Below are 70,807 nucleotides of genomic sequence, written 5' to 3'. Positions count from 1 at the left end.
TAAGCATAGGAGGCTCAAGCCCACCGGATCCGTTTATCTGAGTGGGCGTTCTCGCGGAGCGGGGCGAAGCCTCGAGCATGGGCTGCGAAATGGGGGAGCGTGACGTCAGCGGCCAACGCCAGCGCGCGGGCCTAGGATGGCGTCGCGTGGTTAGAGAAATGGGAGCAGATGCGCGCCTTGTGTAAAAGGATGACGTCGCGTGGGAAACAAAACATGAAGACGCTGGCTCGCGCTCACGGCTACTACGCTACATCGTTCTTCTTGTAGGTAGCGTCGTGAGTCTTCACACGCGGTGATTCGCATATCGTAAACAACTAGCGTAGTGGTTGCCGCGTTGAAACGAAGGTGTCTCAGCCGAACACAAAGAATCTTCTTAAGGAAATCAAGGTGTCCCAACAGAACTCCAAAGCCGGACCCGTGCTTACGCATTTATAACGAACCTGCGACAGACCATCCCAAATTTTATTTTAAGAAACAATACAGGCTGATATACCGGGTGTTCAAAATTAAGCTTTATGGTTTTCTTAAAATTAGGCACTGGGAGGCACGTGTAGACCACCTGCGCAAATAAGTTGTGTGGCCAGGGGGACACAAAGTGAGATAATTATCGCTGTCAGCAACCGAATTAACTAAAATTGAATAATTAACTTTTTATTGACTGCAGTAAGTGTGTATGTTTGTATTCAAAAGTTAGAGGCAGTCGTGTTTCTGCACAGTTTCACTTGGAAGAATTCGTCTAGCATGTCTATGCTCCGATATATCCAACTCCAAATTTTAATTGTCGTTCGCATGATTACGCATGCAAGAGAGTGAGGATCAGCGCAAAGCTCCTCCCTGATGTGACGCGGCTGTTGGGTGCAGCGTTTAGTCTGACAACGCGGCGGAGGCATTGGCAAAGATAATAACTGCCCCCCTTCCCCTCACGGCTGGCGAAAAAAAAAAAAATCGAAGAACCCGTAACCGCTGTCGTAACACGCGACCGCGCAGCCTGTAAAGATGGCGGCAGCTGCCATGCCGAGATAATGGCGCGAGCGGAGAAGCCGGAGGCCAGTGCGCGTGCGTAATGGTGACTAGACGACCGGGCATGGTCCTTGTTTGGGCTACGCAAATAAAGTGACTGCTGATTTACAAGTATTGTAAGCTTTATTGAAATCAAAAGCAACAACTGCACCATCAACAGCAGAAACCTTTTTAGCTATGCTAACGAATATTTCATACTGCCGCTTTAACTTTGGTGTTGTCATGCACAAATCTCATGACAACACTTCACCCATCAAGATGTCAATGCCCTAAAGATGTCCAAAATGCCTCCCTGCCACAGCAACGCAAAGCATAAACCGCTCTCGCGTCGAGTCGATAACTCTGCGCAGTGCAATTGAAATTTGGAGTCGGATATCTCGGAGCACGAACACGCTAGAATAATTCTTCCGACTGATACTGTGTAGAAACACGACAGCCTCTAGGTTTTCAATACTGTGAGCGCATTTTGCGCATATCGTCGTCGTCATCTGTACAAACGACTCATCATCTTGTGTGAGCGCTATTTGTGCATATCGTCGTCGTCATCTGTACATACGACACATCATCATCTTTTGTCTCGTGCGGTGCTTCGTCTCTGACTCGGGCGACTGCTCGGAAATAAAGGCATCGCATCGGTCAACGTCTCACAAGTGGTGGAGGTGCTGGGTAGGTGAAGGAGAGCGACCAGAGGAGGTTGTGTACGGTCCGGGAACGGAGGAATCTGGTCCAGGTGTCCTGTCTCGCTCAAAGTTGGCGTAGCCGCGCCTGTCACCTGGGTGACGCCCGGGAACGTAGTAATCCAACCTAGGTGCGCTGTCTCGCTCAAAGGTAGCATAGCCCCGTCGTTCATCCTGCTGACGCCGACGGCAGTAGCGAGAAATGTGGCCGCGAATACCGCAGTAGAAACAAACCGGGCGCGACGACCGCCACGGAGAGTAGTACGGCTGCGCCGGTATGTGTCGTCAGTGTTTCGCCTGCCACATCTTCCGCGTATTGTACGCCCGCAGAAGGCCACACTGGTGCTATTAAGGCCACCTTGAGTGCAGATCTCAATCCGGCCCAGACCAATGCACTCCTCACCATTTTAATGAAGCATGAAGCTTGTTTTGACGTTTCTTCGCGAGGCCTGGGTCAGACCACTGTAACTACTCATCGAATTGAAACAGACGGCTCTCGCATCATTCGCCGTCGCCCGTACCGTGTGTCACCTTCGGAGCGAAAAGTTATAGAAGAACAAGTGAACGACATGCTGACACGCAACATTATAAGGCCTTCAGCAAGCCCTTGGTCTTCTCCTGTTGTGCTTGTTAAAAAAAAAAGGATGGTTCTGTGCGCTTTTGCATCGATTATAGGGCGCTCAACAAAATTACCCGTAAGGATGTTTATCCAATGCCTCGTATTGACGATGCTTTGGATACCTTACAAGGTGCCGAGTATTTCTCGAGCCTCGACTTGCGCTCCGGATATTGGCAGATTCCCATGCATGAGCCAGATAAAGAAAAGACTGCGTTTGCTACACCTGATGGCCTTTTTGAATTTAACGTGATGCCTTTTGGATTGTGCAATGCACCAGCTACGTTTGAACGTATGATAGATACAGTACTCCGTGGCTTAAAATGGAAGACCTGCCTTTGTTACTTGGACGACATTGTCATCTTTTCGTCGAGTTTCTCCCAGCACCTACAACGTCTAGACCAAGTTCTCGCGTGTCTAGCAAAAGCTGGTCTCCAACTCAATACTAAAAAGTGTCGCTTTGCAAGCCGAAGCATTAAAGTATTGGGCCACGTCGTCAGTAAGCATGGCATCCAGCCTGATCCCGATAAAATCGCTGCAGTACTGCAATTTCCGCCACCAACCGCTCTTAAAGAACTCCGCAGCTTTCTAGGACTGGCGTCCTACTTCCGCCGCTTTGTCCGTGACTTCGCCACCATCGCCGCTCCTCTACACAAACTTCTGACTTCGAGCGCGTCCTTTGTGTGGTCGAACGACTGTGAAGCCGCCTTCCAGACCCTCAAACGAGTTCTCACGTCAGGGCCCGTGCTCCGTCATTTCGATGCAACGGCCCCGACTATTCTACACACTGATGCCAGTGGGCATGGAATTGGCGCTGTCCTGCTGCAGCGGAATCAGAAGTCCGAAGAGCAAGTCGTGGCTTATGCAAGTCGTGCTCTTTCTCCTGCTGAGCGCAACTACACGATTACAGAACAGGAATGCCTCGCCATCGTGTGGTCAATACAAAAATTTCGTCCCTATCTCTACGGCCGCCATTTCACAGTTGTGACCGACCATCATGCTCTCTGTTGGTTGTCGTCCCTGAAAAACTTGTCTGGACGCCTCGGCCGTTGGGTACTGCGCTTACAGGAATATGACTTCACTGTCACGTATAAGTCCGGCAAACAACATCAAGATGCCGACGCTTTGTCGCGCTGCCCGCTGTCCCCAAACGCCCATGCTTCACCTTCGGTATGCACGTCACCATCTAGCCACACGTCTCAGCGCACGCCCAGTAGCCCGGGACAGTCAGTTGCCTCAGTTGACTTTCTCCCGTCTACTGACCTCGTCTCACTCCAACGTACTGACCCATACTGCCGTACGCTGATCGACCGACTTACTGGCTTGGCACGACCCCCCAACAGTCGCTTAAGACGACAACTTTCGCGTTTTAAGCTTCAAGGTGGAGCGTTATTTCGATCAATCTACCATCCTTCCGGTAACCGGTGGGTGCCAGTAATACCTCGCTCACTTCGACTCCAAGTATTGGAAGCATTTCGCGACGACGCGACGGCTGGCCACTTGGGCTTTCATAAGACCTACGACCGCATCAAAACGCGTTGTTTCTGGCCGGGCCTTTCCACCTCAGTCGACAAATACGTTGGCTCCTGCGCATCATGCCAACACAGAAAACGCTCGACATCCCTTCCAGCCGGTCCTCTGCAGCCTCTACCATGCCCGTACACCCCCTTCGAAATTGTGGGCATAGACTTGTATAGACCCCTCCCACTCACGCCCGCTGGTCACCGCTGGATCGTTACCGCAGTGGATCATCTAACGCGCTACGCTGAGACAGCGGCTCTTCGCTCTGGTACTGCCTCCGAAGTCGCCGAGTTTTTCGTGCACGGAATCGTTTTGCGCCACGGCGCACCTCGTGTCCTCCTGAGTGACCGTGGCAAGACGTTCCTATCGCATGTCCTCCGTGAAGTCCTTCAGGCCTCGGACACCATCCATAAGACCACATCATCGTACCATCCGCAAACAAATGGTCTTACGGAGCGTTTTCATCGAACTTTGTCTGACATGATGTCAATGTATGTTCGACCCGATCACACCAACTGGAACACCATCCTACCTTTTGTGACGTTTGCGTATAATACTGCCGTCCAACGTACAACCAATTACAGTCCCTTCTTCCTGGTGTACGGTCGTGCGCCGTCTTTCGTCTTGGACACTACACTCCTTTCAGCACCTGCTGCTCCATCCGCGTCTCTTCCTGAGGAATTTGCCGCTCGCCTCTCCCGGTGCCGTGAACTTGCCCGCGCCAACACCGCTATACCATTCAGGACAAAAGGAAAATTCGCTATGATGCGACGCGTCGCGTTGCTTCGTTCCGCCCAGGCGACGAAGTTCTTTTGTGGAGACCTGTTCGCGCACCGGGGCTCTGTGAAAAATTTCTCCACAGATATCTCGGCCCCTACACCGTTTTGCAACGAACTTCGGCCGTTAACTACAGCGTCACTCCTGTCAGCTCAGCTACTGACCGCCGCCGCCGCACTACGGAAATCGTTCACGTATCTCGCCTGAAACCCTACATTCGCCGTACCTACCCTTTCTAGTTTGCGGTCTTGCTGACCGCTTTCCTGAAGGGGGGAAGTTAGTGTGAGCGCATTTTGCGCATATCGTCGTCGTCATCTCCACAAACGACTCATCATCTTGTGTGAGCGCTATTTGTGCAAATCGTCGTCGTCATCTGTACATACGACTCATCATCATCTTTTGTCTCGTGCGGTGCTTCGTCTCTGACTCGGGCGACTGCTCGGAAATAAAGGCATCGCATTGGTCAACGTCTCACAATACAAACATACCCACTTACTGCAGTCGACAAAAATAATTGTTCAATTTTAGTTAATTGGGCTGCTCACAGCGATAATTATCATCTCACTTTGTGCCCCCCTGGCCACATAACTTATTTGCACAGGTGATCTTCGCGTGCCTCCCAGTGCCTAATTTTAAGAAAACCATAAAGCTTAGTTTTGAACAACCTGCATGATCAGGCACAGCCGCCAAGCACATGGCTGTATTGGGTAACGTCCTTTTCCTATAAGCACGGAGAAACCGTACCTGGCTTCGCTACAGGTCTTCTTCCTCTTTCTGGGGTTTTACGTGCCAAAACCAGTTCTGATTATGAGACACGCCGTAGTGGAGGGCCCCGGATTAATTTTGACCACCTGGGGTTCTTTAACGCGCACTACAACGCAAGCACACGGGCGTTTTTGCATTTCGCCTACATAGAAATGCGGCCGCCGCGGCCAGGATGCGATCGCGCGATCTCGTGCTCAGCAGCGCAATGCCTGAACTGACTGAGCCACCACGGCGGGCTAGATGGCGCGAGGTAACACTCGTTTTCATGATGACAGTGGCGGCCGGGGAATAAAAACAGCGCGAACTTCTTGGCAATAAATACAAAAAAAGAAGAAAAAAAAAGTGATTTGCCCTCTCAAGCCTTGTAGGCTACAGGTGCTGCTCTAGCCGTATAAAATGCGGGTTTATCGTGAGCAGAAACGGTGAATTTCGGTAAATGATAAAGGCTACTATCATCATCATCATCATCATCATCATCATCGACAGAAGCTGACCCCCCCCTCAGAAAAAACCTGGATCCGCCCCTGGTGTGATCTATTCATGTTTGCTTGTGCGCGCTGACACCACGATTGTTAATTCAGTTAGTAAGCCAATGTGTCCAAGTTTATGCAGCCGATAAAACTACTATCCCTACTCCGAATAGCTCTTTACTAATTTGCTATCGCAATCGATGCTTCGCATTTTGGGCGAAACTGCGACATTTATTAGCTACCTGGACATTGCAATTTGTCATGCGATTGCAAGGCACGCCACTCCAGGTAACCCACCTGGACAGACTGAATTGCACTATAGCCCTCTTGCATAATGCCGACAACCCTTTGAGCAGATTGGTTTCCCGCAAGCATCATGAAGGGTAGACGTGCGGGCGAGCGAGGGCACGTGTCAGGAATTTGTTGCGCGTAGGTTATACTACATATCTAACTGTGTTTGCCGTGGCGTACACGTACACATAGCGTGCTCGCTGCATAATATGTCCTTGCGAATGCAAGCTAGACTGACAAATTCGGTTCACCACTACGTCGTACACCGGAGCAGGGTGAGACCGCACGCGACATAAACAGAAGACAAACATTTATTTACGAGATCATGCCACCTCCTATGATGGTGAGGGTGGAGGAGAGCGCTCCGCGGAGAGATCCTGAGTGATGGTCGAAGCTCCCGACGCCCAGAACACCGAAGCGGCACGTATCAACACTGGATCGACGATGATTGCTGTACAAAAGAGCATAGACATGCGGAAAGGAAGTTGTCCGCTCAAGTATCACTGCGGCCATGCTACAGCTTACATCCTTACATCGTTAGACGCCGTAAGCCCGCACACAGGGCCATATAAGCGTATAATAGCCGTAACTGTATTTTGGACACCTGCTCGTGTTGCCACTATAGGCCCATATATATATATATATCCAGCCCACTAGCCCATACCTGGGTGCGCGCCGTTCGTCTCGGGAAATTGGATTAACAAGCGGAAGCTGCGATGCGCCGTCCCGACCAACGGTCCCGACTGCGACACAAAAGCTTAAAAGCTGATCGTGTGCTTCACGAATGCAAGTAAAGGAGAATGTACGAGAAGTGCAAAAAAAAAAGTCACAGGCCTGCGCGGCACACGCAGCCCAGTCAAAGACTTAGAGATTGACTCCAACCAAATAAGGAAATTTACTAGCCCGACGTTTCGGAACCAATTCGGCTCCTTCTTCAGGGGGTATTCTTCGGAGGTGGCGGTGTGCCGCTTTTAAAAGGTCCGTCGTAACAAAGGAGAGGAAGGGAGAGAGAGCGCCTAAGGTGCGGAGACACTTGTCCTGGCACCTGTTCTAGACAGACCAAAGGGGTGGTGGGGAGGGGGGGGGGGGGGGGGCTTCGGCGTCGCTGGTCGGCTAGGATGACCGGTGCCGGGCGCCCTTTAGTCGCGGGAATTCGTTGACGAGGGACGGGGGAGGGGGGGGGGAGGACGAGTTGTTTTGGTGTTGCTGACCTAGAGCGGGGGGTCCTTTCTTCCCTTCGTCGCGTCTGCCAGGCCATGAACATACAAGGAAGGAAGAATGCCCTTCACGCGGTTTATATTACCCGCCGTGTTCTGAATGTGCCAAGACTCGAGTAGCAGCCTTTTTCGCCAGTTTGTCTCTGTTTGAAGGATTTGGGTTTCTTGGAAAGAAATCTTGTGGTCGGCGTCTTCGGAATGTTCGGCGACGGCGCTGCGTATTCGGTTGAATGTTCTGACGTCGTTTTCATGTTGTCTGATTCTTTCTTTTAGATTTTTGGTTTCCCCGATGTACGACGCCGGACAGTCGGCACAGCTGATTTTATAGACGACGCCTTGAGCTTTTTCTTTTGGTGGACGGTCTTTTGGTTTAGGAATGAGGATATTCAAAGTGTTCATCGGTTTATGCGCGACTTTGAGGCCTTCTTTTTTCAGTATTCGGCTGAGAGCTTCACTGGCACCTTTGACGTATGGGATGGACACTCGTTTCTGTGGTCGAGGGGGAGTCAACGGTTGTAGGTCTCGTAGTTTGTTTTTTCTTTTTTGTTGTCGGGTTGTTTTTCGAATGAATTCCGTTGTATAGCCGTTCCTTTTGAGTTCGTTGAGAACCGTTCTCCTTTCTTTCTTTTGATCTGATTCCAATGTGCAATGAGTTTCGACTCTTCTCAATAAAGAATTTACGACCGATGCCTTGTGGTTTGCCGGATGGTTGGATGAGAAGTGTAGGTAGCGGCCTGTGTGGGTTGGTTTTCGGTAGACTGAGAATTTTAGATTGCCGTTGGTTCGTGTAACTTGTACATCTAGGAATGGTAGCGATCCGTTTTGTTCGCGCTCCGTCGTGAACTGTATATCCGGGTCTATGGAATTTAAATGGCTCTGCAGGTTTTCGACTTGCGACTCCTTCACGATACAGAAGCAATCATCCATGTACCTGAGGAAAACTTTTGGCTTCGGGGAAAAAGTACTCAGAGCTCTGTCTTCGATATTTTCCATAGTTAGGTTAGCCATGGTGACGGAAATTGAGGCCCCCATGGGAGTTCCTTTTACCTGCTTGTAGTAGCTGCCTCGGAAGGTGAAGTAGGTATTTGATAGGCATAGCTCGAGAAGGCGGCAGATCTCGTCTACACTCAAGGGGGTTCTCTCGTCGAGTGTGTCGTCGCGTTCCAGGGCATCCCTTGTTGCGGATATAGCTAACTGAATGGGTACTCTGGTGAACAACGAGATCACATCAAAAGAGACCAGGCATTCATCATCTTCGAGGCGTACATTTGATATCAGCTTGATGAAGTTTTCGGGGTTGCGCACGTGGGATGCTGTCCTTCCAGTGAGTGGTGATATAATCTGGTGCAAGTATGTGGATAGTGATCGAAGTGGGGAGCACGAAAAGTCTACGATTGGCCGTAAGGGGATTCCGGGTTTATGGAGTTTAGGCAAGCCGTAAAAGGCTGGTGCGGACCCGTTCCTGCACATTAATTTTAGATAAAGATTTCGAGAGCTTGGGTGGTTTCGGAAAATTTCGACGAGCGTCTTATTCAGTACTGATTGGGTCCTTGTGGTGGGGTCCTTTTTTAATTTTTCGTAGTCCTCGCTGTTAAGGAGGGTGGACGCCTTTTCCTCGTAGTCCTGCGTGTTTAACACGACGGTTGAGTTGCCCTTGTCCGCTGGTAGAATTACAATGTCCCCATCTTCCCTCAGTAATCGCAGCGCTCTTATTTCGTCAGACGACAAGTTTCTTTCTCTTCGGCGGTTGTTATTGCACCTTATTATGCCTATTGCTTTTATTCTGAGCGGTTCCCGTACTTTAGGGTCCAGCTGCTGGATGCCGCTTTCGAGGGCGGCGATAATTTTGGGCAGGGGGAGGTTATCTGTGGTGACGTTGAATTTATGACCTTTTGCCAGGACTGAAGTCTCTTCTGTTGTGAGTTTTCTCGATGATAAATTTGTTACTGTGTGCTTGTCCAACATTCCTGGTTTTTCGGTTTGCTTGATTAAAGAAGAGAGTTTTTTCTTCTGCGTTTCGCGGTGTTTCTTTTCCTCTGAGGACGCAATGGTCTTCGCAAACGAATCAATTGATGAAAAAAGATGATGGGGTACCTTGTATTCGAGCTGTCTTCTGGCGAAGAACGCATCGACTTCTTTTTTCTTAATCACTGTGTGGCACTCGTGTATCCGCGCTGTCACCAGTCTTTGCTGAGCCTTGTTGATGATGTCCCGGCCTTCCGCTGTGTTGATAGGTTGGCGCTGTGTTGATAGGTCAACACTGTGTCCCGGCCTTCCGCTGTGTTGATAGGTCAACACAGCGGAAGGCCGGGACATCATCAACAAGGCTCAGCAAAGACTGGTGACAGCGCGGATACACGAGTGCCACACAGTGATTAAGAAAAAAGAAGTCGATGCGTTCTTCGCCAGAAGACAGCTCGAATACAAGGTACCCCATCATCTTTTTTCATCAATTGATTCGTTTGCGAAGACCATTGCGTCCTCAGAGGAAAAGAAACACCGCGAAACGCAGAAGAAAAAACTCTCTTCTTTAATCAAGCAAACCGAAAAACCAGGAATGTTGGACAAGCACACAGTAACAAATTTATCATCGAGAAAACTCACAACAGAAGAGACTTCAGTCCTGGCAAAAGGTCATAAATTCAACGTCACCACAGATAACCTCCCCCTGCCCAAGATTATCGCCGCCCTCGAAAGCGGCATCCAGCAGCTGGACCCTAAAGTACGGGAACCGCTCAGAATAAAAGCAATAGGCATAATAAGGTGCAATAACAACCGCCGAAGAGAAAGAAACTTGTCGTCTGACGAAATAAGAGCGCTGCGATTACTGAGGGAAGATGGGGACATTGTAATTCTACCAGCGGACAAGGGCAACTCAACCGTCGTGTTAAACACGCAGGACTACGAGGAAAAGGCGTCCACCCTCCTTAACAGCGAGGACTACGAAAAATTAAAAAAGGACCCCACCACAAGGACCCAATCAGTACTGAATAAGACGCTCGTCGAAATTTTCCGAAACCACCCAAGCTCTCGAAATCTTTATCTAAAATTAATGTGCAGGAACGGGTCCGCACCAGCCTTTTACGGCTTGCCTAAACTCCATAAACCCGGAATCCCCTTACGGCCAATCGTAGACTTTTCGTGCTCCCCACTTCGATCACTATCCACATACTTGCACCAGATTATATCACCACTCACTGGAAGGACAGCATCCCACGTGCGCAACCCCGAAAACTTCATCAAGCTGATATCAAATGTACGCCTCGAAGATGATGAATGCCTGGTCTCTTTTGATGTGATCTCGTTGTTCACCAGAGTACCCATTCAGTTAGCTATATCCGCAACAAGGGATGCCCTGGAACGCGACGACACACTCGACGAGAGAACCCCCTTGAGTGTAGACGAGATCTGCCGCCTTCTCGAGCTATGCCTATCAAATACCTACTTCACCTTCCGAGGCAGCTACTACAAGCAGGTAAAAGGAACTCCCATGGGGGCCTCAATTTCCGTCACCATGGCTAACCTAACTATGGAAAATATCGAAGACAGAGCTCTGAGTACTTTTTCCCCGAAGCCAAAAGTTTTCCTCAGGTACATGGATGATTGCTTCTGTATCGTGAAGGAGTCGCAAGTCGAAAACCTGCAGAGCCATTTAAATTCCATAGACCCGGATATACAGTTCACGACGGAGCGCGAACAAAACGGATCGCTACCATTCCTAGATGTACAAGTTACACGAACCAACGGCAATCTAAAATTCTCAGTCTACCGAAAACCAACCCACACAGGCCGCTACCTACACTTCTCATCCAACCATCCGGCAAACCACAAGGCATCGGTCGTAAATTCTTTATTGAGAAGAGTCGAAACTCATTGCACATTGGAATCAGATCAAAAGAAAGAAAGGAGAACGGTTCTCAACGAACTCAAAAGGAACGGCTATACAACGGAATTCATTCGAAAAACAACCCGACAACAAAAAAGAAAAAACAAACTACGAGACCTACAACCGTTGACTCCCCCTCGACCACAGAAACGAGTGTCCATCCCATACGTCAAAGGTGCCAGTGAAGCTCTCAGCCGAATACTGAAAAAAGAAGGCCTCAAAGTCGCGCATAAACCGATGAACACTTTGAATATCCTCATTCCTAAACCAAAAGACCGTCCACCAAAAGAAAAAGCTCAAGGCGTCGTCTATAAAATCAGCTGTGCCGACTGTCCGGCGTCGTACATCGGGGAAACCAAAAATCTAAAAGAAAGAATCAGACAACATGAAAACGACGTCAGAACATTCAACCGAATACGCAGCGCCGTCGCCGAACATTCCGAAGACGCCGACCACAAGATTTCTTTCCAAGAAACCCAAATCCTTCAAACAGAGACAAACTGGCGAAAAAGGCTGCTACTCGAGTCTTGGCACATTCAGAACACGGCGGGTAATATAAACCGCGTGAAGGGCATTCTTCCTTCCTTGTATGTTCATGGCCTGGCAGACGCGACGAAGGGAAGAAAGGACCCCCCGCTCTAGGTCAGCAACACCAAAACAACTCGTCCCCCCCCCCCCCCTCCCCCGTCCCTCGTCAACGAATTCCCGCGACTAAAGGGCGCCCGGCACCGGTCATCCTAGCCGACCAGCGACGCCGAAGCCCCCCCCCCCCCCCCTCCCCACCACCCCTTTGGTCTGTCTAGAACAGGTGCCAGGACAAGTGTCTCCGCACCTTAGGCGCTCTCTCTCCCTTCCTCTCCTTTGTTACGACGGACCTTTTAAAAGCGGCACACCGCCACCTCCGAAGAATACCCCCTGAAGAAGGAGCCGAATTGGTTCCGAAACGTCGGGCTAGTAAATTTCCTTATTTGGTTGGAGTCAATCTCTAAGTCTTTATCAATTTTCCCAACCAGACAGGTAATTCTGTCGAAATGTTTAGCTTCAAGCCCAGTCAAAGCGTAAGCTGTGGAGCGGCTCAAGAGTAGCTCCAATTACGGCACCACGCACACCAGAGTCTTCGCGGCAAAGTCTCTTCGCCTCGTTTTGACGACAACGATATGAACTGTCCGCCCGGCGTCGATGGCGAGCTGCGCACGCTGTGTTTGCAGGCACGTTAACTAGATGGCGCCACCATACTGGCGGAGACTGGGGATCGTCTTTGATCTTGCGCGTCTCGTCTGAATGGCATCTCGTCGGTTGCGCCTTAACTAGATGGCGCCACCATACTGGCGGAGGCTCGGATCGTCTGCGCCTGCGTTTGTAGGTTTTGTTTTTTCGCTCCCAATAGCAAGTGCTTGCGTGGCTCAGTGGTAAAGTATCCGACTCCCGCGCAGCAGGCCTTGTTCAATCCCGGCGAAGACCGGGTACTTTTTTTTGCATTTCCGGCGATAGCGGTTACGCGGCGGCGGCGGCGGACAACATATCGCGAACCGAAACGGCGGTTGGAATGAGCCCATAACAGCTTCCGCTGTAAAAAAAAAAAAAAAAAAATGTAGGCAGCTAGCACTAGTGTGCAAGGCTGGAGTAAACAGCGGAGCTTGTCATCGACCTAACTTCCAGGTTTTACTAGGCTGGGCTAAGTTTTGCTAGGAAATGCTAAGTGCTGCTAAGCACGGTATTTCGAATCAGCTCGCCGCCGACGCGCAGATTCTCGCTTGGCTGCGCGACGCGCTTCAAGATGAATGGCTTCTTCGGGTGTCCGGATCTTTGGCATAGAGTTTCACACTATAAAACCTAGAGGGAAATGTGGCGCTGTTGCGCCGTGGTATGCATGGGAATGCCGGTATATTGTGGATTCGGATTGGCATCGTTTTTGGAGAGCCAGAACGCCTTGAAGACGCGCCTGGCTAACACCGTTCCGTCTGTCACAATGATTCATTTCCTGCTAAAACAGGACGTAAAAAACTGCTTTAGCTTTATTATTACACAAAAACATGTTTTGTTTAATTTTGAGGACATACTATTGTATGCACAATTATATGAAACGTAAAAAGTATCAGCTGACCGCTAAAGTTGGAGGGCAGACGACAACATTCTCGCTCGCTTTGGAACATTTTGTCGTCTGTTCTTGCTTTTCTTCGCTTGATTCTGCATTGTAGGTGAGTAAACTTTACTGAGAGATGTAATATGGGTGAATGAAAGCCTTTTATGTAGATTTTATTTTAAGAACGCGTTATTTGTGTAGTCATATCCACGTTTTAGACGAAGCCTCGTACAACACCAGCCAACACAAGCCTCGCAGACACATATCCCATCATTCCCATGAGGGCACGGCAGCCCTTTAAGAAACTCGCATAGATGGTGGCGCCAGTTTACCCTCTAGGTGTTATAGTGAGAAACTCTATGATCTTTGGTCATCCCATGTCAAGGCTACATGTACTCGCCACAGAGTCAACGAGAGTTCTGCCGCCATCGCGGCGGCTCTGAACTTTATCTCACCGGTGACGTCACGGTCAAGCTGCGCCTTCACACTTCCCGGGGCGTGACTGGTCGAAACCTGCCGAGCCGCCGCCAGAGGCGCCGGCTGCAGTCACGGATAAAGTCACTGGAACTTTAGTCACGGACACCGCGCGCGTTCGGCGCGAACGCGGGGACACAGGCAAACGCGGACGGCGTCGGCAGCAGCTCTGCGCGTTGCCCCGTTGGTGCTGCTACAATTTCTTTCTCTCGCTCTGGCTCCCATTTTCTCTTTCTCTTTCCCGAGCATTCTTGGTCGTGCCCTCCAGTGGGTATATACCACACGAGGGGAACGACAACGATCAATCCAAGCGTACGCGCTAATCTGGTTAGTGCGACATCTGTCTTTTTTGTCTTTTACTTGGCATTTCTTGTTTTCTTGTTTTAAAATATGAATTTTCTTTAGCATTCCAACTGCCGCCCGATTCTTGGCCTATCCCCCTTAGTGGGTGCGAGCCATAACGGAGGTGCATCATCATCATCATCAGCGCTCACGCGCGGTTCAAGTGCTCACGCAGCATCCTCTGAGCGCGATCCAAGAAGACGATCCTAGGCCTCTCGGTAACAGAGAACAGCACCAGCAGCTTCATCGATATTCTCGTCTTCTACAAGCGCGTATATAGTGCTCAACGATGGAACCAACAGAGGATGTCTTGCCGACCTCAGGCACCCAGGTTTCGCAGGCTAAGGGCGAGAAACGCAAAAAGGCGCAATCCAGAACATCCAAGCGTGGCGACCCTGAGCCCCGTGGCCCGAAGCGGCGAGTTCCCGACGAGCGAGACGACTTCGACATGCGTCCGCCGGATAGTAGCGGAAGGCCTCGCGAGGGAAGCCGAGAGTCCCGGCAAGGACGTGCACAAGGTATACTGCGCTTTCAGACTACCGACCTGCATGGTTAGGCTTAACGCGCCGTGTCGGTCACTAGCTCCAACGCGTAGTTTTAGCTGCCAATTATATACGTTGAATTTCGGATTTCTTTCTTAGATTATCGCGTTTCCGACTTTGTAGGTGGCCGGTGGGTTGCCTACATTTATTGAAGGCGGAGAGGCCTTGTGTTGATGTAGGTACAGCACGACGCGAGCCTATAACAGCGGGAGGACGGCTCCTGCACGTAAAGTTTGCGCGCTCACTAACACGTTTTTTGCGATTATATGGACACTCCAAGTGCATTTCTGCCGTTGTCATTGCCGTCGCCGTGACGTTCTGTATAAAGTCCAAGGGCGATAAAATCATCCCCGCGCGGAATGCTCTATTTGCGAATGAAAGCGCGCAAGAGACGCGTGCTTTCACGGAGAGCGAACGCACGGCGGAGAGCAAACGCGACGTCTTCCGTCGCGCGAAAGGCCGTGGGGGGATGGGTGGGAGAAAGGGAGGGCGGGGGGCGACGTTGTGTTGCGGCACCAACTGCGCATCTTGCGACCGGGCGCAAGGGGAACTGGCAACTCAATCTCGCACGCGAAAGGAGGAAAGCGGGAAGGCATCGCGGGAGCAAGGAGGTGCGGCTGCGAGCGGCTGCAAGCGGTCACGCGCACCGTATCTTGAAAGCGATCTGCGCACGGCTCCTACCTTTGTATGCGCTGTGCTTTAATTTCGCCGCTCAATTTCCGTTGAAGCGTTAAACAGTACGAACCTTCGCTCGCTGCTACCGCCGCGCTTGCTGACGCCAGCGTTTTCACAGCGGTTGTCTGCGATCATCGAGTGTGATCTATTCATGTTTGCTTGTGCGCGCTGACACCATGCTTGTTAATTCAGCTAGTAAGCGAATGTGTCCAAGTTTAATACAGCCGATAAAACTACTATCCTTACTCCGTATAGCTCTCTGCTAATTTGCTATCGCAATTGATGCTTCGCCTTTCGGGTGAAACTGACTTTCTTTTTCTTTTGTTGTTTTGTTCTCACAGCGCGCTTCCGAACATGGCGATGCCACTTTCGCTATTAATTAACATTTAGTTATGGATGCCAAATGCGATGTTTTATAGTTCATTTGTGAATACCGAACTCGCATAAATATGCACTCTATAATAGGCCATCCGCTAACACCGACTCTCTGGCGTTGTACCCCAGCAGTGACAGTACTAAGCGATTGAGATGGGATGTGCTTGCGAAAGAAAGTAGTACCCCTGACACACGGGCAAAAGTAAAGTCCTTTGCAGGAAACCCCTTTTGTTACTCCGAAGGACTGTTTGCAGAAAGGAGTTGCGCCGATGACACACAGCACCGCACTAACTTCTTTAGGTAATTCCTCAGATGAACGCCGCAAAAAAAAAAAAAAAAAAAGAAAACAAAAGCTTGGTGTGTTAAAGCAGCAAGAGAAAAAAAAAACATTTACAAGAAGCTGCGCACGTAGATTACATTTAGTGATTGTACAAATTAAACCATTTCTTTCCTATTTTTGATGGCTTATAATGCGCATATTCGGAATTCAACATGGCGGCGCTAGCGACGTGGTGCGAGCGTTTGAGAGTATAGCTATAGTAAATCTTCACTGTTCGACAAATCGCAATACCACTGAAAAAAAAAAAACATTTTCGCAAGGTAAAAAAAATGACACTTGCGGGGCACCGTAGTTATGTAACAGGTTTACTTCTATAGATGAGTTGTGCACGCTGTATGCGAGAGTACACCTTTCCGCTCGAAAAGTAGATGCCCGATCTTCATCCCGCGAAGGAACTTTGCCGGGAGGGAGATACACCTTTGTCGTGTGTCACTGCGCTTGAACGCCTTTCCGTAGATGTCCCCTTACCTAAAGGACTTTGGAGTGCCCGTGTGTCAGGGGTACGAGACCGTTTATAGGACACAGGTATTTTTCGCTTAGCGAAATCATTTCGCTAGCCACCAATTGGTGGAGTCTGCTATCCCATGGGACCACTCCTCTGTGCTAACATAATTTATATTCTCAGATGCAGGAGTCAGAGTTCACACCGCCCGCTTACCGTCCAATCGCAAGGTCAAGGGCCATCGCCCGGCGACATCCGAGGACGGCGTGTCACCGACGGGACCACACCATCCCGGCCCATCCGGTGCTTCCATCAACGACCCGGCCGCCGCCGTGGGCGCCCTACCTTTGTCATCGATGTCGCAGCAAGGGTTCCTGGGCGGTGCGCTGGTCGGACAGCCGGCCTTCAGACCTCCCCAGCTGCCCCAAGATCCGTTCTTCGAGGTGACGCCGAAGCCGCCCCGTGTAAGTTCTTCGACTAGGATTATATACCATTACGCAGAAAGTTCGATGGGTAGACACCACCATGTTGTTCTAGGCGGCAGGTGGTGGCAGGAATCTTCCTGCTTGCCATGAATAAGCTCCACGGAATGTAAGTACACGAGACTCCCACACACGGCTGGCCACTGCCCAAAACTCGGGCGTCTGCAGCGCCGTGAAGGTGTGTACAGGACGGTTGTATGAGACATCAGTCCCAGAGAACGTCAAGATATAAGCTGGAGATAATTGGATGGTATTCTGAAAATGGAGGCCGCGATGTAGGCATTGACGTGACATCGAAAAATGTGGCACTTATGTTCACGATGTTCCCGTATCTTGGAGAGGTGTTTCCCTAAGCAGTGCTATTATACATATAGTTTATTACAAAGACTATTGAAGGGAAATGTTATACATTACGTACAAGCGTACGTGTGCGCTACCATTGCTCTATCCGCCGTTGCGACACAAGCCGACTGTCAAATGGAGCTCTCACATTCCTTATTTCGAACGATCCTGTGGGTTTTTGTATTATAACCTTCATAAAGGTAATTTGTCATGTCGCATTCCTTCTCAGGGCAATTATTTAACTCCATGCCGTTAGTTTGTATAGTTACTCATAAAAAAATGTCACAGTTTCGCCCTAAGGGCGAAGCAATGAATGCGATAGCAACAAGGCAATGTCATACGAAGTAAGGTGAGCGGCTTTGGTAGCAATATGAATTGTAGTAAACATGAGCTGATTAAGTAAGCAGGTGTGCTGCGGCGTAAGTAGACCGGCATGAAGAGAGACTCGATGACCACGAGAAGGCGCGTGTGAAACGGTGGTGTTGATGAGAAGCGCTTCCCGTCGGCAGCGCGCGTGCGAAGGGACACACCTGTAGCGCTGCACTGCCGATCCGGGCAGCATTGCATGTGTAGCGTGCGTTGGAAAATGTGGCCCGACTATTACTAACTGAATCAACAAGCGTGGTGCGAGCGCGCACAAACAAACACGAATAGATCACACTGAATGACTGCGGACAACGACCGTCAAAACGCTGGCAGCAAGCATACGCCGCAGCGGGCGAAGGTACGTGCGGTCTATCGCTTCAACGGAAACTGAGCGGCGAATGCACGGCGCATAAAGGTCAGAGCCGTGTGGAGATAAGAGACGGTGCGGACGAGCGACGAGCGCGGTTGTTGGCAGCGTAGAAGTGCGCCCCCCCCCCCCCCCGCTCCCCCCGGCGCTGGCTTCCCGCTTCCTTGCTTGCGCGAGGGAGAGATAAGAGACTGTGCGGACGAGCGACGAGCTCTGTTGTTGGCAGAGAAGTGCCCCCCCCCCCCCCTGCTCCCTCCGGCGCTGGCTTTCCGCTTCCTTGCTTGCGCGTGGATGATTGAGTGCGTTCGCTCTCCATGATAGCGCGCGTCCCCGCACGCTTCCGCTAGGGCATACGGCGCGCGGCGAAGATTTTATCTATAGGGAACCTCACGGCGACGGCGACGGCGACGGCAGAAATCCGGTAGAAGTGTCCATATAATTGCTATCGCAATAAAAATTAAAAAGAAAGATAAGACAACAGATTTACGTGACCTTTGAAAATCGGAAACAAATTTCTAGCGAAGCTGTTTCTTTCGTTCAGTTACAATAATAAATTCAGTTATAACAAATAAAACACATACTTTAAAACGTTGTTTGAATACGACTCGCTTGAAACTTTGCCTGGGAGTGGGAGAACCACATGGGAATGTGTATAAAACGAGTTAAGCACATAATTAACGTACAGCTTAAAGCTTTCGGTACATGACACCCATGGCATGAGCGCTATTTTCTCCTAACATGAAATTGCCGCCGACGTTGCTCCTCCCAGGGAAACAGGGAAACTTTGGGAGGGCTTCATATGCAGGGTGTGCCACCGGACACTTTCAAAAAAATTTTTAAGGTTGCCTGACGCATATAGCACAATTCTAGTTCATCAATTGGTTAAACATTGGCTTTTAACTAATTTTACTCCACTCCGGCAATCGTTTTATGAACGGTTGAGCCATCCTAGACCTCTCACAGCTAGTGGAATACGCAATATCCCTTCACTTCTGCCTCAACAAGCGCCGTGTCTTTGGCTCATATTGCAATTTACAAATTCTATCCGTGGAGTTCGCAAGGATCATACTTGGAACGAATTCTCAGGATGACAAGAGTTTCGAGGTATTAATTTCCGAACTTTACGGAGAAATACATTGGAGTTCAATTACTTTCTTTACAAAACGTCGTCTTATACATTGAAGCACAAACGGAACGGTTCTTATCCTTGTGTCTGGGACCTATTTCGGTCCAATGTGTGACAAGTGTAGTTAAAGGGCACGTTACAGATGCCGAATCCCACCACCCGTAGTCCACAGGGGTATGTACCATTGTGCTTGGACCCTTTCGGCACAATCTCCGGGACCGGCCCACGAGACCTGTGTTCTTGCTCGCGCTTACGAAAATTTTACAGGAGCCCAGCACAAAACAGCTTCGCTGTAGTACAGTGCTGCCCATAATCCTCGCGACTTTATAACGATTGCGGTCCTCCGGCAATCGTCTTATGAACATTTGTGCTATGAACAGCCATCGCAATACGCAATATCCCTTCAGGTCTGCCTCAGCAAGCGCCGTGTAAAAAATCGCCGCATATCCACGAAATGAAAGATGACGAGTGGGCGAAGCACCGGGGGATCATTCGGGTAACCGCGAATCCCCGTACATGCGAGAGCGCGGGAAGCGGCGGCAAAACGCCGGAAGCGTTTTCTACCTGAGGTTGGTGGCGCCGATGCTCGGTTCAAGCGCGACGCCGGCAAGCGGACCCAGAGGCGGCGAGAGCGCGGGAAGCGGCGGCAAAACGCCGGGAGCGTTCTCTACCTGAGGTTGGTGGCGCCGATGCTCGGTTCAAGCGCGAGCTTCGCGAACCCTCAGCTCCGCGTCGGGAACGATGAGAAAGAATGCGCGCGTCGTGAACGAACGCCCTTGTGCACCGCAGCGCCCCTAGCGGACTCCATGCAAACCAGAGCTACGTACAAGAGAGAAAGAGAGCGCGCGTCGGGAAGGAGAGAGAAAGAGAGCGCGCGTGGGGAACGAACGCCCTTGTAGGGAGACTACATGCAACGCCGTTTTAAAACAGCGTTGCATGTGCTCCCTATGCCCTTGTGCACCGCAGCGCCCCTAACGGTCTCCATGCAATCCAGAGCTACGGACACCGGAGGACGACGAGGGACAAGGCTCGGCCCTAAGGTGCTACGCCCCTAAAAGTTTGTGTTATTGATGTGCCGCACTGCGCGTGTACAGGGCGCGCGGTTATCAACGCTGCGAAGTTGCTTGCACTATTGACGCTCAAAACTCGTTATTTGCTAACAAGCTGAACATGCTTTCACTATGGTGCCGCAAATTCGTTGCTTGCCAAGAAGGTGAACGTTCTTCTTTCGGTCTTTATTAATTGCAGGCCTTTGGAGCTCTGTGGATCACTCTCGGCGCACTGACGATGGTTGTACTTGCGACGCTCGTGACAGTGGCGATCTTGAAGGCTTCCTGGAATTCGGCGGGGCCATTATCGAGCGCGTGTGCAACGCATGCCTGCCTCGCCTACTCGACGCGGCTCCTCTCCTCCATCAACGAATCGGCGAACCCGTGCAAGAGCTTCACGCGCTTCGTTTGCGACGGCTGGCGGAAAGAGCACCGTGGCACCGTGTGGGAGAACCGGCTCTATCACGTGCTCGACAAGCTTACCGACTCGCTGAAGGACATCAGGATGCCACAGTCGGGACAAAATGAGGAGCAACGGGCCGCTGCCGTGTACCACAGCTGCGTGTCGCTGCTCGAAGGCGTCAGGGACGAGCTTCCTGCCGTCCAGAAGGCGCTCGATGACGCCGGCATCGTGTGGCCACATCCGTCTGTGGACGCTGATGTCCTCTACACGCTCATGTACTGCTCCCTCAAACTGGGCTGGGACGTGCTGCTCGACTTCGACATCGTGGCGAACAGCAGAAGCAGTACAGTTGAGCTGATCGTAGGTCCTGGCAGGCTATTTTCATTCCTCTACGAGAAACACATGCGCCTGTACGAGAATGATGAGGGCGAGGCGAACTTCGAGTTTCTCAAGGGGCGCTTTCGGCGCAACAATACGGCCACCTTAACCTACAGCCAGATGCAAGACTTAGGGGACCATGCGATGGAAAAACTATTGTACGCCGGGGCGATGCACACAGGCAGCGTCGAAAGCTTTCCGGAAGGGTCGGACCTAGGCCTGACCGAAGCTAAGTGGACGGCAACACTCCAGAAGATTAACATGAGTTTGGCCGAAGGTCCCTTGCTGACGACGACTAATGCTGCTTATGTGAATGCATTCCTGAATCTCTGGAGGTCAAACGGCTCCGACTCAATCCACGCACTAGTATCTTGGTCCACGGTTCAAGTGGCTGCACTTTTCGCAAACAGGGAGCTCATTTACAATTATTACGGTGATAACTACAAAGTGGCTCAGGTGCACTATGGCATCTTCTGTGCCACCAGAGCCATGTTCTTCTCTAGGCAGGCACTGTTTGCACGATACAACGCCGATGTTTTTCAAGGCAAGGCAGGTGTCATCGCGAGAGAACTGGCACTCTCGGTGCGGCTTGCCTTCTGGCTCCGTCTTTCAAGCTCGACCTACTTCGACGAGAACGTCACCGTGGTAGCCGACTGGAGCTCTCTGACAACAGCCTTCCATAACTTCGAGATGCACAGCGAAGAGAACGAAACCATTGTCCGAGGCCAGCTACCGGACATGACGGATTCGTTCGTGAGCAACTGGCAGCATTCGGCAATAGTCAGAAACACGCCTGAAGTGGAACAGATGCTGCTCGCCATGCGTCGCCTACGTTACTACGTCCTATCCGACGGGAAGAGGGACTTCCAGCTCATGCCGTACGCCATGTCATTTCCTCTGTTCGATCCAACGCTGCCATCGTCTGTAAACTACGGCGGCTTCGGATTCGAGATCACTGAAGCTCTGGGTGACCTGCTTCTAAGCGTCTACGACGTCAGAAAAGTCCCCCAAATTGATTCCCTATACAATTGCCTTCTAGCCAGCGAGTTCGGCGGCATCTTTGACGTCAGACATTATGCAGCGCATACTATTGGTCTCAACGCCCTCGTAGATGCCTACGAAAGCAGCGGCCGTGCTTCGGACAACGCTGTACAAGGGCTGGAGAAGTATCGCGGACTGCCGCTGGTGTTCATCGCTATGTGTTACGTTCAGTGCGATGGCAGCCTCATTTTGGAAAACGCGGAGGCAGCGTGCAATCTGCCACTGCAGCAGTTGCCCCAGTTCGCTGAAGCCTTCGCCTGCGCTCCAGGAGAGCCTATGAACCCTGCGAATCGATGCGCACTGATTTGAACACTTCGTCATATGTGTGGCCGTGGCACAAAGTCGACTATGATGCCGCTTTTATGTGATTGTATTGTGTTCATAGTTCAAACAAGACTTATTTTTGCAAATGTATGCATAACTCTTGACGCCAGCTTCCCTTGTTAAGAAAATAGACTGCATTTTCCGTACCGACTGTCGGTACGCAAAATTCATTCCAGCCATCAACGGCCTTGCAGTGCCGTTGATGGCTGAAATGAATTTTCAGCCAATGCAAGGCCATCAACGGCCTTGCAGTGCCGTTGATGGCTGAAGTGTTCTGTTCATTAAATTACATCACTCTTCGCAACAAGAGTAGTTGTGCTGCTTGCGAAATTCTGAGACCCTTGCGGTAGCTCACGGATTGGACTGCCGTCTAACGTTTTTTTTTTTCCCGTTTTTAATTGCTGCGCTGGCTATGGCCGGTGCATGTGGTTTATTTGCTCTACTTTCTAGCTATTTTTCTTTCACAAGGCATGAGTGTGCCCAAGCTCAAAACAGCAAGATGGATAAGCGTGCTAATCACATTCATGTGTACTTCAGCGCAATGAAAGACTGGCGAAACCACAGGAAAATAAGCTTTGTCGTTTGGCCTTCGTTTGCTCTAATGAAGCAGACGTGATGAAAGCTCCAGTAATTGCGTGATTGCTAGGCCGAGTAATCTCGACACGCGTGGTCATTTGTCGTGACCCTGATGTTGTAGTTTTTGGTTCGCTAGATGGACAGACATGTTTCTGGACAGACAAGCGTGAATATCGCTTCACAGATAATGTGTTCATAAAATAAAAACTTCATAGAATGTTTTCATTCACCCATATTGCTTCATTCAATGAAGTTTACTCACCTACAATTCAGAATCAAGCGAAGAAAAACAGACGACAAACTGTGTCAAGGCGAACATGGACCTTGTACTACGTCCTCCAAATTTAGTGGCCCGCTGATAGTTTTTACGTTTCATATAATTGTGCATCCAATCAGATTAAGCCCTCATGAGTAAATAAAACATGTTTTCATGTAATAATACGAGTTAGAGCAGTTTACTAGGTGCTTTAGCAGGATGAGAACCATTGTGAGAGATGGAACGTTGCTAGCCTAGCGGGTCTTGGAGGTGTCCTGGCTCTCCGAGAACGATTCCATTCCGAAGCCAATATATCCTGTTATTCCCATGCATACAACAGCGCAGCAGCGCTAGATTTCTTTCTATGTAATATAGTGAGGAACTGTATGTACTTAGTAATGCTGGTTGTGGAATTCGAACCACATACACGGACAAACTTCAGCATTGTCAGATTTTCTCAAAGTACGTTATATTTATTTAGTTAAAAATGAATAGCTTTATATAACCTTTTATTCACAGTTGCTCAGCCAAAGGCTTATAATGTTTTTATTTTTCCTTCTGCTTTTCTTTTTTCATTTTTATTTTTTGTTTACGGTCCTATATGCTGAATATAAACGTTTACGCTCTGTCTTCTTCATGGTGAAATACCATTTTACTATTTAAATAGTTCAAGGAACCGCTTTATTCCAGCCAAGCTCGTGCTGCCACCATGAAGATCAAGCTGTGCAACTTATGATAATATATACAGATGAGGAAGCTGAACAATGGATGATGATATGTTGAGATGATGAAGATGAAAGTCAGGCATGTGTTGCGCTCACACTATATTTAATTCAGATAATCTTGGTGCGTAGTGTTTATGCTTATTTCTCTTGTGTAAAGCAGTCCTATTTCTTTGTTCTATGATTCAGTAGGAAAATGTCCAAGCACCTACCTGCCTGACGTGACTGCAGCATGAAATATTTTAACGTAGGTGGAAGACTGAGGCTTGAAAATAGACGCGTCCCTTTAATGGCGGGCCAGAAGAACGAGCAGCTTACGCGCATCGTAGTCTTTCATGGCGCCGACCTTTGTGCGCGCCGTCCCGCGGTGCGGAAACCTCACCACTGTGTCAATTGCCCCCCATGCGAAAAGCGACCGTCGCGTCAAAACGTTCTTTCAGCGAAGTCGACGCCAAGAAATGTAGCTTCTGAGGTGCATCTGGACGTTCACGTACGCGCATGGTTTCATTCGCACTACATGAAGAACTTCAGCGCGAGGACGACGACGGAGTGAACCGGGATCAGAACTGCAAGGGACGACTTCGTAGGTTACGTCACTAAGGCGGCGTGTAACCTTGTAGGGACCAAAATACCGGGGGAGCAACTTTTCCGGAAGTCCACGGCGACGGATGGGCGTCCGGACCCACACGCAGTCGCCGGTATTGTAATGGACGTCGCGTCGACCCTGGTTGTATCGAAGGACGTCGGTATGCTGTTGGCTCTGGATGCGATCCGAGCAAGCTGGCGTGCTGCTTCGGCTTTTTGCATGAACTCTTCCACGTGTTCGTTGGTCGGGCATGGCGTCAAGTGCTGTGGGGACGCGGCGCCCGTATACAAGTTCAAACGGCATAAACTGTGTGGTCTCCTGTACAGCAGTGTTATAGTGGAGTGTCACATATGACAAAATATTATCCCCCGTCTTGTGCTGCACTTTGATATACATGGAAAGCATATCAGCCACTGTTCTGTTCAGTCGTTCCGTTAATCCATTTGTTTGAGGATGATACGCAGTGCTCTTGCGGTGAGAGCTACGCGTCAGCTAGAGAACGTCCTGCCTAAGTTCGGATGTAAATGCTGTACCGTGATCGGTGATGAGAACAGACGGTGCACCGTGTCGTAGGATGATGTGGCGGACAAAGAACTTGGCCACTTCATACGAGTTTACTTGTGGTATAGCTTCCATTTCGGTGTACCGGGTTAAGTAGTCGGTAGCGACGACTATCCATCTGTTGTGCGAAGAGGTCACTGGGAATGGACCAAGTAGGTCCATTCCTATTTGTTATAACGGTGCTTGAGGAGGGTCCACAGGGTGAAAGCCGGCCGGTTTAGCGGGTGTTTTTTTGCGGCGCTGACAATCGCGTCAGGTCTTCACGTACCGTTGCACAGAAGAAAAAATCCGGGGCCAGTATTATACTTCTGCCGTATCCTTCATAAAGTCTTAGCGAATCCCAGGTGTCCCGCGCATGGCTCGTCATGGCTTGCAAAATGTCTTGGCGCAGCGCCGACGGCACGACAAGGAGGTACGTATTTGGACCGCTTCCACAGTTTTATTGCGATAGCAATTATATGGACACTCCAAAGCAGATTTCTGCCGTCGTCGTCGCCGTCGCCGTGAGGTTCCGTATGACGTCAATGGAGATGAAATCGTCGCCGCGCGCCGCCGAACGCTGTATGTGCTATTGAAAGGGCGCGAGGGACGCGCTCTTTCACGGGGAGTGAATCCACGGCGAAGAACAAACGCGCGTTCTGCGCCGTGCTTCCTTAATGGCTGCAGAAGTAGGCGTCTCTTTCCTCCTTTACAATCACCATATATGTAGAGCAAACGCGCCTTCTTCCGACGCGCGAAAGGCCATGGGGGGGGGGGGGGGGGGGAGGGAGGGGACGTTTAGCTGCGGCACCAAGTGCCTATTTATATCAGAGGCTCCGGCAACAGTCAGCAACGCCGCACGCATTTTGTGCGAACGCGGGCAAAACGCCGCCGGCGTCGACATTAGTTCTGCGTGTTGCCGGTGCTGCTGCATGTCCAAGTTTATACAGCTGATAAAGCTACTATCATTACTCCGTAGAGCTCTCTGCAAATTTGCTATCGCAATTGATGCTTCGCCTTTCAGGTGAAACTGGGGCCACTTTTTCCTGTAATGGACGTTGTTGTACAAACAGTACGATGATAAGCCGCGAACGAGGGAGCGAGGTGAGTGAGTGAGTGAAACAACTTTATTGTCGATCCGGCATAAAGGGGGGAAGGGGTAGGGGAATTAAAGTGAGACACTAGCATGCTCGAACGTCCCCGGAGCAGCAACCTACTCGCGTCAAACCCGTGGGGGCGCCGCTTTCGGCCGCTGGCGTTCCAGGATGCTAAGCACGTGCTGGACCACGTCTCTTTGGTTGCCTGGCTCTCGGCTGATGATCTTGCTGCTGATGGCAGTTGGCATTGCTTCTTGGTTACCCGGCGGTGGCGCACAGTCCCAGAGGAGGTGTCTCTGGGTGGCGCGCGCCTTCTTGCAGTGTTGGCATATATCCGTGGTGTATACCTCCGGGCAAACGTGCTTTGCCCATACGGGGTCCATATGGCTTGTACTTGCAACTGCCGTAGTGTGGCTGCTTCGCTGCGTTGTAGGTCTCGGTGAGGTGGTGGGTAGAGGCGTCTGCTCGTTCTGTACCACTGCAGAACGTCGCCGTAGGTTGTAATGGAATACTCTTCGTCTTCGGCATCGGGTCGTTGCGGCTCCGAGGAATGCGTTGACGGAGACCCGCGGCTAGTTAGCGCGTGTGCCTCCGTATCTGCCTCCTCGTTGCGGTTCGGGCCCGCGTCCAGCTCCCCGGCGTGCGCAGGGAACCACTTGACGGTAACGTTGGTTTCCGGTCTTGCTATCGTTGAACATACCCTTGCAGTGGTTCCATGGACGTTGTTTGTAGCAAAGTTGACTATTGCCGGCTTCGAGTCGCTGAGGATCGTGCGGCAATCCGGGATCGCTAGTGCCAGTGCGATTGCAAACTCCTCGGCTTGCGTGGGCGACTTGCACCGTATGCTTCCCGACGTTGTGAGTACTCCGGTGTCTGCAGCGATGACTGCTGCTGCGTACGTGTTTGGCCGGTGGGGATACTTCGCCACGTCCACGTAGTACGCGCGCGGATCGTTGGCGTGACCCTTTGTGAGGACCGTGGCTCTCGCCATTCTTCTTTCTTGGTTTACTTGCGGATGCATTTGCTTCGGTAAGGGTGGTACCCTCAGTCTTTGGAGAACGTCCCGGGGTAGCTGCTTTGCTACCTCCGGGGTCGTCGCTGGCGCGTTGATTCCGATGCGTTGTAGTATCGTTCTTCCCGTCCTGGTCTGGGACAGGCGGTGATACTGCGCCGTTCGCTGGGCTTCTGCGATTTCTTCAAGCGTGTTGTGAACGCCCAACGCGAGCATGCGTTCCGTGTTGGTGTGGGGGTATAGGCCCAGGGCCGTCTTGTACGCCTTTCTGATCATCGCGTCAATCTTCATCTTCTCCGCCGCTTTCCAATTGTGGAACGACGCAACGTAAGAGATGTGGCTGACTGCAAACGACTGGGTGAGTCGTAGTAGACTGTCTTCTCTCATGCCCTGGTACCGCGTGGCCACCTTCTTGAGTAAGCGGGTGGCCAGCGAGAGCTTTGCGTGGAGCTTCTGTATCGTCACGTTGTTGCGGTTCAGGTCCTGGAGGTGCATCCCCAAAACTCTGAGCGTCTGTACGTGCGGTATCGGCGTTCCGTCTTGGGTTACCACGTTGATGTCCTGCGTTGTCGGGCGTCGCGCACTTTGCAGTGAGATCACTAGCAGTTCCGACTTGGTTGGTGTGCATTTGAGTCCGGTGGGTCGTAGGTGTTCTTCTACGGCGACGACAGCTTCTTGGAGGGCTGCCTCGATCTGGCTGTCGCTTCCTCCCGTTGACCACAGCGTGATGTCGTCCGCGTAGATCGTGTACTTGATGTTTCTAACATGTTCCAATCTTCTTGCAACGCCTATCATGACGAGGTTGAACAACAGAGGGGAGATCACCGAGCCCAGCGGGGTCCCCTTGCTCCCCAGCTGCTTGAGCGGTAATTGTAGTTCTCCTGCCACAAGCCGCGTGGTGCGGTTGGTCAGGAAATCTTTGATGTAAGCGAACGTCCTCTCCCCCATGTTGAGGTGGGACACCTGCCGAAGAACGGCCGAGTGGTGTACGTTGTCGAATGCTCCCTGGAGATCCAGCCCGAGCACCGCTCTGTTATCCAACGTGGGAAACTGTCTGTCCACGATTTCGTTCTTGAGTAACAGCATGGCGTCCTGAGTACACAGTTTGGCCCGGAACCCCAGCATTGTATGTGGATATATGTTGGAGTCTTCCAAATAATGTTGCCATCTGTTGAGTAGGATGTGTTCCAGCACCTTGCCCACGCACGACGTTAGAGAGATGGGTCTCAGGTTGTCTATGCTGGGTGGTTTGCCCGGTTTGGGGATCAGGACCGTTTTCGCGGTCTTCCATTGTTGTGGTAGCTTGCCCGTCCGCCAGCACTGGTTGTAGTACTTGGTGAGGGCTTCGATTGCCGTGTCGTTCAAGTTCCTCAATGCCTTGTTGGTGACTTGGTCCAGTCCGGACGCCGATTTACAGTTAATTGTTTGTAGAACCGCTCGCACTTCCCATTCTTCGATGTCGGCATCCAGTCTCTCGTTGGTAGCCTCTTCGTAGCTGGGGAGTGGGTCCGTTGGCGTTACGGGAAGATACTTGGCGTCCAGGCGTCGTTGCACCTCATCCTCTCCAATTTCTTTGACGGCTTTGTGAATGGTCTTGTTCAGCATGTAATGCTGAGCTCCCTTGGTTGTCTGATCGTTGAGCAAGTGGCGTAGCAGGCGCCACGTCTTGCCTTTGTGTAGTTGACCGTCGGCTTCTTGACACACCGCGTGCCACTGCTGTCTGCAGAGGACTGCGCTGTGATGCTCGATGTCTCTGTTGAGTTGTGCTATACGTTTGCGTAGTTTTCTGTTGTGGCGTTGACGTTTCCAGCGCCGTCTCAGCGAGTTGCGGGCTTCCATGAGGTGGGCTAGTCTGCTGTCCAGCATCGTAGCCTCCGGCTCCGCTTCTACCGTCTGAGTGGCGTCTTTGGTCGTGGCGTTCAACATGTTGGTCCATGCTTCTATGTTTTCAATTGTTTCCGTAACGTTGTCTTCTAATTTCTTTCTGTACTCGTGCCAGTCGACGATTTGCTGTTGCTGTGCTCTTTGCGTGCTCTCTGCGATGGGTATTGTAATTTCGAGTATACAGTGGTCACTTCCCAACGTCTCCCCGGTGTTCCGCCACGTGACGCCACGCAGTGCCGAGGCCGTGCTTATGAAGGCGAGGTCCGGGTTTGTGTCTCGTTGCGACGACGTTCCGTTTCTCGTAGGTGCGTTGGGGTCGTTTAGCAGTTGGTAACCTGCGTCCATTGTTTCGTCGTAGAGGCTGTGGCCCTTCGCCGTCGTGTATGGATACCCCCATGCCGTATGTTGAGCGTTGAAGTCTCCACACAGTAGGGTTACGTTGGAGCCCGCGAGCTGTTGCGCTTTGTGCACAAGAGTGCGGAATTTTTGCTGGAAGTGCTTCGGATTGCTGTACACGTTGATTATAAAAGTGCTTTCACGTCGCTTGCGCTTCCTGGTGACGATTTCGACCGTGGTGTGCTCGATGGCGCCGTTGGGTAGCAGCTCGTGATCTATTGAGGTTAGATTCTTCTTTACTAAGGTGCAGACCCCCTGCCCTGCGCCTTTTCCAACTGTTCGTGCGCTGGGGGCTTCGCAAAGGATCTGTACCCCGGTAACGTCCGTGGGGTTTCACTGTGCGTTTCTTGTAGTATTATAACGTCGGGTCTCTTAGTGCTTTGCTGTATGTACTGTTGTAACGATGCTTTTCTCCCCTGTATGCCGTTGGGATTCCATTGCCATATGAGGAGATGATGCTGTTGTGTCCGTGCTCTGTTTCTGTGGTTAGCGGTGCCTGTTTCCGTTGTCCCGTCCATTATTGCGGTTGGGTGAAGGCCTGTTGTGTGATTAGTCCTGACGCCGTAAGCGCGTGTATTAGTGCATCCAACTTGGTCTGTATTCCCTGTATGGTAGACTGCATGCCATGTATGGGTGTCACCAACGTGTCGAGGCGTGCGTTGGTAGCATCGAGGCGACCGTTAGTAGCCTTGATGGCTTGGCTCAGGGTTTCGTAGTTGGCTTTCATGGTCTGTTCCAGTCGATCTTGACGTTCTTCTATGCTGTCCAGCCTAGTGTTGACTCTTCGTTCACGTATGTGTTCGAGCGCTCGCTTCTTGGGTGCCGGTTCGCTTGTCTTAGCTACGTCGATCGTTTTGGGTTCTGCGCTGTTAGCTTCCGTGGTAACTGGGGCTTGTACCTCCATGGCTGAGTTTGTGTTGTTTTCCGTTGGCGTTGGGGGTCTTGGTTGAATCTGCGGCGGCGACGTCGGCGGTGTCGGAGTCGCCTGTTGTTGCTGCTGCTGCTGCTGCTGCTGCTGCTGCTGCTGCGCGTTGATGAGTTGGTTCAACTTGGCGTTCATCTCTTGCATTTGAGCTCTCTGTTCGGCGATGCATCGCTTGAGCTGGTCGTTTTCGTTGCGTAGTGACTGGACGGTGTTGTGCTTCGCGTGAGCTACGTGCATGTTCTCGCTGCGCTTGCCGTCGGTGCTTCTGCCGCGGCTCGCCGAGCGTTCCCTGCTTTTGTCCCGCTTCCTCGAGCGGCTGCGTCTTTTCTTTGATAGATGTGCTTCGTTCTGTTGTTGCTGTTGTTGCGGTGGCAGCTGCGGGAAGTCTTGCGACGAAAACGTTGGCCCCGCATTTCTGCGCTCCCATCTGCGCTGAGTAACTACGAAGGGCACCTTGTACTTGTTCGTACAGCCTTCCGCGCCCGTGGCGTGGGCTCCGTTACACAGCTTGCAACGTGGCTTGCACCGCGCCGCGTGGTCTGCCGCCGGGTTAAGCGCGCCACACGCAAAACAGATCTTGGTTTCCGGTGTGGGGCATACATCGGCCGATGGCCGACTTTGCCGCATGTCCTGCACACGTTGTGGTGTTGTCTGTATAATGCACACTTTACTATAATGGAGCCATACTTTATGTAGTTCGGGACCTTTGTTCCTGCGAACAAAATGACGATCAAGGTAGTGTTTCCAATCCTGTGCGCCTCGAGTGCCTGCGGGTTTGCTTGGTTAACGATATTCTCGTGCAGATCTTCGGCAGTGTTCTCTACTGCGATGCCACGGATCACTCCTTTCACTGTGCCGTGAGGCGCGGTGCGGTAGGCATGCGTTTCGTAGTTACGGCCCCCAATGTACAGGGAGCGTACGCTTGCGTAGTAACGTGCTCGTTCTTCATCGGGCGTGCTGATCACGATGATGTTCTGCGTGGGGTTAGTACAGATCGTATCTGCTTTCGCTGCGGTCTTGGAAACGTTGGCTGCCGTTATGACTGTGGTCATTACGATGTCGGCTTCGAGTCTCGCTAGGCATAGCCCTCCTCTCGGTCGTATTACAATCTTCTGCTCTTCCCGCGGCAAATTCAGCAGCATGCGGGACGCTTTAGTGATTCTCGCTATCATGCGTTTTGCTTGAGCTTCGCTAAATTGAGAAGTTGGCTTGCTGCTTTGGGTAACTTCGTTGAGCTGGGGCTTATTAAGTCGTTGGCTTACTTGTCTTCCGGAGGTTTTCCATCCCACGATGTCGCTTGGGTGTAAGTCGTTGCCGCGCACCGCGACTGTGGTGCGGCCGGTGCTGCGCAGCACCTCTTGGTCGTTGATCGTGTCGGTGGTCGTAGTGTCGTTGCCGCCAGCACAAAAGTCCATGTCTTCCGTAGCAAGGGCCGTGAAACGGTTGTGGGAAACGGCGTTGAGCTGCGATGAGGCCGAGGCCATCTTCGGCGATGAGGAGTCGAGCGTCGTGGCGTCAAGCGGGGCCGGGCGGCCGACGCAGCTGCGCGCCGCGGCCGTACTCGTGCTAAGCCTAGGCGTGGTCCGCTAGACCCAGCTAGGGTGGCTAGAAGGGGAGGTGTGAATACCGGCGGCGCAAGCGTGACCCCTCAGCGCACCGATGCCGCAGGGCGGCGCTGTTGACCGAGGCGCGGGAAGGCGCGCAACCAAAATGAGCGCATCGCCAGCCTCGGGTATCACGCGCCGTCTGCGAGCGTCATGGTATACGTCTTTATCATGAAATCAACGTTTTATCAGCCCACATCACTACTCCTGTGAGATTTTGCGGACCCAGTGCGCATTGCGTCGATAGATTCGAACGCGTTTTTTTTTTTTTTTTTCCTCCGGATCAGGATCATAGGGGCTGGGGGCTCTGGAATAATTTCGACCACTTCGGGTTCTTTAACGCGCACTCACACCTTACGGCACACAGGTGCCTTGCATTTCGACTCCCCCAAAATGCGACCGTCGTCGTCGAGGTCAGCAGTAATCACCCTATGCGTGCCGTACGTACGACCTGTAAACTGCAGTGATTACCCGATTACTTCTCGACGTACAAACCACTTTGTGCCAGCGCTTGAAGACGTGTAGCACGTCCTTTCGACGCTCAAATAAGCAATTTACTATGATTGCAGACAGCAACAGATCTGGTCATAAAATCGTTTATTTATGTGGGGAAAACAACTATGGGAAAATTTGGATCTACAACACGCAATATTTCAGTGCTTTTAGTTTATTCTCAGTGCCCTGCTGAATGACACCTTTAAGCAAAAAATGAATCCTTGTTACGCAATAAAAACGTACAACTGATGCTGTCAGGGCAGCAGAATGCTCTAGGCAACCAATTTTTGGCACATCACCAATTGATCAACTGCATAAACTGTGCCACAGCTTTGGCATGCAAACGAGTGAGTTTGTTTTCAATAAGGGCATTAATTGACCAGCTTGTAGAATGGTTCTGATAGCAGTGGCGCACCGACCGGGGGGGGGGGGGGATTCGGGGGTTGTAACCCCTCCCCCCCCCCCCTGAGGCCGACTTAACCCCCCCTTTTGTTTAACCCCTTTTCTTTCCTTACGCATTTTAGTACTGCAACTAAGATGTAAGACGCGCAATAGGCTGCAGACTCGCAAAAAGCGCATTTTTTTGACAATTTGCCGTGAAGAAATCGATATTAGTGCTGTTTAGTTGGTATTGGCAAACTGTCAACCCCCCCCCCCCCCCCCCCCCCCCCCCGTGGCAGAGATCCTGGGTGCACTTCTGCCTGATAGAGATAAAAGGCCCCCAAGGTCCCTTCTGTTTGTTCTTTAGATTCCACAACGGTTTCGTTGTGAAGCTGCCCAGCCAAGTAGATGCTACAGCTGGCAAGTCCTTCTCCAATGAAGAACACTACCATTTTGGTTAACACAACAGGCGCAGCATTTCGTTCAATGCAAACTCTGCAGTCCAGTAACGAGCAATGTTTTGTTTAAATTTTTGCAGTGGCCACAGTTCCAAAGGCCACCCTAACCCAGCGTCGCCCAAGCGAAGAAAACGTCGAAAATTGATTAAACATCCGGTTGACCGGGCCAAAATGGTATCAGTCGAGTCCAGGGATGTTCACGGACACTGTAGTGATGATTCCCAATCGATTGGAAGCAATTAAGGTGGCACAATTGGCGAAAACTGCGGAGCTCATGCGGAGCACGTCTGCTCAGCTCGGCGACCGGAGCGCCCCCAGGGAGCGAGGTAAAAGTTTCCACTCCTTTAAGATGCTCGATCAGTGGCAGCAGCTCAGGGTCAGCGCACTGGTGCTCAGCCATCTTTACGGCGTCGGCAACGCCAACAAATGGCAAGCCATTTTCAGGGTCCGATGATGTCGTAGGGAGTGGTACGCGTGACAAACAGTCAGCGTCGCTGTGCTTCCTTTCAGATCGGTAGACAACGGTAATGTCGTACTCTTGTAAGCGCAGGCTCCAACGGTCTAGTCTGCCTGAAGGATCCTTGAGGTTGGCAAGTCAGCACAGGGCGTGGTGATCGCTGACAGCCTTAAAGGATCTACCGTACAAGTTGGGTCGGAATTTACTAACTGCCCACACGACCGCTCATCATTCCTTTATTGCGATAGCAATTATATGGACACTCCAAAGCAGATTTCTGCCGTCGGCGTCGGCATCGCCGTCGCCGTCGCCGTGAGGTTCCGTATGACGTCAATGGAGATGAAATCGTCGCCGCGCGCCGAACGCTGTATGTGCGAGTGAAAGGGCGCGAGGGACGCGCGCTTTCACGGGGAGTGAACCCACGGCGGAGAACAAACGCGCGTTCTGCGCTGTGCTCCCTTAAGGGCTGCAGAAGTAGGCGTCTCTTTCCTCCTTTACAATCACCATATATGTAGAGCAAACGCGCCTTCTTCCGACGCGTGAAATGCCGAGGGGGGGGGGGGGGAGGGAAGGGAGGCGACGTTTAGCTGCGGCACCAAGTGCGTATTTATGTAAAAACGTTGTGAGGCGAGAAGGTGGTAAAGACTTCCGACGCAGCTCGACGAGTGTCGCGTTCTGATGTCGTCGAAAACCTCCGAGCCGCCCCCAGAGGCTCCGGCAACAGTCACCAACGCCGCACGAGTTTTGTGCGAACGCGGGCAAAACGCCGACGGCGTCGACAACAGTTCTGCGTGTTGCCGGTGCTGCTGCATGCCCAAATTTATACAGCTGATAAAGCTACTATCATTACTCCGTATAGCTCTCTACAAATTTGCTATCGAAATTGATGCTTCGCCTTTCGGGTGAAACTGCGACAACTTTTTCAGTAGTTAAGTAGTTTTTCTCAGCCTTGGTGACACTGCGGCTTGCATAAGCAATAGTTCGTTCCGCACCATTTTGCCACTGCACAAGAACTGCGCCGAGACCCGCAATGCTGGCGTCAGTATGAATTTCTGTGTCAGCGTCTTCGTCGAATTGAGCAAGTAGTGTGGCAGCTTGCGAACACTGGCGCGATTCATTGAACGACTGCTGTTGCTCGTCCGCCCAAAAGACGAAGCGCCTCTAATATGCGTACAAACCAAGGAAGCCCTGGACAGCCTTCTTGTCTGTGGGTGGTGAAAACTCGGTGACGGCGGCTAACTTGTCGGGGTCTGGTCGGACGCTTTAGGACCAACGACATGGCCAAGAAATTTGAGCTCTTGGAACGCGAAGTAGCATTTTTCAGGCTTGATGGTGAGGTCGGCAGTATGGATCGCAGCGAGGACGCTCTCGAGTCGTGCGAGGTGTTCGTCAAACGTGATCGAGAACACGACGACGTTGTCCAAGTATAAGAGGCAGGTTTGCTATTTGAGTTCAGCAAGCACGGTATCCATCATTCACTGAAAGGTGGCAGGTGCGGAACAGAGACCGAAGGGGAGAACTTTGAACTCATGAATGAAGATTAGCTACCTGGACATTGCAATTTGACATGCGATTGCAATGCACGCCACTCCAGGTAACCCACCTGGACAGACTGAATTGCACTATAGCCCTCTTGCATAATGCCGACAACCCTTTGAGCAAATTGGTTTCCCGCAAGCATCGTGAAGGGGTAGACGTGCGGGCGAGCGAGGGCACGCGTCGGGAATTTGTTGTGCGTAGGTTATACTACATATCAAACTGTGTTTGCCGCGGTGTACACGTACACATAACGTGCTCGCTGCATAATATGTACTTGCGAATGCAAGCTAGACTGACAAGTTCGGTTCACCACTACCTCGTACACCGGAGCAGAGCGAGACCACACGCGACATAAACATAAGAGAAACATTTATTTACGAGATCATGCCACCTCCGATGATGGTAAGGGTGGAGGAGAGGGCTCCGCGTAGAGATCGTGAGTGATGGTCGAAGCTCCCGACGCCCAGAACACCGAAGCGGCACGGATCAACACTGGATCGACGACGATTGTTGTGCAAGAGAGCACAGACATGCGGAAAGGAAGTTGTCCGCTCAAGTATCACTGCGGCCATGCTATAGCTTACACCGTTGCACGCCGTAAGCCCGCACACAGGGCCATATAAGCGTTTAATAGCCGTAACTGTATTTTGGACACCTGCTCGTGTTGCCACTATAGGCCCATATATATATATATATATATATATATATATATATATCCAGCCCACTAGCCCATACCTGGGTGCGCGCCGTTCGTCTCGGGGAAAGTGGATTAACAAGCGGAAGCCGCGATGCGCCGTCCCGACCAACGGTCCCGACTGCAACACAAAAGCTTAAAAGCTGATCGTGTGCTTCACGAATGCAAGTAAAGGAGAATGTACGAGAAGTGCGTAAAAAAAGTTGTCGTAGTTTCACCTGAAAGGCGAAGCATCAATTGCGATAGCAAATTTGAAGAGAGCTATACGGAGTAATGATAGCAGCTTTATCAGCTGTATAAACTTGGACATGCAGCAGCACCGGCAACACGCAGAACTGTTGTCGACGCCGTCGGCGTTTTGCCCGCGTTCGCTCAAAATGCGTGCGGCGTTGGTGACTGTTGCCGGAGCCTCTGATATAAATAAGCACTTGGTGCCGCAGCTAAACGTCGCCTCCCTTCCCTCCCCCCCTCCCCCACGGCCTGTCGCGCGTCGGAAGAAGGCACGTTTGCTCTACATATATGGTGATTGTAGAGGAGGAAAGAGACGCCTACTTCTGCAGCCCTTAAGGGAGCACAGCGCGGAACGCGCGTTTGTTCTCCGCCGTGCGTTCACTCCCCGTGAAAGCGCGCGTCCCTCGCGCCCTTTCACTCGCACATACAGCGTTCGGCGCGCGGCGACGATTTCATCTCCATTGACGTCATACGGAACCTCACGGCGACGGCGACGCCGACGGCAGAAATCTGCTTTTGAGTGTCCATATAATTGCTATCGCAATAAAAAGTCACAGGCCTGCGCGGCACACGCAGCCCAGTCACAGCGTAAGCTGTGCAGCGGCTCAAGAGTAGCTCCAATTACGGCACCACGCACACCAGGGTCTTCGCGGCAAAGTCTCTTCGCCTCGTTTTGACGACAACGATCTGAACTGTCCGCCCGGCGTCGATGGCGAGCTGCGCACGCTGCGTTTGCAGGCATGTTAACTAGATGGCGCCACCATACTGACGGAGACTGGGGATCGTCTTTGATTTTGCGCGCTTCGTCTGAATGGCATCTCGTCGGCTGCGCCTTAACTAGATGGCGCCACCAGTATGGCGGAGGCTCGGATCATCTGCGCCTGCGTTAGGTTTTTTTTTTTTCGCTCCCAATAACAAGTGTTTGCGTGTCAGTGGTAAAGTACCCGACTCCCGCGCAGCAGGCCTTGGTTCAATCCCGGCGAAGACCGGGTACTTTTTTTCGCATTTGCGGCGATAGCGGTTACGCGGCGGCGGCGGCGGCGGCGGCGGCGTGGCACATACCGATACTCGTTGCTAAAGTTTGTTAGCAAAACGACTGAACATTTGTTTTGCACCTGAATAATTCCTCTGGCTATGCAAATGTTGCGCTCAAAAAGCAGGACAATGTTTGCCTCAGCAATTCCTTCAGCGTTGTCCTCCATTTCGCATCGGACAACGGCAAGCACGCTGCTTTTGGGTGGCAATGTGACGTGATCATCGACTGTTCGCTATGGCTTGCGTAGTAGCGAAGCTGACTCTGGACTCTTGCAGGTCAATGATGGCACCGTTCGTCTGAAAGAAACCCATGCCGAGTATAAGATCTTTGAACATTCAGGAAGAATGACGAAGTCGCTGATGTACGTGAAGCCCCGAATGCTGACTCGTGCCGTGCACCGGCCCACTGGAGTTATCATGTGCCCTCCTGCAGTACGAATCTGAGTTCCGGCCCATTGCGTCGAAACTTTGTTCAGTATACGCATGAGATTATGTCTTATAACAAACGTGTCCGCACCCGTGTCGGTTAACGCCGTGACTTCGTGGTCATCTATGGTAACCCGTACGTCGCAAGATACCGACACCGAACTACACTGCTTTCTCTGCGTCTCGTTTTCGTAATATCGCGGTCGTCGTAGCGGAGGATCTTGCAGCGTTCGCAACATCAGCGACCTCACCTCCGCAGGTCGCTGGATTCAGTTTTCCCGAGTGACAGGGCTGGGTGAGCGACGCCTTGTTGCGCTCGGCCTGAAGAGGAGGCTGGAAGACCTGTTTCGGGCTGGTGACGGGTACCGGGGCTCACGGAATCGTGGGACAAACGAAGTCCTGGCGTCCGCAAGGTAGGCTTCAATCTCCAGGGGGCGTTCGCCATTGCGCGGGCACGGCCCATTAAGTGAAAATCGACGGAGCCCAGCTCGGCGGTAAGAGGTGGTCGGCTTCACCGCAATAAAAACACAAGGGCCTCCGGTCTGCAGTGTGCCATACGTCGCTCTTGCGGGGTGGTTGTGCTTCAGCCATGAATGGCGTGCGGCGAGGCCTGTAGTCGCCAGTTGCTTGTTCCACGGCGCGCACACCGTGGAAGTCCGGGACGTCGCTCACACCGTGAAAAATCGGGGACAACGATCTTCGCGCAGCTTCCGCATACGACATGCGAGGCTGTGGCTGCCGTACCACGTGCTGTGGTGTCTCGCTTCGCTCTGGGACTTGGACTGCCTGTCTGGTTTCTTCCCGGACGACCTCAGCCAGAGCAAGTCGCGGTACCGATGCCGTAGCCGCCTGAAGCTTTTGGAGTTCTTCTCGAACAACAAGCCTAATTAGCTCCCGCAAGGCGTCGGTATTGTCAAAGGGTACAGCGAGAGGGTCACGCGATAGGGTAGACACGTCGCATTCGTACTGCCTTGTTCGCTGCTGCAGTGCATTTTCCATTGATATGGCTTCAGTGAGAAACTCTCAAATGGTCTTTGGTGGATTGCGTATCAGGCCACCGAATAACTCTTGCTTGACATCTGCGCATTAAATTCCTGAGCTTCTTTTCTTCCAGCATGGACGAACCCGCGCGTCGGAAAAGTCGGCACATATCTTCGACAAACATTGCGACGCTTTCGTTCGGCCGCTGTACTCTCGCATGAATTGCAGATTCGGCTCGCTCCTTGCGATCGAGGCTTGCATATGTGCTGATTAGTTGCCATCTGAATTCGTCCCAAGTCGATAGGGCCGATTCACGATTCTCAAATCATGTCCACGCATAGTCCTCGAGGGCAAAATAGGCGTTGCGTAGCCTGCGCTCCGGAGTCCAGCCGTTGTATTCGGCGACACGCTCAAAATTATCGAGCCATTCTTCGACATCCTCTAAGGTGTCCCCATGGAAGGATTTGGGATTCGCGGCTGGTTAAGCACGACCTCGGTCGGTGCGGCTGAGGAAGAAGGAACTGATGTACTCATCCTTCTGACACGGTGGGGTAGAGGCTCGTGCTCAGGTCCTTGAAATCGACGGCTTGTCCGTACGTGAACAGGAGTCAGCTCGACCGGGCTTCGTGATGGGCTTGTAGAGGGGGTTCGATCTGGGAGCGGTAGCATGTACCCCGCACCTCCACCAGAAAAATGTAACGTAGGCTGAAGACGGAGGCTTGAAAATAGACACGTCCCTTGTTGTTGTTGTTGTTGTTGTTGTTGTTGTTGTTGTTGTTGTTGTTGTTGTTGTTGTTGTTGTTGTTGTTGTTGTTGTTGTTGCCTATCACGTGTGTGGCTCCTACCCACGGTGGGGGATTGGCCAAGAAATGGGTGGATTATTCCAGGATAAATTTCCGATATCTGTGGAATAAGCATTGAATAGCCCTTAAATGGCGGGCCAGAAGAAGAACGAGCAGCTTACGCGCTTAATTCATCGTCTTTCATGGCGCGGACTTCTGCGCGTGCCGTCCCGCTGTGCGGAAGCCCCACCAATGTGTCAATATGAAGTCTCCTCGCACGATTTCTTAAACTGAACTTTTGTGTAAATCAATATTTAGGCCGCTGGTGAGGAGGTAGTTGTTGTGTTAAAGGCTTCAAGCTTTAAGGCTCGATGACTCCTTTTGGATGCCCCGCCTGAAACCTTCAGACACTGAGGCCAAAACTGCTACTACAACTGATGTCACGAGCGAAATAACGCTGTGCCATCCACGAGCTTTTAGCAATGCCATTTTCTCTGTAAGTTTGCACTACTACTATATAGGGCACTTGAATACTGTGAATACTGTGAGCTACTGTGTAAATTGACTACGTGGCGTTGTCGCTGAGCCTTCGCTGTTGGCATTGACGTTGTCGATGCTTCAGACGTTGTTTTCCACCAACGAACAACCTTATGGCACATACCCTTAACATGGTTATGCACCATGTTTGAGGCTTACCATCACCATTGTCATGTACGCCTCTTTTGTGCCGCTCACGCTTTTCTCACGAGCATGGCAACGAAGATTTGCACGCAAACGCGCAGCCATCGTGTCAATAACAATTTCTATAACATACACATAGCGTAATCCTCCTCAGCTACAGTATTGCTCGTTCATTGCCTCAGAAATACATGCACAGATGCCACTGCTCTCAGAGTCTGTGCGGAGCGCAAGACCTTGCACCAGTTGCCCAGGGCTGTGAATTGTTGCGCGATAACGTAGTGGTTGGGGCACTCTACTTCCAAATGTCGAGTGCGACCCAAATGGAATGCGTTCAATTCCCAGTAGAGGCGATTGTGGAGAAGTTTAATTTAACTTCATCAACACATCAGTCATAATCTGCCGCTCATTTTCACTAGATATAAAAAGTGTCTCGATTAGTTCGTGGAGGACCTTTAGGAAACATAATAACTGCTTCGTGGAATTCTTGAATATACGCAGAAAACCAATGTCCAGTAATTCTTTGCAACAATCCTAATTAAGCCTAAATTGTTAAATTTCTACCACTCATCAACTCTCAAATCATCCCAATATCTATTTCGTTTGAGCTCAGCGCAGAATTTTCAAGTGCCGTCGCTTGTAACCTACATATTCGCGAAATTAGCCATGCATTCGCAACCATGAATTTCAAGCTTTGGACATATGTGAGAGACTGGAGCATGGGCAGTGCTGGATTAAGAAATTTTGGGACCTGGTGCTAAATTTACCTCCGGGCCCCAGGGATGGTGATTGTGTTACGAAAATTATGTTGATTGGGTGAAACACCAAATATTTAGAATGTTACATGTCTCGCCTGCTGTTTTCAACTTTCTTTCTCTGCTAAAAAGTTACATGCCTATCAACGTGCATACGAGAGCAACTTGCATTTTGATATAACGTTTGTAACGTTTCCGTTTTGAGAAAGCCTGTTTCTTTGTTTCTTTTAGGTTATATTCAGCACCGTCATCAGCAGCCTATATTTATGTTCACTACAGGACGAAGGCCTCTCCCTGTGATCTCCAATTACCGCTGTCTTGCGCTAGCTGATTCCAACTAGAGCCTGCAAATTTCCTGACTTCGTCACCCCACCTAGTTTTCTGCCGTCCGCGACGGCGCTTCCCTTCTCTTGGTATGCATTCTGTAACTCTAATGATCCACCGGTTATCCATCCAACGCATTACACGGCCTGCCCAGCTCTATTTGTCCTCTTAATGTCAACTAGAATATCGGCAATCCCCGCTTGCTCTCTGATCCACACAGCTCTCTTCCTGCCTCCAAACGTTAGGCCTAAAATTTTTCGTTCCATTCATCTTTGTGCGGTCCTTAACGTGTTCTCGAGCTTCTTTGTTAACCTCCAAGTTTCTGCCCCATATGTTAGCACCGGTAGAATGCAATGATTGCACAGTTTTCTTTTCAATGACAGTGCTAAGCTCCCAGCCAGGATTTGACAATGCCTGCCTGCCTGCCGTATGCACTCCAACACAATTTTATTCTTCTGTAAATTTTCTTTTCATGATCAGGGTCCCCTGTGAGTAATTCACCTAGATAAACGTACTCCTTTATACAGACTCTAGAGGTTGACTGGCGATTTGGGCGATGCCTTGGGCGATGTTGCTGTCTTTTTCCTCGCTCGCTGTAGTGCTCGTTATAGTCTGTGTGGCAAGCCAAAGATGTAATGGGAGGGAAAGTTTGCTTGGGCATGAGAAGTTCATGGGAGATGGAAGCCAGATCAAAAAAAGTTTTTCTGAAACCCCTTCTCGATGGTCTGCATCAATTATGCTACACAGATAGCCTTGTACTGAAGCTGAACTTTGTATACATACACACAAATGCAAGCTGTTGTGATAATCAGTGTGTGGCAGAAAGCTGGTTTTTCTTTTTTTTTTTTTGCATTCTGAACAAGATTTTCTATTTCATTTAAATTTTAAGTGAAATCCATTCCCTCCCCCTCCCATCCTTCTCTTATGAGGATAGTTTAGTGAACTTCAGTCACTCCAGGCCGTTTCTGCTTTGTGTGAGTGGTGAGAGAATAAACTGAAAGCATGTAGAATGTTGCAGATGCCTGTAGTGTTCTTTATTCACAATCCGTTGCAAAGCATATATATACAGCACATATGGTGAAATGACTTGCAGGATGAGTCAGTAAGTAAAAACAAGAGAGCCGCAACTACTAAGATGAGCTTGTTCTCTTGCCAGGCTATTTAACATTATCTTTGTCTTCTGCATATTAATCTTCAACCCCACTCTTACACTTTTTCGGTTAATATCCTCAATCATTTGTTGTAATTCGTCCCCATTTTTGCTGAATAGGACAATGTCATCTGCAAACCGAAGGTTGCTCAGATATTCGTCGTTGATTCTCACTCCTAAGCCTTCCGAGTCCATGAGCTTGAATACTTCTAAGCATGCAGTGAATAGCATTGGAGAGATTGTGTCTCCTTGCCTTACCCCTTTCTTGATAGGTAACTTTTCACTTTTCTTGTGGAGAGCCAAGGTATAGCTGCGGAATATTTGTAGACATTTGTCAAGATATTCACGTATGCCTCCTGTACTCCTTGATTACGCAATGCCAGTATGACTGCTGGTATCTCTACCGAATCAAATGCCTTTTCATAATCTATGAAGGTCATTTAGAGAGGCTGATTGTACTTCCCGCTTCTCTTGTCTGCGCGAGTTTAAGCCGCGTTCGCTGGCTCACCCTCGCACGCTTTCACTCGCACACACAACATACGGCGCACGGCGACGATTTTATCGCCCTTAGACTTTATATGGAGCCTCACGGCGACGGCAAAAATGCACCTCGAGTGTCCATATAATTGCTATCGCAATAAAACAGCACACGTAGACGCGCGCGCAATGTGCACTAACAATATATATATTTTTTTTAATGGCGTAGCTTGCATTGGAGGCGCAGTGCTAAAAAGACAGACAGCGAGCTGATGGGCACCTGGCTAGTCCTGGCTTTAGGGCTAGGATAAGCACTACCAAGTGATTTCCAGCCTTTCCCGGAATTTATTGATTATTGATCGATTATCGATTACTTATTGATTGGCTATCGCAAAGTATTGGCCACGTATTTGGGCTAGGCTAAGCCCTACCAAGTCATCCCCAGCGTTTTCCGGAATTTATTTATTATTGATTGATTATTGATTAGCTATTGATTGGCTATCAATTGCCTATCGATGAATGATTAAGCTTAAGTAGTCCGAACCATGGTTAGTCAGGCTCAGCTTCGCAAGTTCACAGGGGTATTTGCTATTACACTTGGCCCCTTTCTGCACTGCCGCCAGGATTGGCCCACGTTTTCGGATTCACCATGACACATTACGCCCAGCTTAAACAGCTCCGCTGTTTCTTTACACTCTCATTAAGTCTCTTTGCATACTCTCATTGAGATCTGTAGCACTATAGGAAAGCTATAAGCGCTTTAGTGGGGCATAGTTCAGATCCCAAGACAATGATACGGTCTAAGAACGTGCCGTAGGTGATGTCGCGTGTCGCGTCGCATGTTCAACTTGGGATAAAACAAAGCTGACAGGGTGTAGTTCTCACATCTACGAATAAAACGATCGTATTGGAAACATGTCGGCGATGCTCTTGTTACGCTATACCGTTCTAAACAAGCTGACATAAACTAACAGAGCTGTCCCTTCATATAGGCGTCGAAGTCATCTCTAAATAATGAACTTGCACTGCCCATAAGCTAAAGCGAGGAAACCGTTCGCATCCAGCTAAATCTCTTTTCTTAATTGAGGCTTTGTTTTGTGTGGCCTTTGTTATATGACTTTTTAACAGCGGAGCTGTTTAAGCCGATGGTTAGTCCGGGGAGTGTGCGCCGAAAAACCTCGCCGAGCGATGACGTCACCTTGCGCCGCCTAGCAAAGCGTTGCCCAGCTGCGCCAAGCCTCGCCACAGCTGCGGAGGCGGAGCTAAGCCGTGACGTCATCGCGTTGTCGCGGCGGCGACAGATTCGGACAGAATGCCCCGCCATAGAATAAAGAACCAACGTCTGCACACCGAGCACACCTCCATGAAGCTGGGGCGACCGAAGAAGTGTGTTTCTCCCGAAGAGGAGGAAGCGCGGCGCGAAAATCGTCGTGCCGCTACTCGAGAACGGACGAGACGACTTCAGGCCAATCCCGAATATCGTGCCGGTGAGGCGGCGTCGAAACGTGAGCGATTTGCAGAAGATCCGGAGTCGCGAGCCCGTGAAACCGAGCAAAAGCGTGTGTGCAACCAGAAGCGGCGACAAAACGTTCCGGGCCCGCGAGTCATGGAGAACTTTCAGGGGAAAGTTCGGAAATACATGGGAGGTACCGATGGACGATTTGCCCGAGAGTTTCTGAGCAGTGAGTTTGGTCAATGTTATCGAGTGGGTGATAGGCTGTGGTCTAACTCGCACTTGTCTACGCTGAGCTCTGTGCGCGACAGCAAAAAGCGGGGGATTGCCGTGCAGATTCTGCGAGAAGCGTTTCCCGATGAAGCCAACCCTGAAGACGACGACGAAGCCAACTACTGACTGTGCCATTGTGATATACCGCGTAAAACTTGGCCGCATCTCGTAAAAAAAAAAAAAAAAAAAAAAAAAAAAAAAGAAAGCATAACCTTGCAGAAACTTAGCCGATCCGAGAATAAGCTAGGTGGGGCCGCCAGCTTCGCTGTTTGCCCAGTCTTCGCACCACTATAGTGAGAAGCTGCCCAAATTTTTTAATTAATTTGGCGAGGACACACGTGCACGGATCACTGTAGCAGAAGCCAGTGTATAAATCAAAAGAATTTTTGTGAACTGCGAAATCTAAAGCATTTCCTGCACGCCACTCAATTCTTGGTTGTGCCCTCCAGTGGGTATGTACCACACGAGGGGAACGACAACGATCAATCCAAGCGTACGCGCTCACGCGGCATCCTCTGCGCGCGATCGAAGAAGACGATCCTAGGCCTCTTGGTAACAGAAAACAGTAGCAGCAGCTTCATCGATCTACTCGTCCTCTACAAGCGCGTATATAGTGCTCAACGATGGAGCCAACAGAGGATGTCTCACCAACCTCAGGCGCGCAAGTTTCGCAAGCTAAGGCCGAGAAACGCAAAAACGCCCGATCCAGAACATCCAAGCATGGCTTCCCCGAGCTCCGTGGCCCGAAGCGGCGAGTCCCCGACGAGCGAGACGACTTCGATATGCGTCCGCCGGGTAGTAACGGAAGCCCTCGCGCGGGACGCCGAGCGCCCCGGCAAGGACGTGAACAAGGTATACCGCGCTTTCGGGCTACCGACCTGCATGACTAGGCTTAACGTGCTGTGTCAGTCGCGCGCTCCAACGGGTAGTTCTAGAGCTGCCAACGTTAATGAACTGGTATGCGTGGAATTTTGGATTTCTATCTTAGATCATCGCGTTTCCGACTTTGTAGGCGGCCGGTGGGTTGTCTACGTTTATTGAAGGCGTAGATGCCCTTTGGTGACGTAGGTCCGGTGGTACGGCACGACACCCACCTATAGCCGTCACCCACCTATAGCCGTCACCCACTAGGATGACAGCTCCTGTACATAAAGTTTACGCGCTCACTAACACGTATCTTATACCTTCTTTTTCATGTTAGTGCGCTTCTAAATAAGGCGATGTCACTATCGCTTCTTAATTAACATTTAGTTATGGATGAAAAACGCGATATGTTATAGTTCAAGTGTGAATTCCCAACTCGCCCAAATCTTCACTCCATTAGGCCATTCGCTAACCGCGACGTTTTGACGCTGTATCCCAGCGCTGACATTACTAAGCGATTGATATAGGACGTGCTTCCAAAAGAAAGTAAGACCGTATATAGGATGCACGTATTTGTCGCTTAGCGAAATCATTTTGCTAGCTATACCGGCATGTCACCAATTGGAAGAGTATAGGAAAGACAGCGACTAAGGGTGTGCTATCCCGTGGGACCACTTCTGGGCCCAAACAATTTATTTCTCAGATGCAGGAGTCACAGTTCACACCACCCGCTCACCGTCCATACACAAGGTCAAGGGCTTTCGCCCGGCGACATCCGAGGACGGCGTGTCACCGACGGGACCACACCATCCCGGCCCATCCGGTGCTTCCATCAACGATCCGGCCGCCGCCATGGGCAGCCTACCTTTGTCGTCGATGTCGCAGCAAGATTTCCTGGGTGGCGCGCTGGTCGGACAGCCGGCCTTCAAACCTCCCCAGCTGCCCCAAGATCCGTTCTTCGAGGTGACGCCGAAGCCGCGTCGGGTATGTTCTTCGACTAGGATTATATACCATTACGCAGAAAGTTCGATGGGTCGACACCGCCATGTTGTTCTAGGCGGCAGGTGGTGGCAAGCATCTTCCTGCTTGCCATGAACATAGCCTCCTATATAGACGTTTTCACGAGGGCGCTTCCGACGGTCTGGCGTGGAGAGTATGTGTCAGTGTTGCCTGTTCGGTCTGCACTGTGAGCTTGCCTCGCGCTTGCATTGCGGAGTGGTAGCTTTCCTTCGATGTTTCCGTTTATTTTTGTCACGAATGACTTACGCTCGTAAATAATGGCATATACTCATCAAAAGGCTACATACCAGCACTGTGTAGTTTATGGGTGCACAAACAACCAGCGGAAAGTAGCGATTTTGGGGACTATAGTGTGCCCACAACACAGCACTCCGCGAGACCACTGCCGATGTGGTATGTTCACGCTTCACCGGTTTCCTGCATCACCTCAGGACTTGGCATTTCAGTCTATAGTGAACCAATACACACATCAGTAAAATAATGCATTTTGGTAAACCCTTTTCCGCATATTTCCCAATAGGTTTGCGAGAACTGTCAGCTCTTCGATGCAATATTTTCTCGTATGTAGTGGCAGAGGCTACATTTGTTATTTTTTCAAACACGACTTCATTCCAGTGTCTAATACGGGGGTCACACGGCGCACTTTTGATCGTGATGAGCCCGATCTCGATCGAATTTCTCGGGCGCGATTGGCTTATTTACTCAATCTGCGGAAGGGAGCAAACTCGATCCTCTCCAGTGCCGTGAAGGTGTGTACAGGACGGTTGCATGATAAGTTAGTGACTCCATAGTCCCAGAGCACATCAAGATATAAGCTGGAGATAATTGGATGGTATTCTGAAAATGGAGGCCGCGATGTATGCTTTGACGTGAACTCGACAAATGTGCCACTTGTGTCTACAATGTTCCCGTATTTTGGAGAGGTGGTTCCCCAAGCAGTTCTATTTATTATGCATATAGTTTAATACAAAGACTATTGAAGGGAAATGTTATACATTTCGTACAAGCGTACGTGTGCGGTACCATTGCTCTATCCGCCGCTGCGAGACAAGCCGGCTGTCAAATGGAGCTCTCATATACCTTATTTCGAACGATCTTGTGTTTTTTTTTTATTCTAACCTTCATAAAGGTAATTTATCATCTCGCATTCTTCTCAGGGCAATTATTTTACTTCATGCTGTATGTATAGGTACTAATAAAAAATATGAAAAAAGATAAGACAACAGATTTACGCGACCTTTGAAAATCAGGAACCAATTTCTAGCGAAGCTGTTTCTTTCGTTCAGTTACAATAATAAGTTCAGTTATTACAAATAAAACACATACATTAAAAGGTTGTCTGAATACGACTCGCTTGAAACTTTGTCTGGGAGCGGGAGTACCACATGGGAATTTGTATAAAACGAGTTAAGCACATAATTAACGTACAGCTTAAAGCTTTCGCTACACGACACCCATGGCATGAGCGCTATTTTCTCCTAATATGAAGTCGCCGCCGACGTTGCTCCTCCCAGGGAAACGGGGAAACCTTGAGAGGGTTTCATATGCAGGGTGTTCCAGCGGACACTTTCAATTTTCTTTAAGGTTGCCTGGGGCAGATAGCACAATTCTAGTTCATGAGTTGGTTTACTCGCAGAGGCGGACATTACTTGCGCAAAAAACTGAAATTCATAATCTACAAATTAACAAAAATTCGCTAAATAAGTTTTTAACTAAATACCTTATGGCTCATATTGAAATTTACAAATTCTAACCGCGGAGTTCGCAAGGCGGATCCACTTGGAACGAATTCCCAGGATGACGCGAGTTTCGAGATATTAATTCCCGAACTTTGCGGAGAAATGCATTAGAGTTCCAGTTACTTTCTTTACAAAACGTAGTCTTATGCATTGAAGCACAAAAATAACGGTTCTTATCCTTGCGTCTAGGACCTCTTTGGGTCCAATGTGTGTTAAGTGTAGTTAAAGGGCGCGTTACAGATCCCGAAGCCCACCACCCGTATTCCACTGCTCCTCCCTCATCCTTCTCTACTCCAGCGTTTGATGTTTAACTTCTGATGCACTGGTTTGTCACCAAGCCGTTTGTACAGCTGGGTCTTCTTCTTTGCTGTGGTTTTTGAGGTCTGTTTCTTATGTCCTGCAGAGTTTGCATATTAATATGTATAATTGTATCCTCTCCTCGTATTCTTGAATTGTATTCTGAAGGGTGTTGTTGGCCTGTCAGTGTCTGCGGTGTCTGGAAACGTATGTATGTATGTATGTATGTATGTATGTATGTATGTATGTATGTATGTATGTATGTATGTATGTATGTATGTATGTATGTATGTATGTATGTATGTATGTATGTGTGTGTGTGTGTGTATGTATGTATGTATGTATGTATGTATGTATGTATGTATGTATGTATGTATGTATGTATGTATGTATGTATGTATGTATGTATGTATGTATGTATGTATGTATGTATGTATGTATGTATGTATGTGTGTATGTGTCTGTGTGTGTCTGTGTGTGTGTATGTATGTATGTATGTATGTATGTATGTATGTGTGTGTGTGTGTATGTATGTATGTATGTATGTATGTATGTATGTATGTGTGTGTGTGTGTGTGTGTGTGTGTGTGTGCGTGCGTGCGTGCGTGCGTGTGTGTGTGTGTGTGCGTGCATGTATGTATGTATGTATGTATGTATGTATGTATGTATGTATGTATGTATGTATGTATGTATGTATGTGTGTGTGTGTGTGTGTGTGTGTGTGTGCGTGCGTGCGTGCGTGCGTGTGTGTGTGTGTGTGCATGCATGTATGTATGTATGTATGTATGTATGTATGTATGTATGTATGTATGTATGTATGTATGTATGTATGTATGTATGTATGGACGGATTGATCTGATTCCTGTTTTTCTGTACTCGCCCCTACAATAATGCCCGTTGGGTGCTGTAGGTAGTGTAAATAAATAAATAAATAAATAAATAAATAAATAAATAAATAAATAAATAAATAAATAAATAAATAAATAAATAAAAATGTGCCATTGCGCTTGGACCCTTTCTGCACGATCTCCGGGACCGGCCCACGAGACCCCAGCATTTGCTCGCGCTTACGAAAATTTCACGGGAGCCTAGACATAAACAGCTTTGCTGTAATACGGTACTGCCCATAATCACTGACTTTTTGACGATTTCGGCCCTCTGGCAATCATTTTATGAACATGTGTGCTAACCTAGACCTCTCACAGCCAGCGGAATACGCAACATTCCTTTAGGTCTGCCTCAACAAGCGCCGTATCTTTGGCTTCGCAACGTGTTGCTCGAGTGCTTGCGTCCCACATTGCTCGCCTCACGGATTAGCACTCGATGCGACTATATATGTCTGTTTGTGCGTGGTCTTCGTGAATACAAACCACAATATTGTATTGCTAAAAGTTTTGTGTTATTGCTCTGTCGCACTGCGCGTATACAGGGCGCGCTGTTATCAACGCTGCGAAGTTGCTTGCACTCTTGACGCTCAAAACTCGTTATTTGTTAACAAGCTGAACATAATTTCACTATTGTGCCGCAAATTCGTTGCCTGCCAAGAAGGTCAACGTTCTTCTTTCGGTCCTTATTTGTCGCAGGCCTTTGGAGCTCTGTGGATCACACTGTGCTTACTGACAACGGTTGTACTATTGACGCTCGTGACAGTGGCGATCTTGAAGGCTTCCTGGCATTCGGCGGGGCCATTATCGAGTGCGTGTGCAACGCATGCCTGCCTCGCCTACTCGACGCGGCTCCTCTCCTCCATCAATGAATCGGCGAACCCGTGCAAGAGCTTCACACGCTTCGTTTGCGACGGCTGGCGGAAGGAGCACAGTGGCACCGTGTGGGAGGAGCGGTTCCATCACGTGCTCGACAAGCTTACCGACTCGCTGAAGGACATCAGGGTGCCACAGTCGGGACAAAACGAGGAGCAACGGGCCGCTGCCGTGTACCGCAGCTGCGTGTCGCTGCTCGAAGGCGTCAGGGACGAGCTGCCGGCCGTCCAGAAGGCGCTCGATGACGCCGGCATCGTGTGGCCACATCCGTCTGCGGACGCTGACGTCCTCTACACGCTCATGTACTGCTCCCTCAAACTGGGCTGGGACGTGCTGCTCAATTTCGACATCGTGGCAAACAGCAGCAGCAGCAGCAGTACAGTTGAGCTGATCGCAGGTCCGGGCAGGCTATTTTCATTCCTGCACGAGAAACACATGCGCCTGTACGAGAATGATGAGGGCGAGGCGAACTTCGAGTTTCTCAAGGGGCGCTTTCGGCGCAACAATACGGCCACCTTAACCTACAGCCAGATGCAAGACTTAGGGGACCATGCGATGGAAAAACTATTGTACGCCGGGGCGAGGCGCACAGGCAGCGTCGAAAGCTTTCCGGATGCGTCGGACCTAGGCCTGACCGAAGCTAAGTGGACGGCAACTCTCCAGAAGCTTAACGTGAGTCTGGCCGACGGTCCCTTGCTGACAACGACGAATGTCGCTTATGTGGACGCATTGCTGGATCTCTGGAGGTCGAATGGCTCCGAAGCGTTCCACGCGCTAGTCTCTTGGTCCACGGTTCAAGTGGCGGCTCTTTTCGCAAACAGGGAGCTCATTTACAGTTATTACGATAATAACTACAAAGTGGCTCAGGTGCACTATGGCATCTTCTGTGCCACCAGAGCCATGTTCTTCTCCAGGCAGGCACTGTTTGCGAGATACAACGCCGATGTTTTCCACGGCAAGGCAGGGGCCGTCGCGAGAGAACTGGCGCTCTCGGTGCGGCTTGCCTTCGGGCGCCGTCTTTCCAACTGGACCGACTTCGACGAGAACATAACCGTGGTAGCCGACTGGAGCTCTTTGACGACAGCCTTCCACAACTTCGAGAAGCACAGCGAAGAGAACGAAACCATTGTCCGAGGCCAGCTACCGGACATGACGGATTCGTTCGTGAGCAACTGGCAGCATTCGGCAATAGTCAGAAACACGCCTGAAGTGGAACAGATGCTGCTCGCCATGCGTAGCCTACGTTACTACGTCCTATCCTACGGGAAGAGGGACTTCCAGCTGATGCCGTATGCCCTGTCATTTCCTCTGTTCGATTCAACGCTGCCATCGTCTGTAAACTACGGCGGCTTCGGATTCGAGATCACTGAAGCTCTGGGTGACCTGCTTCTAAGCGTCTACGACGTCAGAAAAGTCCCCCAAATTGATTCCCTATACGATTGCCTTCTAGCCAGCGAGTTCGGCGGCATCTTTGACGTCAGACATTATGCAGCGCATACTATTGGTCTCAACGCCCTCGTGGATGCCTACGAAAGCAGCGGCCATGCTTCGGACAACGCTGTACAAGGGCTGGAGAAGTATCGCGGACTGCCGCTGGTGTTCATCGCTATGTGTTACGTTCAGTGCGATGGCAGCCTCATTTTGGAAAACGCGGATGCAGCGTGCAATCTGCCACTGCAGCAGTTGCCCCAGTTCGCTGAAGCCTTCGCCTGCGCTCCAGGAGAGCCTATGAACCCTGCGAATCGATGCGCACTGATTTGAGCACTTCGTCATATGTGTGGCCGTGGCACAAAGTCGATCATGATGGTACGTATATGTGAATGCATTGTGTTCATCGTTCAAACAACACTTATTTGTGCAAACAAATGCATAACTCTTGACGCCAGCTTCCCTTGTTAGGAATATAGACTGCATTTTGCTTACCGACTGTCAGTGGCCTTGCAGGGCCGTTGATGGCTGAAGTGTTCTGTTCTTTAAATGACGTCACTCTTCGCTACAAGAGTAGTTGTGCTGCTTGCGAAACTCTGAGACCCTTGCGGTAGCTCACGGATTGGACTGCAGTGTAACGTTTTTTTTTTTTCGTTTTTAATTGCTGCGCTGGCTATGGTCGGTGCATGTGGCTTATTGATCCAGGCACGAGTGTGCTCAAGCTAAAAACAAGATGGATACGCGAGCTAATCACATTGTGTACTTTAGCGCAATGAAAGACTGGCGAAACTACGGGAAAATATGCTTTGTCGTTTGGCCTTCGTTTGCTGTAATAAAGCACACGTGATGAAAGCTCCAGTAATTGCGTAATTGCTAGGCCGAGCAATCTCGATACGCGTGGTCATTTGTTGCGCCCCTAGTGTTGTTCTAGATGAACAGAGATGGTTCTGTACAGACAAGCGTGAATATCACTGCTCAGATAATGGCTTCGTAAAATAAAATCTTCATAGAATGTTTTCATTCACCCATATTACATCATTCAATGAAGTTTACTCACCTACAATTCAGAATCAAGCGAAGAAAAACAAGAACAGACTACAAATTGTTTCAAGGCGTGCATTGACCTTGTACTAAATCCTCCAAATTTAGCGGCCCGCTGATAGTTTCTAAGTTTCATATAATTGTGCATCTAAACAGAAGCTCTCATGATTAAATAAAACTTGTTTTCGTGTAATAACAAGTGTTAGAACAGTTTTTTTACTAGCTGCTTTAGTAGGACGGGAACCATTGTGACAGACGGGACGTTGCTAACCTAGCGCGTTTTCGAGGTGTCCTGGCTCTCCGAGAACGACGCCATTCCGAAGCCACCATATCCTGTTTTTCCCATGCATACAACGGCGCAGCAGCGCTAGATTTCTTTCTGTGTAGTATAGTGAGAAACTCTATGAACTTAGCAATGCTGGTTGTGGAATTCGAACCACGTACACGGACAAACTACAACATTCTCAGATTTTGTCGAAGTAATTTATATTTATTTAGTTAAAAACGCATAGCTTTATAGAACCTTATATTCACAGTTGCTCAGCCAAAGGCTTATGATAATGCTTTTATTGTTTCCTTCTCCTTTTCTTTTCTCAATTTTTTATTTTTTGTTCATGGTCCTATATGCTGAATATAAAAGTTTACGCTCTGTCTTCTTCATGGTGAAATACCATTTTACTATTTAAATAGTTCAAGGAACCGCTTTATTCCAGCCAAGCTCGTGCTGCCACCATGAAGATCAAGCTGTGCAACTTATGATAATATATACAGATGAGGAAGCTGAACAATGGATGATGATATGTTGAGATGATGAAGATGAAAGTCAGGCATGTGTTGCGCTCACAATATTTTTGATTCAGATAATCTTGGTGCTGTTGCGCACGGGGGTCCGATGATTTGTGTTTTCCGTTCATCAGGCGGAGTAAGGGAACGTGGGGCTGGGCCACGGACTAAGATAAACGGGAGCGCATTCGCTCGGGACAAACCGTGCAACGTGGACGCTGGGTTTCTAGCTCATTCCTTTGCTCTCTCCATCCGCTTCTCTTCACGCTTTTGCACATGCTTTCTCCTTCCTTTCTGCTGCCAGCCGACTGTTCTGGGCTTTTAACTGATGATGATGATGATGATGATGATGATGTAGTAGCGGCCAGCCCCTTTGTAACGGGTGGACACACGCAACTGTTCTCATCGCGTGGCGCCATGTGTCGAGGAGCGTGGAAACCACTCAATAGCTTGCTTCCATGTGCGCATGCGCTGAGTGGCGAACGCCGGCAGTGACGGCGGCGCGGAACGGGCACTGCGGCACGCGTAGAGCGCGTCGTCTGCTAGAAACGCGGGTCCAGCTATGGTACCTCAGCCGTCTCTATTTGACAGCAATCACGCACACAAAATATATGCGCACAAATAAACACATGGTACAACTTTTTCTGCACGTATGCAAAACATTTTTACTTGTCTTTAGAGGGAACAGACGATAAATAATGCTGTACAAAAAGACACAACAGAAGTACTTGTTTTTCACGCCTGAACGTCTGCGAGGGCGTGAAGGCTCATAATTTTTCTACGCTGTTTACCGCGACTGCAGTATTTTTATTCATGCCTGACGGAACAAGGTATCTTGATACTTGTGCGTGAAGTGACTGAGCAACACGACAGGAAACGATGAAGTGTTTTGTTCCCGGCTGTATATCTGGGTATGGCAAAGGACGCGAGAAGTTGTCGCTCTTCGCGGCGTCATCTGATATTCAGCTGTTGCACCAGTGGAGACAAAAATTCCCGACAGTAAGCGAGCGCTCAAAGCAAAGGACAAAACCTGTGCGCGACACTTCGAGAAGCACCTTAATTTTTATAGGTACTTCAGCGAACACAAAGGTGATGTCCTACTAGATGTAAAGTGCCTCGACTTCGAAAGGGAGCCGTTCCTTCAATTTTTGAGTGAAGCCTGGTGCAGCTCAATGATGTTGAATGCCAGAAGGCACCAGAAGACGCCGACGCGGAAGGACGGGATAAGCTCAATTTGTCTACAACTGCACACAGTGTAGGCGCAAATTTCCTTATCCAGACACGTGCCGTAATGAAAATTTTCAGCCTTGCCTTCGAGAAGATTCCCCCAGTTATGGAGACACATAGTCTCAGCTTCCATTGTGAAATTCATAAGCAAGAAACACTAGTAGGAATTCTGCATTATGTTTTTAAGGAGAATGCGGCAATTTGCTCGCAAGAGAACCGGTGGACATGAAAAGCATCGCGAGAAAAAAAGAAGCAAACGAAGCATCTTTGCACTTGATGGATGCTCAGATAAAAAGAGTAGTAAACGTCACCATCGCATTAAAAGCTTATTTTCGATGTCGTCTGTCATTGCTTGAGACCGCACGAACTGCGGTTATATCTCCTTCGGGTTTTCCTACTTTTGCCTTCCCCCGTCGCTACGCGCACCTCATCGGCCATTCGAACAGCCCTGATTATGAACACTGCCAGACGCCTGAAACGCTGGAACACGTATTGTGTGATTGCCCAGCATATACGCCGGAGAGAAGGACGTTGGAAGGTTCCCTAGCCAGCGTCTGCATGCAGGCAACTACTATCGGAGGACGCTATTCTCGGCCCATGGCCTGACACTGCAACTTTAATGCGGGCAACTAAAGCGCTGTTTAAGTTTCTGCAGGACACGAAGCTAGACGAGCGGCTCTTGTAGGGCCACCGTCTAATGTACATAAGCACTCACCACTTCCTCTTATCATCATCAGCCACCACAGTACTTTCACTCCCCTTCCCTTCTCCCCAGTACAGAGTAGCAGACTAGAGCACACTAGCTCACGTCGAAATCTCTGTCTTTCCTATCAATAAAATATATCTATCTCCTTCCGTCTTAGTTCATGTTTATTTTCTGTTCGTTTATTTTCTGTTCCTGTGCCTTATATCATTCCACGTAGCGCACCTCACAAATGCCCTGCATTTGGTCTGTACAAAATAAAAGAAATAAAATAATACGTGGCTTGTTTCTCCAGCTAACGTCACTCCTTGAACCGCAATAGCTATGCGCGCTACAGGCGTCAGGGCCACGGTGTAAGAACACCGTGGTCAGGGCATGCGCGGTGCAGACGACGAAACGCATATACAAGCAGACGCCGTTGCTGTAGCAACGACGGAGAGACCCGTGCTTTTTTTTTTAAATTTTTTTAGGGGCGAAGCTTCCTAGGGTAGAGCTAGCCACTGTAGTCGAGCCTTGTCCGCCGTCGTCGCGCCATCGCGCCGTTGTAGCCACGCTAGTACTCGCCGCTCCCGCTAGAGGCGCAGCTGTGCTCTCTTTCTTTACTCTTTCTCGTTCCCGACGCGAGCTCTCTTTCTCTCTCGTTCCCGACGCGCGCGCTCTCTCTCTCTCATCCGTAGCTAGGGGCGCTGCGGTGCACAAGGGCGTTCGTTCCCGACGCTCTCTCTCTCTCGTCCGTAGCTAGGTGCGCTGCGGTGCACAAGAGCGCTCGTTCCCGACGCTCGCTCTCTTTCTCGTCCGTAGCTCTGGTTTACCCGAATGATCGCCCACTCATCATCATTCACGTCGTGAAGGGGGTGATTTTTATATGGACACTTCAACCGGATTTCTGCCGTCGCCGTCGCCGTGAGGTTCCGTATAGATTCCAAGGGCGATAAAATCGTCGCCGCGCGCCGTATGCGCGAGCGAAAGACCGCGGGGGACGCGCGCTATCACGGAGAGCGAACGCACGGTGGAAAGCAAACGCGACCGTCGCCCGAAAGGCTGTGGGGGTATGGGAGGGAGGGAGGCGGGGCGGCGCTGTGCTCCGGCACCAAAGGCGTATCTTGCCACTCAATCTCCCACGCGAAAGCAACAAAGCGGGAAGAGGGGGGGAGGGGGGGGGCAGCTTCTCCTCTGCCAACAACTTCTTTGCCCAGTGGTGCCGGTCGCCCGCACCGTCTCTTATCTCCACACGGCTCCGACCTTTGTATGCGCTGTGCATTCGCCGCTCAGTTTCCGTTTAAGCGATAGACCGCGCGAACCTGCGCTTGCTGCCAGCATTTTGACAGTCGTTGGCTGCGGCCATTCAGTGGGATCTATTCATGTTTGCTTGTGCGCGCTGACACCACGATTGTTAATTCAGTTAGTAAGCCAATGTGTATAAGTTTATGCAGCCGATAAACTACTATCCCTACTCCGAATAGCTCTCTACTAATTTGCTGTCGCAATCGATGCTTCGCCTTTCGGGCAAAACTGCGACATTTTTTTTTGCCTTGGCCCGCCCGCGCCTTTGTTCCTTCGGTTTGTTGTGCCCGCTTCTCCCCTCCACAGTTTTTCCTCATCCGTAGCGCCATCTGGCGAACATGCAGTGAAGCAGGAAGCGGCGTTGCAGAACGTGTCCCTTCCAGACGAGTGGAGTCGGCGCTCCTGTCTTATATTACTCCGTGGGCTGAGCCCGACATCCAAGACGGTTACACGCAAGCTTATATTACATTATTTACAAGATTCTTCTGGAGAAATCCGGAACATATGAAGTTCGCGTTCAAGTTCCAGCTGTCGACCATCTTCACCAAGCGTCCGTCGCCTCTTTTAAGCCCGTCGTTCTCTCTCTTCCGTCGCCTTCCCCCAATCAGGCGTCAGGAGACGGATGTCACCATGTCTCGCCAATTCGGAGGGGGGTAGCACATTTTCTCCGAATGGAGCTTTATGCCAAGCACAGGCACCTCACTGCGCACGAACAGGGGAGGAGGGAAGCACATTGACCCCTTCTTCGGCGCGGCAGTGCGGTCGAATGACGAGTGACAAGAAGGAAGGTCACCTCCTGGCAGGGCCCAACGGCCAGCCATGATTCGTCATGGTCAAGATGGCTCGGACGGGGTCGTCGGCTCGTTCACCATTAGCTCCGTGAGCGACTGTTTTCAAGGTTAAACGGCCGATCACAACAGTGCGTCGTGTTTGTGCTTATTTATCTTGTGTAAAACAGTCATATTTCTTTGCTCTATCATTCCAGTAGGGAAATGTCCAAGCACCTACCTGCCCGACGTGACGGCAGCATGAAAAGTCTCCTTGCACGATTTTTGTGTAAATCACTATTTAGGCCGCTGGTGAGGAGGCAGGTGCTATGTTAAAGGCTTCAAGTTTTAAGGCTCGATGACTTCTTTTGGATGTCCCGCATGAAACCTTCAGACACTGAGGCCAAAAGAGCATGAATGGGCTCCGCATTTGGGCCGATTCATGCCTCAGAAATACATGCACAGATGCCACTGCTCTCAGAGTCTGTGTGGAGCGCAAGACCTCGCACTAGTTGCCCAGGGCTGTTAATTGTTGCGCGATAACGTAGTGGCTGGGGCACTCGACTTCCGAATGTCGAGTGTGACCCAAATGGAATGCGTTCAATTCCCAGTAGAGGCGGTTGTGGAGACGTTTAATTTAACTTCGTCTACACATCAGTCATAATCTGCCGCTTATTTTCTCTATATATAAAACAAGTGTCTCGATTAGTTCACGGAACACATTTAAAAAACATAACTGCTTCGTGGAATTCCTGAAAATTCGCAGAAAAGAATGTCCAGTAATTCTTTGCAACAATCCTAATTAACCGAAATTGTTAAATTTCTCCCACTCATCAGCCCTCAAATGATCCCAATATCTATTTCATTTGAACTCAGCGCACAATTTTCAAGTGCGGACGCTTGTAACCCACATATTCACGCAATTAGCCAAGCATTCGTTACCATGAATTTTCAAGCTTTGGACATATGCGAGAGACTGGGGCATGGGGGGGGGGGGGGGGGGGGGGTTACAGTGATGTGTGACGAATGTTTGTTATGTGAGGCATAATTAGATGGTTTCGGAGGACTTTATGCTTTATTTATTCTGACTGACCTGCGCTGCGATTTCTTCTTCGTATGCAGTTAGCCTTTCCTCGTACACCAATACCCACAAAGGACCCTGAAAAGGGAAAGCCCTGCATGTCGCCCGAAACTGCAATAGTTGGCCCGGTTGGCCTTACGACGACGCCGATAATGACAATGATGACGGCGGAGTGACATCTCGCATATGCCGTATGCGATTCTGGCGTAGAGGAATTTAGAAGAAAAGGAGATAGCGTGACGCAACAATTGTGAAGGCTAGTCATAAATTTTGAGTCACCACGTCACCACGTAACAGGCAAGCGGTGAATTCTAACCGCCCAGCGGGCGGAGATCTTAAGGGGGAGACTAGTGTAGAGCGGTGGAGAGGGTTGACAGTGACGACGGTGTCACTAAGAGGTACCACAAACCACACAATAATGCAGGGCTTATTTTCCAGGAGTCAATGCGGATATGGGCCACGAAGAAAAGGAGGGGTGGAGCAAGAGGGGGGCTTGCCGAGGCAAGCTGCCTAAAGTCATGCTCTCCTAGTATTTTACAGCACAGCTCTTAGGGCCCAACCACTGACATGCGTCGGCAAGCTTCAGCGCGCGCCGACAAGTCATCGCGTCGGTTGGAGGAAAAGGGCACGCAACCACTGAACACAAGCTGCGATGGGCGCCGACGCTCACTCCTCGGCTGCGGTGCACTGTTGCCTGACCATTTCGTCTTCACTCGTCCAAGTGCGGCCTAAAAGAGCCTGCTGTAAACTGAGCTTGAAACAATAAGTTCATGATCTGTATGCTCTTTTAGATATATAAAAAAAACGCGTTTGATTAATGAATGTACGCCTGCCGCAACGGTTTCTTTTTACCTTTGAAGTAACAATAGTGCACTAGATATCGATATCAGTGATTGCGTTCCCGTCATCGTCTGCAAGATCACTTTGCAAACATCTGCACGAGCGTGGCATGTCACATCAATAGCTCTCGTACGATTTCATTCTATTGCGATAGCAATTATATGGACACTTCAAGCTGATTTCTGCCGTCGTCGCCGTCGCCGTGAGGTTCCGCATAAAATCAAAGGGCGATAAAATCGTCGCCGCGCGCCGTATGTGTGAGTGCAAGCGCGCGGGGGACGCGCGCTATCACGGAGAGCGAACGCACGGCGGAGAGAAAACGCGACTTCCGTCGCGCGAAAGGCCGTGTGGTTACGGGAGGGAGGAAGGGGGAGGCGACGCTGTTCTGCGGCACCAAATGCGTATCTTGCAACCGCGCGTAAGGGGTACTGGCCACTCAATCTCCCACGCGAAAGAAGGAATGCGGGAAGGCAGCGCAGGAGTGACGGGGAGGGAGGGCAGTTTCTGCTCTGCCCAGCTTCTGCTCTACCAACAACACTTATTCAAATGTATGGGGGAAGCTTATTTGCATACTATCAAAATATATTTATAAACAGGTTATTTTCACAATTTATACACTTCAAGTCACCACGAAAAAAAAAAAGAAATACCAGTTGCGCCAATTGCTATTAGTGAGGTTGATGGCATCCTTCCGCTTCTGCTGCGATCCGTGCGATTCTATGTTTCAGCCTACGGTTGTGCCGCTGCCTCCTCCATCCTTTGGTCAGGCCTCTTCGCGCTTCCCAGAGGCGGAGCAGATGTCTGTCCATATCCGGTGTCTCCGTTGTTGCAGTGAGTTGCTTGGTGGCAGCTTTGAAATCTGATTGTAGCTGTTGTATCCACTCGTGCAGGGAAGGTGTGTCGTGTTGTTCAGACTTGGTTCAGTTGTGTCGAAAGGCGTCCCAGTTCGTTATTTTGATTGCACATTCTGGGGTGCGTGTGGCCATCAGTTGAACTTCTTTGGCTAGAATGCTGTGGTCACTGCCCAGATTCTCCATTAGGTTGCTCCAGGAGCACTGAGTCAACCCCTTGATCATTGTTAGGTCGGGGCAGGTATCTCTGCTCACACTGTTAGCCATTCTGGTTGTAGTGTCCGGTTCTGTCAGCAGAGTCAATCGATAACGGGTTATGGCGTGGGCTAGACGGCGGCATTTTGGAGTTTCTGTTTGGTACCCCCAGGCTGGGTGGGACGCATTGAAATCCCCCAGAATAATCAATCTCTTGGCTTGTTTGCTGGCGGCCGAAAAAGATGTCCGAAGTCGTTCCGTCGTGATTTAGGTGCACTGTAGATGTTCCGCAAAAACAAGCTGGTTTGATTTCGATTCCTGGGTACAACTTCTAAGAGCACATACGGAATGTGGGAGCTGTCGAGCGTGTGCTCGATCACTATGATTTGTTCTGGACACAAGTATGGTAGCTATAGAGCTGGTTTGGTGGTGTCGTGCTTGTCTGTGTACGCGTTGTATCCAGTGAGGGTGGGAGTGCAGTGTACTTCTTGTAGTGCTATCATTTCTGGTGGGTGAGGCTGTGTGGCTAGAAACTGTGTAAGGGCGCCCCTCTTTCTTCGGTACCCTCTACAATTCCATTGCCACACTCGGAAAGGTGTAGTAGCGCGTCTCTTAGGTTTGCTGGTCATGATTAGTTGATACCACCTCGCTGGTGAGGGAACAGGGAAGGTGTTGTTGTACGAGCCGGACGAATGTAAGGGTGTCACCTTCGTGGTTCTCTAGTGGCATTAGTGTCATGTGGGAGGGAGTCGTTTTGATGGATGAAGGTTGAGCTGAAGGTTGCGCTGATCATGTCATGTCATGTCAGTCATGTCAAATCATGTCAGTCTTGGCTTGTTGTATGACCTGTTGTAGCATGTGCTTGTCGTCGTCCATAATCTCTTCCTTCATTTTTTTTTTTTTTTGCATTTCCGCTCTCAGGACAGTCGCCATTTCTTCGATCATTTCGCCCACTTCTTGTTTGGTGCAGGAATTATTAGGGGGTTTCTCGGGTGCGGGTGTGGTTTTTTTTTTTTTTTGCGAGTGGAATAGTTTGTGCAGGAGGTAGTTTGTTTGGCGTTTGTGGTGTGGACGAGGATGAATGGGAAAAGAGGAGGAAAGAGGGGGAAACTACACTGACCAACTCACCATTGTCACTTTCCTGGTGCGCTGGTCGGTCGTGTTCATCCATGTGGCCCGAGGCTCTTTTTGCTGCATCTGGCTGCGGCTCACAGATCGGCTCCGACCACGTGGTTGCTTCTGGTCCTTAGACTACCTGCGGCCCCTGGACCTACTGCGACTTTGGGACTGGCTGTGTCCCCGGGATCGGTTGCGGGAACGGCCACGTGTTGCACCAGTAGTCGTAGGTACCGCAATGTTGAATGAGATTCGATATGAAGATCCCGACGGATGCGAGAGCGAAGCGCGCCAGAAGCGCGCCGAGGAAAGGATGTAATCGAGAGTCGCGAGGCGCCGTGCCGACTGCGACACAAAAGCTTAAAAGCTGATCGTGAGCTTCACGAGTGCGAGTGAAGAAACTAAATGAACGAGAAGTGCAAAAAACGTAATGACGAGTCGCCGAAGGAATATGTGTCACGGGCAACTCAGATACGCAAGGCCAGAAAGTGAAGGTGCGATATATATATATATATATATATATATATATATATATATATATATTTGGAGTGTCTATATTGCCTATCGACAAGGTCGGTATGCTACACAAGTTTAGATGGTGAGGAATGAAAGAAAAGGAGTTCGATAGAAACAAAAGCAAAGCACAAGTACACGCGCGGGCAAAGTGCACTAACACAAAAGTCAATTTACATAATACAGAGTCTCATCTAGATCTGTAGTACTACAAGTTTTAAGCACTTTAGTGGGACACAGTTCATATCCCAAGACAAAGAAAATTGGAGGACGCTTAAGCTTCGCCTTTGAGAGTGGAACGCGATAGCGTTATCGGGACCCGTTCGCATCGCATTTTTCTTTATGAGTAAGCTTCACTGCAACGCAGAACGTGCGAAAGCCAGCTTACAAAGACCAAGCTTACACCGATCCTCTTTAAGTCGGGTTCGCTTTAAACAGAAATGTATTGCTGGCAAGACGTTTTTCCCGGGGCAATATAAGTCGTCTTATAATAAGATGTGAAGGCCCTAGGACCTTTTTTATTATTTTGTTAATTGTTTGCTATTGCCTCGACGCTCGCGCAAATTTGCTATTGCCCCAAAAATGCTATTGCTCCAAAACGCATTAGGCATGCTAAGTCCCAATTTGATCTGCCGAGGATGCGAGCGCCATATGGATAGGATTTTCGCAACTATAACCTACCCGAGCGCGCCGCCATTGGTATGGTAGAAATGCTGGAAAATGGGTTTGTGTTTGAGTTGTCTCGTAACAGAATTATGTTTTCTCGTACATTCAAATTACAATCCTACGCCACCCGTTTCTGTAGTTTGTGGTTAAGTCGTTCTTTACCATTTTTCTGACGGATTTTACTGTGAAAAATTCATTTTTTGTTGCACTAACACCTTGCGATACGTGGAGGGCCTGTGCGGTCGGGTAGATTCGGGATGATCTTCTCCGCCACGGACGCCGGCGCTTACGCCGACGCCAACGCCGAATTTTCTGCGACACGGGGCCCTTAACGCTGTCGCGTTAATACGGCCTAAGAACGTGCCGAGGGTGATGTCGCGTAGCATGTTCAACTTGGGATAAAACAAAGCTGACAGTGTGTAGCTCTCGCATCGACAAATAATGTGAACATATTGGAAACATGACGGCGATGCTCTTGTTACGCCATACCGTTCTAAACGAGCTGACATAGGACTTGGGAAGTCATCTGTGTAAATAACGAACCTGCGCTACCAATAAACTAAAGCCAGGAAACCGTTCGCATCCAGCTAAATCTGTTTTGTTGGAGGCTTAGTTTTGATTGGCCTTTGTTATATGGCGTTCTTTTTTTTCAATTTTGGCCAGGTCACACGTGTACAGATTACTGCAGCAGAACTCAGCATATAAATAAAAAATAATCCTAATTTTTGAACTGCCAAATCTAAAGCATTTCGTGCACGCCGCTCAATTCATGGACGCTCCCTCTAGTAGGTACGTACCACACGGGGGGAACAAGTGCAATCCAGGCGTACGCCCTCTCGCGCTGTTCATGTGCTCACGCGGCATCCTCTAAGCGCGATCCAAGAAGACGATCCTAGGCCTCTCGGAAACAGAGAACCGCAGCAGCAGCTTGATCGATCAACTCATCCTCAACAAGCGCGTATATAGTGCTCATCGATGGAGCCAACAAATGATGTCAAGCGGACCTCCAACGCGAAGGTGCCGCAAGCTGAGGCCGAGAAACGCAAGAAGGCGCGATCCAGAACTTCCAAGCATGGGTCCCCCGAGCCCCGTGGCCCGATGCGGCGAGCGCCCGACGAGCGAGAAGACTTCGGCATGCGTCCGCCGGGTAGTAGCCGAAGCCCTCGCAAGGGACGCCAAGCGCCCCGGCAAGGACGTGCACAAGGTATACCGCGCTTTCGGGATACCGACCTGCACGATTATAGGCTTAACGTGCCACGTATCGGTCGCGAGCTCCAACGCGTAGTTCTAGCTGCCAACGCTAATGAGCTGATATACTTTGAATTTTGGATTTCTATCGTAAATTATCGAGTTTCCGACTTTGTAGGCGGCATATGGATTGTCTACGTTTATTCAAGGCGGAGAGGCCCTTTGGTGTTGTAGGTCCGTCGGCTGAAAAAGGGGTTTGTGTTTGCGTTTCCGCGTAACACAAATATGTTTTCTCGTATATTGGAATTGCAATCCGATGCTATCATGTATGTAGGTTGTGTGTAACTCGTACTTTATGAATTTTGTGCACAGTTTACTTTGAGAAATTAAATTAGTTCAATAACACACTTGCGCCAGGTGGAGTGCCTATATACAAGAATGCGGAAGCTGTACTTCCGCACGCGTGCGTGCGCGCTTGACGAACGTGTGTACACAATGTATCTATCCTTGATGCGCGGGTGCTAAGCACGTTACATCTGTCGCTCAGCGAGCGCTGCGACCGTAATGAACATTATCGTAAACACCGTCCAACAACAGTACCGCCACGGCAGCTGGAAAATTGGGTTGTCTTTGAGTTTTCTCGTAACAGAATTGTGTTTTCTCTTATGTTCGAATTACACTCCGATGCTATCATGTCTGTAGGTTGTGTGTAAGTCGTATACCTTACGAATTTTCCCACACATTTTACATTCACAAATTCAATTAGTTCAATAACACACTTGCGGAGGGCCTACAAGAATAATGATGAATGAGAATGGACCTCAAATAGCAGCTGGAAAAGGGCTTTGTCATTCAGTTTCCGGGTAACAGAATTACGTTTTCTCGCGTATTCGTATTAGAATCCGAAGGTATCATGTCTGCAGCTTGTGTGTAAGTCGTACTTTACGCATTTTCTGACGCAATTTACATTTTAACATTAATCTAGTTTAGTAAGGCAGTCGCGCTTGGCGGACGGCCTAGAAGAATGAGGATGTATGCTGCACTTCCGCACACGTGCGTGCGAGCGCGACGTACGTCGCTTGTGGTGTTACTTGTGTAACGTCACCTAACGTCAGTTGGGGTGGTGGTACTTGTCAAACGTCCGCACCAGCTTCGCTGTATAACCACTTTCACAGGGCGGAATGGAAGCGCACTTCTTTCTTCGTTTTTTTTTTCCTTTTCCTTTTTTTTCTGACAGCGCGCTTCTAAATATGGTGCTGCCACTATCGCAAGCTTCCTAATTAACATTTAGTTATGAATGCTAAACGCAATGTTTTATAGTTCAAGAGTGAATCCCCAACTCCCCAAAATGTGCAATCTATTAGGCCATCCCTTAACTATCTGGCGTTGTATAACCCAGCGGTAACATTACTAACCGATTGAGATGGGACCTTCTTGCGAAAGAAAGTAAGAACGTATCTATAGGACGCACGTATTTGTCGCATAGAGAAATCATTTCGCTAGCCACCGGCATGTCACCAATTGGTATATAGTATACGAAAGGCAGCGACTAAGGATGTGCTATACCCTGGGACCACTTCTGTGCCCAAACATAAATTTATATTCTCAGATGCAGGAGTCAGAGTTCACACCGCCCGCTTACCGTGCAATCGCAAGGGAAAGCGCCTTCGCCCGGCGACATCCGAGGGCGGCGTGTCACCGACGGGACCACCCCATGGCGGTCCATCCGGTGCTTGCATCAACGACCCGGCCACCGCAGCCGGCACCCTACCTTTGTCGCCGTTGTCGCAGGAAAGGTTTTTGGGTGGTGCGCAGAGCCCAACATGGCTCCCATCGAACCCATGCAGCTCTATGTCGCAATTGTGGAGCACTGGTTCGCCTGGTGCGCTTGCGAGCGCCGCAGGCTTCCTCAGACGGCCGGCCTTCAGACCGCCCCATCTGCCCCAAGATCCGTCCTACGAGGTGACGCCGAAGCCGCGCCGGGTAAGTTCTTCGACTAGGATTATAAAGCATTTCGCAGAAAGTTCGATGGGTCGACGCCGCCATGTTGTTCTAGGCTGCAGGTGATGGCAGGCACCTTCCTGCTTACCGTGAATAAGCTCCACGGAATGCACACGAGACTCCCACATACGGCTGGCCACTACCCAAAACTCGGGCGTCTTCAGCGCCGTGAATGTGCCTCCAGGACGGTTGCATGAGACATAAGTGACTCCATAGTCACACAGAACGGCAAAGTATAAGCTGGAAGTAATTGGATTATACCCCAAAAATGGAGGCCGCGATGTATTCTGTGACGCGACATCGACAAATGTGGCACTTGTGTCCACGAAGTTACCATATATTGGAGAGGTGGTTCACCAAACAGTGCTGTTATGCATATTGTTTAATACAAAGATTAGCGAAAGGAAATATTACGTATACATTTCGTACAAGCATACGTGTGCCGTATCATTGCTTTATCCGCCGTTGCATGAGACGCCAACTGTCAACTCTTAACATTCCTTATCATCTCGAACGATCTTGTGGGTTTTTTATTTGTAACTTTCGTAAAGGTAACTTGTCATCTCGGATTCTTCATAGGGCAATTGTTTCATCTTCATCCTGTGAGGATATGCAGGGTGTCCCAACTATCATGTACCAAGATTTAAAATGAGAAATGACCCTAAACCTTGACTTAGGTGTCTGCTAGTGGCACTCGCACCTCGGCGTTGGTGTACACTGGTGTATTGTTTCGGTTAACTTTGTGCTTTCCTTGTGTTAACTTTGTGTTATTAAAGTGAAGTAGCACACAGACACAGATAATGCGGGTGAATTCTTGATGTAAACGATGTGAACTACACTACACTAGGCCCGGCGTCCTCGTCGTCGGAAACTCGACGGTATACAACACTTGGCCCGCGGTCCTCGTCTACTTTCATGGCGAACGCAACGGACGGGAAACCGCGACGCACAGAGGAGCGGGCGCGGAAGACCCGACACGTAGCCCCCTAGTGGACGGCGCACGAAGCGCACCTTACGCGCACCTCCACGACTGATGTGAGAGCTAAAGCCCCTGGAAAAATATAGGGTGTGTTCCAATTCTGGCCAGCATCGGAGACTGTCTACGTAGACAGCTTAGGAGACAGCCAAGACAGCTTCGAGGCCATGTAATGGAACGCGTTTCGAACCGTCTGAATGACGTATGAAAGACGCGTCTGCGACTCGACGCCACCTCACGGCGACAAAAAAATGTTCAGAAAAGCACGCATTATTTCTGTATTTTAAGTCCTTGCGCCTGCGAAACTATGAAAAACATGATGTGACTTACATTAAGGGCGTAGGAAAGCACGTCTACGTTTTCTTGTGCGCAGACGAACTTCCTGTCGGTTTTTTAAGCATCCTGCTCAGCCGCCATCTTGTTTGGACAGGAAAATAGCCTGCATCGTTTCTGACTTCGATGCTGTCTTCGCGAAGCTGTTTACTTTGACGCCTTCGTGAGAATTGGAACGAGACTTAAGACGGCCGCTGTCCACTTAGCCGTCTACTTTGCCGTCTTAAGCGAGTATTGGACCACAGCCATAAAGTAGCGCTAACTGCGCCCCTTCCCCTCTGCCTCCTCTCCTGGCAGCTGCAGCAGCACCTCTAGGGTACAGCGTACTAGAATTCAAGTACACTGTATCTAGGGTGTCGTCCACAAGGAAACTATGAATGCGAGAGCGGCGAGCACGACCGGGCGCGTCCGGGTTCGACTGGCGCGCGCTCGCTATAGCGCGGGAGCTGCGTCTCCGACCAGGGCTTCGCCGCCGTTGCCTCGGCGAGTGCTGCGTTGGCGGTACACAAGAAACCAAGCAAATAAGAAGAAAAAAAAAAAAACGAGTGGACACTCAAGGTTACGGTGTCTAGAAGGGGGAGGTGAGAGCAACGGCGGCGGCGGAGTGTTGCAAGCAATCATGACAGCAGCGGCGGTGCTGCAGTCGACAGCAAGATCGCTCCCCAGGCGCGGAAGCACGGCGGTTGGTGCCGCGGGTTTCGAAGCGGGCGTTTCTGTTCACAATTAGCGGTCGCATATTTGACATAACTAGCGTTAAGCTAATGCATATCGTGCCTTGTTAGTAGAGGAGACAATAAATGAATAGCAGCTATCCTCTGATGAGCGGTTAAGTGTTAAAATGCATTAGATTCGGGCACGTCACGGCCGGCACAAATATTTTTCGCTCGTCTCGGTCGCACGCGTTCTACGTGCTTTCCGGAATCGTCGGGAGTGAAAAAAAGAATGATTTCAGCTAATGCGAAGAAGATTATGCTAGTGGTGTGGGTAAAAAAAGCTGCACCGATTACTAGGCTCGCAGTGAAGAGCTCCTTAGGTCATATTACTGCGACGCATTGCATCCTGCTCGTCAAATTGGTTAATACCAATATATGATGCTTCAGAATCATTCCACATAGGAGTTAAGTAAACACTTGTTTTAGTCGCTGATGAACTAGAACGGCGGGGACATGAAGAATACTCAAAAGGACGACATACAGCACTTGATTATATGATCCATTATACAGGGTGTCCCAACTATGATGCAACAAGATTTAAAAATATGCAAATGCCCCGTAGCTGTACAGAACCAAGGCAATGTTGTTTGTCGTGGCTTTTAGACACTCAGATTCTTTTTGCATTCCGCCTAATTACATAATTAGGCTTCATTAATTAACCAACTTCTCAAATATTATAGTTAGATGAAAAGTGTCAATGTGAAAATTGTAGAGCAACTTGAAAAACTATCGATAGAGCTTTCTGTAGCTCAATACGTGCTACATAAAAGTGTTTTTCCAAGCGTGAAAGAAGCCCGCGAATACACGCAAAATTGCCGCGCGACTGGCCGCTCGAGGCACTTTGCGTGTATTCGCTGGCTTCTTTCACGCTCGGAAAAACACTTTTATGTAGCACGTATTGAGCAAAAGAAAGTTGTATCGGTAGTTTATTAAGTTGTTCTACAATTTTCACATTGACACTTTTCATCTAATTGTAATATTCGAGAAGTTGATTAAGTCTAATTATGTAATTAAGCGGAATGCAAAAAATAAACGGAGTATCTACAAGCGACGGCAAACATAGGATATTTTTAAATCTGGTTGCATGATAGTTGGGACACCCTGTAGATGATTCAACTGGGGTTCGAAGTGCAGCTCGCAGATCTTCCAAGTCCTGTTTAAGGCCTTATAGGTATGCACGGGGCCCGCGCCGCTGCCACGCTTTAAGTGCCTCATCGTCATCAGGCACCGAGAAAGGTTTTTTTTTTTTTTTGCTTTTCTAGCAGATTTATATAGCCTGTTGTGCAGCCCGGCGCAAAACAGTGCGTCTGTCGTTTCATGCGACTTGCCATGGCTTCTTACGGCATGGCAACGTGTAAAACTATTGTCACCACAAGGAGGTACAACTGCACAGCATGAATGCAAACAGAAATGAGCCGTGGAGCTAAAAGAACCGAACAGAACCATGCAAACCGAGCGCACTCGCTAGCTCCGGCAGCAGCCAAACTACAGCGGAGGCACCTTAGTGTCGACGCGCGCGCCACCACTCGGCATCATGAATCACTGCAACACGCGCCGCGCTCACCGACGGCTGCGTTGCTCCCACCTCCCCCTTCTAGCCACCGTATCAAGGTGGTGCTTTCTCGACCTTCTAAAAACATAGTGCGTCACGTATGAAACCGTGCCATTTCGCAGCACCGCCAAGCTTAGCCCGATGTCCATTTCCAGTGCAGTGGCGCTGCCTTCAGTCGCGTCAACGCTAAACGCGTCTGCATGCAAACGCACTGGCGTCCCGCCAATACCACCTAGAAAGTTATCTAGGTGGTGTTGGTCCAGCCCTGCTTGCTTGCGGTGATGGTTTTTCCCAGTACAAGCGTTGATTTGGCTTAAATCCTCTATCAAAAACTTCCATGACATGGTGTATCCCTAAAATAGTGAACAAGTCGTAACCGCACTATCAGCATAAACTTCTCAGTTTAAAAAGCCTAAAATATACCCTTCTTTTTCGCGGGCTTTGTCATGCATCTAAACTCAATGTGAGCACTTTGGTTTATTGACTGATCGAATACCGCGTACGTATTTTTACACTTTCGGGCCCGATGCAAATCACACCCCTTGTTTATACATACTTCCATTGCCGTACTCAAGTTACCTTTTCGTATTTTCCCCTTCTCTCGAACCTCTCCCAATACGCTGCGAACCGCACTGCCCTGCTGTGCCCTAGGGGGATCATTGCACGGATCATTGCAGGATCATTGCAGCGCGCCAGCTGGCGCGCGGCAGCGAGCGACGGAGCAGGTGCGCGCCGGTAGAGAAGCTAGAGAGCAGGGAGTGACACTCCGCTGTGTTATGCAGGCAGGCGTTCATTCTGTGTCAGGTGGTGTTTAGCTCTAACTAGCTTGTTTTGTTGCGGTATCAATTATATGGACACTCCAAGTGCATTTCTGCCGTCGGCGTCGTAGTCGCCGTCGGCGTCGCCGTGAGACATTTAGTTGCCTTCCAGGAAGGTTAACGTTCTTCTTTCGGTACATCTTTATTGCAGGCCTGTGGAACCCTGTGCATCACTCTGTGCGCACTGACGACGGTTGTACTTGCGACGCTCGTGACAATGGTGATCTTGAAGTCTTCCTGGCATTCGGCGGTGCCATTATCGAGCGCGTGTGCGACGCATGCCTGCCTCGCCTACTCGAGGCGGCTCCTCTCCTCCATCAACGAATCGGCGAACCCGTGCAAGAGCTTCACGCGCTTCGTTTGCGACGGCTGGCGGAAGGAGCGCAGTGGCACCGTGTGGGAGGACCGGTTCCATCACGTGCTCGACAAGCTTACCGACTCGCTGAAGGACATCAGGGTGTCACAGTCGGGAC

General features: G+C 50.1%; 3 protein-coding genes across 3 annotated transcripts; 2 read left to right on the top strand and 1 right to left on the bottom strand.

The window, feature by feature from the left end:
- The first annotated feature begins 14,428 nt into the window (after positions 1–14,428).
- On the top strand, positions 14,429–22,376 carry LOC119448644 (endothelin-converting enzyme 1). The gene is made up of 3 exons (XM_049666445.1): positions 14,429–14,657; positions 16,697–16,977; positions 20,445–22,376. The coding sequence occupies exons 1-3, from the start codon at positions 14,429–14,431 to the stop codon at positions 22,374–22,376; spliced, it is 2,442 nt and encodes an 813-aa protein (XP_049522402.1).
- Positions 22,377–26,293: 3,917 nt separating this feature from the next.
- Positions 26,294–31,869, bottom strand: LOC125944967 (uncharacterized). The gene is made up of 4 exons (XM_049666444.1): positions 31,648–31,869; positions 30,085–31,015; positions 26,563–29,675; positions 26,294–26,515 (listed from the first exon to the last, which is right to left on the bottom strand). The coding sequence occupies exons 1-4, from the start codon at positions 31,867–31,869 to the stop codon at positions 26,294–26,296; spliced, it is 4,488 nt and encodes a 1,495-aa protein (XP_049522401.1).
- Positions 31,870–45,298: 13,429 nt separating this feature from the next.
- Positions 45,299–52,019, top strand: LOC119448643 (endothelin-converting enzyme 1-like). The gene is made up of 3 exons (XM_037711874.1): positions 45,299–45,430; positions 46,193–46,426; positions 50,082–52,019. Exons 1-3 carry the CDS (start codon positions 45,299–45,301, stop codon positions 52,017–52,019), a joined length of 2,304 nt encoding a protein of 767 aa, XP_037567802.1.
- Positions 52,020–70,807: the final 18,788 nt, after the last annotated feature.

This window comes from Dermacentor silvarum, chromosome 4 (assembly GCF_013339745.2).
Source record: "Dermacentor silvarum isolate Dsil-2018 chromosome 4, BIME_Dsil_1.4, whole genome shotgun sequence".
Lineage (NCBI taxonomy): Eukaryota > Metazoa > Arthropoda > Arachnida > Ixodida > Ixodidae > Dermacentor > Dermacentor silvarum.
This window is presented reverse-complemented; position numbering and strand designations above follow the sequence as displayed.

What these genes read in the sequence shown, in the direction of transcription:
- LOC119448644 (XM_049666445.1), top strand. Translation starts at nt 14,429, where the DNA reads ATGGAACCAACAGAGGATGTCTTGCCGACCTCAGGCACCCAGGTTTCG. An exon ending in CCGGCAAGGACGTGCACAAG is followed by an intron (nt 14,658 to 16,696) that starts GTATACTGCGCT and finishes TTATATTCTCAG; the next exon opens with ATGCAGGAGTCAGAGTTCAC. An exon ending in TGACGCCGAAGCCGCCCCGT is followed by an intron (nt 16,978 to 20,444) that starts GTAAGTTCTTCG and finishes TATTAATTGCAG; the next exon opens with GCCTTTGGAGCTCTGTGGAT.
- LOC125944967 (XM_049666444.1), bottom strand. Translation starts at nt 31,869, where the DNA reads ATGGCCTCGGCCTCATCGCAGCTCAACGCCGTTTCCCACAACCGTTTC. An exon ending in GGAAAACCTCCGGAAGACAA is followed by an intron (nt 31,016 to 31,647) that starts GTAAGCCAACGA and finishes CAACGTGTGCAG; the next exon opens with GACATGCGGCAAAGTCGGCC. An exon ending in CCACACTACGGCAGTTGCAA is followed by an intron (nt 26,516 to 26,562) that starts GTACAAGCCATA and finishes GTTTGCCCGGAG; the next exon opens with GTATACACCACGGATATATG.
- LOC119448643 (XM_037711874.1), top strand. Translation starts at nt 45,299, where the DNA reads ATGGCTTCCCCGAGCTCCGTGGCCCGAAGCGGCGAGTCCCCGACGAGC. An exon ending in CCGGCAAGGACGTGAACAAG is followed by an intron (nt 45,431 to 46,192) that starts GTATACCGCGCT and finishes TCCATACACAAG; the next exon opens with GTCAAGGGCTTTCGCCCGGC. An exon ending in TGACGCCGAAGCCGCGTCGG is followed by an intron (nt 46,427 to 50,081) that starts GTATGTTCTTCG and finishes TATTTGTCGCAG; the next exon opens with GCCTTTGGAGCTCTGTGGAT.